A 72,089-nucleotide genomic window follows, 5' to 3' on the forward strand; every position below is an offset into this window, starting at 1 on the left:
TGTGGGGCTCTCAAAGCCCACGCCACAACACCACAAAAAGCCGCAGCCACGTAGCCACAGTTAGGGCCCATAGCTCACAGGAGGCAAGAAGCTGGAGTGATCTGGTCCAGGCGACAAGCAAACGGCAAACGAAGGGGAGTGAGGCTTCAGCAACTTCCCTGGGTGACCCCCATAGGGACTAAAAGTCGGGGTCACCCCAAACCACCAAGGGCTAAGGAAGGCGAGTTGGTAGTCACCCTCACAAGTCAGCCTGAAGGACACCTGGTTCCCACTTGGTTCATCCCAGCTACGCCCGGGTTACTCACCCTGCCATCAACTGTGAGTAAAAACCCTGAAAGACATCCTGCCTGTGTTGAGTCATTCTGCGCCTTGTAGTTCTACACATCTACACAGGGCCCTGGGGCTTGCCTCACTCTCAGGGGGCTATTCCAACTAACTGCACTCACCATCAGCCCCAGGCGTCCCTCAACCTGCAGTGGCGGTCCCCCCCCCCACTGACCGCAATACTGAGAGTGGCGTCACGACAAGAAGAAGATCTCCTACCTGTGACCAGATCCAGCTGAGTGGAGTCCCTGAAGGTAATGCACCGACACAACACCTGTGGGGCTTCACATCTGGCGTCACGAACAGGATAAGGACTAGACCTGTTCAGACAGGTGACCATGTGCCTGGGCGGTCCGCTTGGAAAATTGGAAGCGCCGCCATATTGCCACCATGAAAAGCGCGCTGAAAAACAACAGCAGCCCGCGCTGGGAGAAGTTACCGCCCACGAAGAGGTGTGGCTACCCAGAGATCCCCTGCAGAGTTCTGACCTTGCCAGCTATGAAAGCGGAAGCGTTCAGAGACGTCGGGACAGAAAGGAAGCCACAAGCCTGCTGCTGGGAGAGGAGCTGCTGAAAGAGGCAGAGCAGAAACTGAACAGCTTGCTATCAGAGGCAACGGCGAGTCCACAGCTGGAGAGTCGTGCAGAAGAGGGCGCAGAAGAAATGGCGTCTGACCGCAGAAATCCAGAACCGGGCTCCGCTGCCTGGTGGTATCGGGAGCTGGCCCAGTTCTGCGACCGACTGGAGACCCGGGTCGTGGAGCAGATCCGGGAAGAACGAATGGAAATGCTGGAGATGACCGCGGCGGTTCGGGCCTATGAAAGGAGAGCCGCGCGCCGAGTGCCAGACAGGACGGCGATGACGCAGACCCCGATGCTGCCACCGGTGGGTGAGTCGAGTGATGCCCCGGCCAGCGTAAGTGCCCCGACCCCTGCTGCCACGCCCGCGGTCCCCGAAGAGGCGTCCGGTGCGGCGACGCTGAAGCAGGCCGCAGCCACGCCAGGTGCGGCCTTCCAAGCCCCAGCGGCCGCAGCGATGCCCTGCTCGGCCCACCAAGACCCGGTCCCTGCAGCAACGCCCAGTCCGGCCCGCAAAGAACCGGCTGCCACCGCGACCCTCATCCGCGCCGCAGGCGTAACGCTGACCCAGGCCGCCGCCCTGCTAAGCCCGGCCCGCCGAGACCCCACCGCCGCAGCAACGCTCGTCCGCGCCGCAAGTGAGGTGCTGAACCAGGCCGCAGCCACGCCAGGCGCGGCCCGCCAAGCCCCGGCCGCCGCAGCGATGCCCTGCTCGGCCCACCAAGACCCGGTCCCTGCAGCGACGCCCAGCCCAGCCTGCACAGATCCCATCGCAGCTGCGACGCCGATCCAGGCCGCCACCATACAGGGCGCGGCCCGCCAAGACCAGGCCGCCGCCAAACAGGGCGCGGCCCGCCAAGACCAGGCCGCCGCCATGCCGGGCGCGGCCCGCCAAGACCAGGCCGCCGCCATGCCGGGCGCGGCCCGCCAAGACCAGGCCGCCGCCATACAGGGCGCGGCCCGCAAAGAGATTGCATCACCATTTACCCCGGCCTGCAAGGCCAGAGCAGACACCGCTCCCCAGTCCAAAGAGGTCCCTGCTAGGAAGTCCCTGATAGGAGAGGACCCCGAATACTGGAAGCTGAAGGCTGACCTAGAGGCCCAGTTCCCACAAGAGATGGTGGATCGGTATCTGCTCCCTCCGCACACCCCCAAGAGGGTTCCCGCAACCCCTGCAGCAACCACGCCAAAGAGTCCCCTGCCTGAGCCTGCTGAAGAAAGCCCATCCCCAGCACTGCCACCAAAGGAGTGCCAAGAAGAACTAAGGGGGAGAGGAGGCCAGGAAGCTGAGGAGCTGACTCCGGAGCCACCGGCAGTGGAGCAATACTCAGAGCCGGAGATGTTACCCTATTCCCGTTGGGATGAGGAGGACTTGACACCGTCTGCTGATGAAGACCAGCCCAGAAACCTCACCTGGGGCCCTGCAGGCATTGAGGTAACAGCCCAGCAGAACCCAGCCCGCAAGACCAGGCGTCGCAACAGAACAACGCTGTCCCCTGCACCACAGTCTCCAGAGTAGAGAGAAGTCACAGCCAGAGACCTACAGGAGAAAAGGTTCCTGAGAAGAGCCAAAGCCCAGGTCAGAGGACCCCTTTGCAGAGGAGTAGTGGAGGATTTCAATTTGAAAAGTGGATATGGATTCATTGTAGCCCCTGGTATCAAAGAAGGGATATTTGTCAACAGAAGAGATGTGAACGCTCATCTGCCTAGAGGACACCCTGGCAGAAACTTAAAGATGGGAAATACAGTACAATTCACTATGCATGAAGGCGAAAGAGGATTGTATGCGCTTGATGTAGCACCATGTCCCAAAGAAGAAAGAAAAGACAGAGATAAAGAAACAGATGAAGATCAAGAAAGAAAAGACAAGGAACCTACAGATGAAACTACCTCAGACGACGACAAAGAGCAAGAAAGCAGCAGGTGCCGCAGCCCAACAGGCCAAAGCCCTGGTATGGAGGAGTAGAGAAAAGTAAAGTAAAGTAAGAAGTCAGCAGTTAGAAAGTTAAAGTTTTGAAAAGTTTGTTTTGCAACGTTTACGTTTAAGCATGTGCCCACAAAAACTATTGTGAGAAAACCATAAACCTTAAGGCTATGAACTGGCTATAGCCACAAACTCTCGCAGTGTAAATAGTTACACCAAAAGGGCACCACCACCACCAGAGTCAGCCTGTTTAGGGGCTTGGCTCGTCTGCAACCAGGAGGAGCCCGTCCGTATATAGGGCCTTGGCTCACCTGCGACCAGAGAGCATGCCTGTTTATGGGGCCTGGCTCTCCACCACAAAGAGGGTACCTGGTCAGCACCAACTGTGGAGGCCGCCTCTGCATCCTGCCAGAAGAGGCTGAAGGCGCGGATCCACCAGGCCAGGTATACCCTGAAACCACCAGCCCATGTAAGCCGCCTCTACATCCTGCCAGAAGTGGCTGAAGCCGCGGCCAATGTGAAAGGGTTTTGGGTGGGTTAACGGACTTGTGGGTGGAGGGTGGTGATGTATGGTACCTGGTGCTTTTAAAAATGTTTTACATGTTTTAATGTTTTATGCATTTTAAAATGTTGTCTTGCAGCCCGAGGACGTGCTGGTGATAACTAAGGGGGAATGTGGCGCCCCTGACCTGGTCAGGCACCACTGAGTACTGCACCCATGCTGGGGACAGTACAACACAGGTAATCCAGAAGGCTGACTGGGGTGTGGAACACAGGCGCATAGTAATCAGCTCTCACACATGTAGCCATGAGAGGACCCCTGGGGATCCCAGGAGGGGGAAAAGCCTTGACCTTCACTGGAATAGTGGAGGGGGCCAAAAGCCTCCATCTCCTCTCAAGGGGTGTGGTAAGAGAAGCTGGTTGCTAGGTGGCGTAGGCAAGAACAGGAGAGGAGGGGCAGTGAGTCAGTTAGAGCCGAACTCCATAGGGCTCAGTGAGGAGCAGACCTGTGGGGCTGTTGCTGTCTAACAGCGCCCGCGCAGTGGCTACTGACGGGGGAGAACGGTCACCTAGGAGTGCTACCCGAAACCCATCTCCAGCTAGAGAGAGAGCACAGAGTGGGAAGTAAGGAGACTGCTAGGGAGAACCAGGCCCAAACGGGCGGCAGATCCCGAAGCGGAGATAGATCCAGCTTTCTTTTGCTAAACCTGCCGGTGTGGGGCTCTCAAAGCCCACGCCACAACACCACAAAAAGCCGCAGCCACGTAGCCACAGTTAGGGCCCATAGCTCACAGGAGGCAAGAAGCTGGAGTGATCTGGTCCAGGCGACAAGCAAACGGCAAACGAAGGGGAGTGAGGCTTCAGCAACTTCCCTGGGTGACCCCCATAGGGACTAAAAGTCGGGGTCACCCCAAACCACCAAGGGCTAAGGAAGGCGAGTTGGTAGTCACCCTCACAAGTCAGCCTGAAGGACACCTGGTTCCCACTTGGTTCATCCCAGCTACGCCCGGGTTACTCACCCTGCCATCAACTGTGAGTAAAAACCCTGAAAGACATCCTGCCTGTGTTGAGTCATTCTGCGCCTTGTAGTTCTACACATCTACACAGGGCCCTGGGGCTTGCCTCACTCTCAGGGGGCTATTCCAACTAACTGCACTCACCATCAGCCCCAGGCGTCCCTCAACCTGCAGTGGCGGTCCCCCCCCCCCCCACTGACCGCAATACTGAGAGTGGCGTCACGACAAGAAGAAGATCTCCTACCTGTGACCAGATCCAGCTGAGTGGAGTCCCTGAAGGTAATGCACCGACACAACACCTGTGGGGCTTCACATCGCATGTACTGTATAGCCCATCTGCAGCAGTCGCCCCAGGGACACCACTCCACCTTCGGGGACACCACTCCACCTTCAGGGACGCCACAGAGTCTTCACTTGGGTATTTCTGGCAACAGGTATGTTGGTTTTGTATGTAATGGAGTCGTGACGCCACTCACGGTTTGCGGTCAGGGCTATGGGTGACCACCACTGCAATTTTAATGAGCATCTGGGGCTGATGGAGTCTGCAGTCGGATGGTGTGGCCTCCCGTGAGTGAGGCTGGCCCCAGGGGCTCGGGTGTGTAGAACAACAGGTTCCAGAATAACTCAGTCTCAGTCCGGAAAGTCTTTCAACTTGCTTTTACTCACTTTTGGATGGTTTTGTGAGGTACCCGGGCAATGCTGAGATTAAACCAGGAGAAACTAGGTATCCTTTAGGCCGGTCTAAGGGTAGCCGTTAACTCGCCTTCCTAGCACTTCTTGTTTCGGATAACCCCTGACTTGAAGTACCGTGGGATTCATCCAGGGAAGTCGCTACTGCCTTTTCTCCCCTTTTTGGCCCATTTGCCGGCATCGTGGACCAAGGAAGATGAAACAGGCTCGATCCCCCTTATGGGCCCCCTTGTTGCTGCTTAGGCTCAGACTCTAGTTAGTTGGTGAGGTACTTGTAGTTCCCCTCACCGGCAGGTTTAGCAGATCAATAAATGGACGTCTACTCAAGGACCTGTTCCCTGTGCGTACCTAGTCACCAGGAGTCCCCGTACTTGACCGACTGACTCCCTCAGCGTCTTTCTGACTGACAGACTGGCAACCGTTCTCCCCCGCTAGCGGCTACTTTACGTACAGGGTCTGACTAGAGTGTGCGCGCGACTGCATCTCTTAGCAACCGCGCTCACTGCTCCCAGACTGGCTTGCTCCACCTCTTTCCTGACAGCCTCTGCAACCTTAGCTCCCAGCCCCTCCACTACACCCCTTGATGAGATGTGGAGGCAAGCCCCCTCTTGGGTTTGCCCAAGGGTCCCCTCTCAAGGTGTGGGAGACCTGGTTGCTATGTGTCTGTGCGTACACACCCTATTCCAGCCTTTAGGATTACCTGAAAGTACTGCTCCAGCATGGGTGCAGTACTCAGTGGTGCCTGACCAGGTCAGGGGCGCCACAGTACAAATGAGGCAGGACTAGACCATCTCAATTGTGAGAAAAGTGCACATTTTTTATTTTTAATTACTTTACTCACTTATATACCACTATTGATTACACAGCGTTTTACAGACGTAATCATAAAAACAAATGTTTTTGTTGCCTATTTCCTTAGATAAGTCCTGCCTCAGATCTTCTAATAATGCCTCAATGGGTTGATTGACATACTGCATTCTCCAATCCTCACAAGACTTCCTTCTCTCTTCCATCCTTGTATGTTCCTCACATAAACGCCTCCAGGTCCTCCTCATCCATTGGAACTCACTGCCTCAAAAAGTCTAATTGTCTCCAATATTTGGAACCTCAAGACAGAACTTGAAAACCCATCCCTTCAAGCAAGCTTACAACCTGCAATGACCACGCTGTCACCTCATCACCAACGGAGTTGCTGCAACCCCCCAATCTACTGTCTGTCTGACTGTAAGCCCTTGAGGGCAGGGCCCTGTCCCCTTTGTATTTGTCTGTCATTGTTAGCCTCTGCATTGTAATTTATATACTGTTTGTATTTTGTATCTAAATTCTTTTCACATGTACAACACCACGGAATCAATGGTGCTGTAAAAATAAATAAAAATAATTCTTCCCATATTATGGTAGGACCATTATGCAAGCTGTCACTCATTCCCAGGAAGTGGTTCACCATATATGATTAAGGGAGTCCTCTAGTCTAGCGGATCTGAAAAATTGTTTTTTTTTTTTCCTATTTTTCATGTATTTAGTGTGGAGAATATATGTCCAAAACAATTTAGCTTGTTTTGTAATTTAAAAAAATTTATAGCACCCTACAGGGAGCAATATCTGGCACGCGCTCGGTGCTCGGACTACGCGGTGCACAATGGAGCATTCCTTCAGCATGTGTGTATGCTTTCTTAGCTTTTGGATTAGCTTGGCCAATAGATGGTAATTTTTGTATATATAAAGCAGAAAATCTGTGTCCTGAAGGATCTGAAATTTCAGTCATGAAAACTGCCACACAGTCAGACTGTTCTAGTTGTCCACAGCAATCAGAGCTCAGCTTTCACTCAATTTTAGAAGGTTAAAAAAATTGTGGAAATTGATAACAAAGGGTGGAGAGATTATAAAGTGCGTCCATATCATTCTAAAAAACGGATATTTCGACAAAACCAACACACGAGTGAACAGGAATCACAGTTTACGAGCACGTCGGCAAAAAAGCTAAGAACTTCAAAAAGTATTCTGAGCACGAGGAAGGATCACTCTATAGTCCTAGAATAGCTGATTGATCATAAGTAGAGAGGAGCAAACCTGAGATGTAAAGTTCAGGGTTCATACCGAACACAGACTCTACAAAGAAAACAGAGTTGAGTTTGGAGTTCAGGTGCTTTACATATGCTAACAACTTGAGCGAGCATCACTGTGCTCAGATATGCTTGGTGCTCGGTCCTGTGCAAGCCGCTTGCAGTCCCTGAATAGCTCTCACTGAAGGTAAAAACAACGTTATAGAATGTAGTATTTAAAAAAAAAAAAAAACACCCACGTAGCCTCCCCTGGAAGTATGTTTATACTGGCCGTATGTGGTCGGAGAGCCGAACTGCCCAATCAGTGACTCACAGTGATGTTCAGTTTAACTCTGCTCTGAACTTTACTTTAAAGTCCAGCTGAACCCACCAAACCGAACTTCAAAGGTGTTATGCTCGCAGGGCAAGCACGGGATTAGTGGGTCCCCTGAACCAAATTTACTGATCACTGACCTAGAGGAGCGAGGCCAGTCTTAAATATAGCCACTGGTCTGGTCTGGTTCTGTGGTCCAATCTGACCCAAGAAGCATAGCCCTGCAAGACAATAGTTTAAAGCGCTTAGTCATCTCAATTCGCTCCCTTTCAGCATAGGGCAATAACACGTGTATCTTCCTTGCCCTGCACGTTTAAAAAATGTTGTCTTCAGGTATCTTTGGTGGAATGCTATGTGTGATTAATATCTCTACAATATGCTCTCAAAACAACTGGAAAATCCAGAAAATGTTCAATGTATATAGGTGTGGTGAATGGGTGAGTCCATTGGGTTACAATTGCAATGTGCCTTCAGGTACGAGGACTATGAATTATGGCATACATCTGTGCATAACTGAATCATTTTATATGAATAGCTTATATCAAGAATAAGTATTTTAACAATCATAGTATAAGAAGAATATGAATAATCTTTTTTCTGAGTTTTTCATGATCTTGGGGTCTATTGTTTATCTGGATCTGAAACCTCAAGAGGTTCATCTGGTAATGTAATGGGCCAGTTCATCTCTAATCTTTAAAGCCATAATAAGGCTTAATTATGTTTAAAGGTGGTCATACATAAAAACCTTAGCTGAACCTTATGATTTTGGCAATCTTCTTCTATTAATTAATGAGAATGAGGTGTTCAGACTGTCTTCTGATGGCAGATGTAAGGGAGTTGAAGACTCGGGCATGTTGGATTTGAAAATGGACAATCCTTTTTTTCACACAGGGGATAAGTCAGCCATTGAGAGGGAACAGAGACTTTTATTAGTAATTAGTTATTTAAAGCACTACTCCAGCATTTTGGGGGGTCTATCAGTACTGGAGTGGCACTTTAAATGTGAGCACCCTGCTCCCGTACTATACTCACACTTCTGGTGTCTACATGTTTTACCAGTGCCATCTTGTAACAGTAACTTGTGACTGGCGGGAAGTCAAATGTTGCGTCACAAAATCTCAATACACGTCTATGAGAGCCACAACGAGGCCAGAACAAGATTCTCATAAAGATATATTGGGTAGTGACCTCCAGCACACTAAATGAAATGCTGGAGCACGCTGGCAGGTCACAAATTGCTGACACTGACCGGAGTGACCGCAATAGAGGGTGAAGCTGGTGAAAGGTGAGTGTCAAGGTACCGTCACACTAAGCAACATCGCTAGCAACATCGCTGCTGAGGCACAACTTGCTAGCGATGTACTGTGTGTGACATCCAGCAACAACCTGGCACCTGCTGTGAGGTCGCTGGTTGTTGCTGAATGTCCTGGGCCATTTTTTAGTTGTTGCTCTCCCGCTGTGAAGCAAACATCGCTGTGTGTGACAGCGACAGAGCAACAACTAAATATGCAGGCAGCAGGAGCCGGCTTCTGCGGACACTGGTAACCACGGTAAACAGCATGTAACCAAGAAGCCCTTACCTTGGTTACCCGATATTTACCTTCGTTACAAGCGTCTGCCGCTCTCAGCTGTCAGTGCCGGCTCCCTGCTCTCTACACACGTAGCCACAGTACACATTGGGTAATTAACCCGATGTGTACTGTGGCTATGTGTGCAGGGAACAGGGAGCCGGCACTGGCAGTGTGAGAGCGGCGGACGCTGGTAACAAAGGTAAATATCGGGTAACCAAGGGAAGGGTTTCTTGGTTACCCGATGTTTACTGTGGTTACCAGCGTCCGCAGAAGCTGGCTCCCTGCTGCCTGCACATGTAACAAAGTACACATCGGGTAATTAACCCAATGTGTACTGTGGCTAGGTGTGCAGGGAGCCAGCGCTAAGCCGTGTGCGCTGGTAACCAAGGTAAATATCGGGTTGGTTACCCGATATTTACCTTAGTTACCAAGCGCAGCATGCTTCCACGTGTAGCGACGCTCCAGCAATCCGTGCCAGGTCAGGTTGCTGATGGGATCGCATGGGATCGCTGGAGCGTCGCTTAGTGTGACATCTCACCAGCGACCTCCTAGCAACTTACCAGCGATCCCTATCAGGTTGTATCGTTGTTGGGATCGCTGGTAAGTTGCTTAGTGTGACTGGGCCTTTAGACAGGAGGCAGTGGGAATTACAATTAAAGCATCACTCCAGCAGTGCAATAAAAAAACCGCTCGCGTGGTGCTTTAAGAAGCATATGATCCCTTGATTATTTAAACACAAAGCTCATACTATCTTTTCACTGCGCTAAAGCTTTGCAGATATTGTGAAAGTTTCCAATATTATTATAGGAATTTGCATGTAAGCAATTTCCTTACTAAATCCTTCATCGTGACTTAGTGGGAAATGACAAAGAACATTTAAAAAAGCAAAACATAAAAATGCATCATTCATTAACCCAAGGAACCATCATGAATCTCCATAACTTACTATCTCCTTAGCGAGCATTGAATAATAGCGGCTATATTTTCTGACATTGCCTGCAGCATTCATGCATTTACATACTGTGCTGGACATTTGTGTGCAAGCTAGCTTATTCCCATGGCACACTTTTTCCTTATTGAATGATTATTAATTTGCATAACAAATTCTCCACATCTGTTCCACTTTGCCGCTTGCTCCAAGCAAGACGTCACTAACAATGACACATTGTTACCATGTTCTGGCCGGCTCCTCTAGAGGGAGGTTGCAATGGCCAATACAGCTGGTCCACAACTAGAGGACTTGTGCAGCTGAGCGTCTCCCTTGCAAATCTAAACACTGTCCACCCTAGCCCTCTGCTTCATTTTCTATCCACATTAAATGTTATTGTCACCTACAAAATCACAAGCATAGCTACAGAGACAGTCACACCCAGGTCATGGTGCTTGAAGAGGCATTTAAGTGGTTGTTCCCTTAAATTAAAATTTAGCTCTAAGCTGTATTTTGCAATGAGTGGAATAGGCTGCCAGGAGAGGTTGTGAGTTCTCCTTCAATGGAAGTGTTTAAAAAGAGGTTGGATAGACATTTGTCTGGGATGATTTAGTGAATCCTGCTTTGAGTAGGGGGTTGGACTAGATGACCCAGGAGGACCATTCCAACTCTAATATTCTATGATTCTATTCTATGATTCTATAAAAACAAACTTCACTGTCCCCGAGTCTGCCGGCAAGTCTCCGCCACTGTTCTTGGAGTCTGGCATTGGCCGTGGAGCTGACGTCACCTTGACCATTCCAAAAATTTCTGTGCAGACAAGAGATAACTGTTGGTTAAAAGATGGTTTGGCTGATCATTTGGGTAACAGCTATCTCTCCCAATTCTTCCATCCTATGTTGTCTTTGAGTGGGCCGCTTCCAGACTCCTCTGGCAGCAGCCTATTTCGCCAAGGACAAGAGATTTGAAGGTCCAAAATAGGACATCATACACATCAGAATTTTGGCCAAGCTTGCTGATAAGTGTCTATTCTGTATGGGATACCCTGCTGCCATGTAACATATATGACGCATGGTAGGTACAGGTTTGGTGATGAACCCTAGGATCTTCAAGTTATGCCTCTGTGTAAAATATGATTTACATTCACTGATGTAAAAGATTTTTTACATTTTGCAAACATTTACAATTGTAGCTTCCCTCTATGGAAATATATATGGCTCTGGAGCACAGTATAAAATGAAGCAAGTGAATCATAATGGATCAGTAGGTATCCACAATAGAATTGGGAAAGCCATCCAAGGAACTTTGAATGAAACATGGTCATCATTGTTGACTAGCCTGTGCCTGTATATAAAACACTGCCAACCTTGTGGGTTTTTCTTAAGAAATGGTATCAAGACTCGAGTATAACAAGAGTATGGTCTTAAACATCCAGTCAGCTAAGAGCTCAGAGGAGGATCTCAGGAATCACTCTGTAAAGATGGTGCACACGCACACAAAATGCAGCCAAATCTGAAGTATCTAACATCTCAAAATGTACAATTCATTGTTTACAGCACACAAGGGCTATATAAGTTGACAACCAATTTGAGTGCATTGCTGTCTAATGGAAAAATAAGGCAAGAGTGCAGTGGTCAACAGAACAAAAGTTGGATTATGTAGTAGTGAAAAAATATTTTCAGGTTGGTGGAGGTGGAGCAATTGTGTGGGGATTTTTTTCTCGCAACATCGTGTTACCTCAGATACCTATTGATGGATTCTTGGAAATTAGGACTTGCATAAGCATTGTGGCTTACCAATTCAGCTGTTAATGTAAAAAGGATACTTTCAGCAAGACAATGCGCATTGCCACAAGGGTCGTGTTGAATACTGGTTGCAGGAAAATGCAAGTTTTTCTTGTTTTTCTTGTTTTTCAGCCTTTACAGTACCTAGATCTTAGCAGAGAATACAAGTTGTGAAGCAGAAAAATGTTAGAAAGTCATATGGTGGCCATACAGAAGTTCCAATCCAGAACAGCCCTATTTGAGGCAGATATCTGGGTTAGCCATGAGCTACCAGGGTCTATTTTGGGGGGCAAATTCACAAGCACCTTATTGATGACATGTTCAGCATTATTTTGGATGAGCCTATGTTCTCTATAGATGTTCTTTGCTGAGTCCAAGAAACCCCACTTGGGAACAGTGTAGAGTAATAGAAACAGCAGTCTGATAAATTGCTTTTGGGCAACATTTTCTTTCATATATTTATAACAATACTTGAAACCCAGTACTTTGGAGTTTTGAACACTTCCAACATTTGCCAGCATATTCAGTAAGAAATCTTCTGCATTGTTTCATATTTGAATAGACTGCATTGTAATTGAGTACTATTAAACATGATTGTGGTAATTTTACGTCTTCTGTCTGTAAAGGCTTGAATCCCATATTACAATATGTGCACTTAGAATGGTTATCAGAAAGTTAATTGCCTTAATCAGAGGCTTCCCCGTCAACTGATTTTCTATTGTGTCTTTTTTTAACACGCTTTCACATTGTCAAGGGAGCGTGTATGACAAGCTTGAATTCTCGATAAAGATAGATTGATTTTATAATTTCTATTTTTCTCTATTTTAAACATATTTGGATCTATTTGCTTGCACTGATTTTCTGGCCAAATCAAGATAAAGTGGTTTACAAGATTAAGCCCGCTTTACACGCTGCAATGTATCTTACAATGTGTCGGCGGGGTCACGTCGTAAGTGACGCACATCCGGCATTATAAGTTACATTGCAGTGTGTGACAGGTACGTGCGATTGTGATTGAGCGTTAAAACGTTCATCGCATACACATCGTACCTGTCTCTAGGATTGCACGTTAGATTGTTCATCGTACCCGGGGTAGCACACATCGCAGTGTGTGACACCCCGGGAACGATGAACAGATCTTACCTATGTCCTGTGGCTCCTGGCCCACAATGCGGAAGGAAGGAGGTGGGCGGGATGTTTATGTCCCGCTTAGCTTCGCCATTCCGCTTCTATTGGCCGGCTGCGGTGTGAAGCCGCTGTGAGGCCAAACGTCCCTCCCACTCCAGGAAGTGGATGTTTGCCGCCCACAGCGAGGTCGTATGGACGGGTAAGTACGTATGACGGGGGTTACTCGTATGTGCGGCACGTTCAACAAATTGAACGTGCCACACATACGATGGGGGCGTTGCAAATCGCATATGAAATCGTATACAAAATTGCAACGTGTAAAGCAGGCTTTAGGCCTGTTTCACATGTCAGTGAAAAACACAGACATTTTTCACTGACGTGTAAAAAACGCGTATGTCCCTCCATATGCCATGATTCACGGCACATGTGGGTTCTCCATGTGCAATCCGTGATCCGAAATCCATCATCCATGATAGCATATGTACGTATACTCACCTGTCCCCGCTCCTGCAGTCCGTGGTACTGAACTCTTCGACTGTGCTGTGTATCCGGCAACCGCTGACCCCCACTGCATCTACTTCCAGGTAGGCTGCTCCGTGCATAAATTAATATGCATGAGAATAAGCAGTCGGGCTGGAAGCAGTAGTCAGCAGAGGCTGAAGACAGCGTGGCTGGAGAAGGTGAGTATAAAAAATAATAATATTTTTATTTTAAATGTACGTGTTTTTCTGGTACGTATTTCACGGATCACACCATAGTGTGGTCCGTGGAACATCAGTGATGCCAGAAAAAAACTGACATGTCTCCGTGCGGAGCACACGGACATACGTGTAGGCCACATGCAGACACAGTCAGTGATAAATCACCGATGTGTGCACAGACCCATTGATTATAATGTGTCTGCGTATGTCCGTGATTCTGGTACATATAAAAACTGCAACATACGTACCAGAATCACCGACGTGTGAAAGAGGCCTTAGAAAAACATGGGTATTCTCATAGCTGCCAATTGTACCGGATTCAGTGGGACTGTCCTAATCTGAAGGCTCAGTCCCGCTGTCAAGGCAGCCAGGGCTTTTGTCCCAACCTCATCTCACCTCTCCTTGCCGGCTCCAAACTAGCTCCTCCCTGAGCTGCAGGGACGGCATCTCTGCAGTACGTAAATTAAATTAACAATTCTCCTCTCCTCTGGTCTCTCCAGGACTTGAACTCCATGTCTAGAGGCAGCAAGTTTACCAATGAGTCACAGCCCACACAGATATTCTGCAGAAAACAAAAAAACACAGAATTTATGCAACGTGTGAACACAGCCATACAGACAAAAAAGCAACATTGTCATATGTTGAAGGTTATATAATATGAGAAAGTTCTGGCTGCTACAGATACGAATGGAAGATAAGAGATTTGCAGAAGAAATTATGATGATGATGATACTACAACATAGAATTTTTTTTTGCTGTAGTACATATTGAAGGGGGCGGTCGCTTCGCGGCCTCAGGACCCTTATTAACTCATCTTTCCCCCACAAGGTTTTAATTACAAGCTATACCTTGTTCACTTTTTACTTCCCATTCAGTCTAGGCTGTTTTGGCACATGGAGAGGTTGAACAATAGTGTTTAGGGACCATCCATATTAAAGGTACACATTGACCTTGTTGGATGATTGTTACGCTCTTTGATCAAAAAATACTAAGTATTTTAAGTTTTTAACTTTTATAGCAGTATGGGAGTTCATACATTCATTAATTGCAGTGTGCTGCAGAACTGTGTATCTGCAGTGATGATGATGATGATGATGATGATGATGATGATGTCTGTAAAATGCTGTGAAATTAATGGCACTATATAAGTGAGTGAAATAAATTAAAAAATAATATAAACATGTCAATGTGAAATGTGATAATATGCAGCAACGTGAAGTAGTATCGCACATATCTGTTATAAAATAAGTATCCTCACACATTCCTCTCTATATGGAGGATAAGAACACACATCCGGCTTTTCTGCCGTTTGTTGGATCCGGCGTGCTCTCGTACAGTCTATACAGTACAGTGGCTGCATGACAAGCGCCGGTCACGTGCTGTCATGTGTCCGGAGCATGTGACCAGGAAGTTGCAGCGCAGCCACTGTACTGTATAGACTGTACGGGAGCGCGCCGGATCCGACAAACAGAAGAAAGCCGGATGTGTGTTCTTAGCCTTAGGGAGAACACACCATATGTGCTAGTGCACGTGGTCTAGGTAGTACGGGGCCCACAGTCACTTTACAAGCAGTAACATAGGGTACACATGATGTCTTTTTCAGGTAAATTAAGTCTGGAACTCACCTGGAAAGTTGCCGAAAAGAATAAAAGTGGGCACAGTAATATCAGAACACCTTATATGTTCAGTCTTTTAGAACTTCTTTTAACCTCTTCAACCTTTCGAAGAAAGTGACTGTCTCATTCTTCCGAATTGGAAGCTGCCACACTGTTATATATGGTGGATTTAAATAGAAGTTTAAGATTACTGGCAAGTTGTCAGAGTATTTTAAGAAGGTGCCCATGCTGAACTATTCAAGAGCATGGCGCACCTTCTTGCCTGAATTCCCTCTACCTTCTGTGAATATTTCTTTTTAATGCTAGAATTGCATTCACGTTGATCTCCCTTGAATTGTGGCACAGGGGCTCAAAACTGATCTGGAAAAAAATTACATAGATAGAACACATCAAAAAAGAAAAACCTACCAAAGATGCCAGACCAGATGATGTATGCACAAACAATGTGATAGACCTTCCTCTTGAAGATGGCTGCAGCCCAGGTGCAAGATGCTGATGTCACAGCCACTCAACCCATTCAACCTAGAGGGGAGGGGGGCGGCTGCTTAGCAAAAAAACTTGCACACTTAGGCCCTTTTCACACGTCAGTGATTCTGGTACGTTTGTGCTTTTTTTTAAACGTACCAGAATCACTGACATACGCAGACCCATTATAATGAATGGGTCTGCTCACACGTCAGTGATTTTTCACTGAACGTGTCTCCGTGCGGCGTACCCGCGTGTCTGTGATTGCCGCACGGAGACATGTCCATTTTTTCTGGCATCACTGATGTCCCACGGACCACGCAGTGGTGTGGTCCGTGAAACACGTGCCAGAAAAAAACGTGCTTTTAAAATAAAAATCTTTTTTACTCACCCGGCTCCAGCGATGTCCTCTGCAGCCTGTTCTCCCTGCTGCTTCTGAGCCGGCTCATTACTGTCGCGCATATTCATTATGCGCGACACAGCCGACCCGGAAGCAGCTGCTGCGGGGGTCAGCGCTGGCCGGATGCTGCACAGCGGGAGCGATCAGCACCATGGAGAGCGGGAACGGGCACAGGTGAGTTAATTTCTAAGTGCAATCACGGACCACGGAGAACGGAGCCCAGATTGCACTTAGACAACCCACGTGTGCCGTAATTCACGGCATACGGAGGGACATGTGCGTGTTTTACACGCCAGTGAAAAACTGCAGTGTTTTTCACTGATGTGTGAAACGGGCCTAATAAGGCTAGCACTGGGGGCTCAAAACTGATCTGGCATTAATCTGGATTCATGGCTTACAATTTAATAGCATAGCTTCCATATCGTCCCACATTTCATTAAGTAAAAGTATATTTTTAGGAATGAAAATAGGGTTGTGTTTTTTATAGAACAAATAATAGTAATATATTCTGCAGAATTCTTTAAATGATAGCAACCTTGACAGGAGTCCCTGAATTTTTGTTCCTTTGTACCTGACAATACACATCAAGGACAGTTATCAATATATAGAATAATAATTGACCCCCAAACAGCCCTCCATATCATCACTGCAATTCTTGTGTCATTTTAATGTTTAAGGAAATGTGCTTGTAAGTCGGTGTCTCATCAGACCATCTGCTGTCTGATTGCGAGGCCTAGACAAAACTTGGGCTGTCAGCCTGTGTCAGTCAGACATGGTCCTTCAATCAGTCATAATTTGTGTACCATGTGTATGTAATGGTGCGAATTCTGTTACGATTTTTTTTTTTACTTTTCCGGTAGAAATATTGAACACTAAACTGTATGAAAAACCATATGGCCAATTATATATTGTACTGACATCGGTGCCAAAAGTGTCAGATTGGTTCTAATAATAATAAGACACCCTAGCTGTTCAATTAGTCTAAAGGCTGATAATCAGACACTGATTTCCTTCCCAAACGAGTGCCCACAGATGAAATAAGTCAATCAGTGCTGATTTAGATGCTCTTTTAGAAGGACTTATCTAAACTCTGTACACATGAGCAATTGTTACTAGAATTGTTTGGTCCGATGCAGCGTCCATACGATCGGTGAGCACGTCACATTTTACACAACATGATATGATGATGGCAATAATAATTCTTAGGATTGATAAGATCATCTAACAAACAAGTGTTTGCTCTTCTGCTGGTCGAACACTGACTGCTTACATAGGGCAACTATCAGGAAATACTTTTCTTAAGGCCCTGTCACACATAGAGATAAATCTGCGGCAGATCTGTGGTTGCAGTGAAATTGTGGACAATCAGTGCCAGGTTTGTGGCTGTGTACAAATGGAACAATATGTCCATGATTTCACTGCAACCACAGATCTGCCAAAGATTTATCTCTGTGTGTGACGGGGCCTTTAGAAAGGGAATTATTGGCAAGTGTACAGAATTCTTAAATTGGTCATTAGCCCCTTGTGCATAGATTATTCCTCACATAACACTTCTCTTTGCCAGAGATATTTCATGATGAATGATACAATACAGATTTTGAAAAAAAATGTATTCCAATGCCTGTCAGAGTTACGAAACATCTTCTCATGTCACTCACGTTGTGATATCTCATGCTAAAAGTAAAGGCCCGTATACATATTGAACAAAAGCAGGTCGAACTAGTCGATATCGACTGGTCCAGCCAACATTTTAATGTGTATGGAGGCTGTGACGCCCAGTTACCAGATGATGTGATATTAGGGGAGCTAAAGATTCGACATTTCTGATTTCGGCCTGCCAACCCTTCTGTTGTCTTAAAATAAGCAATTGTGATGCCCTGGACTAGTCAGGTCATCCCAGGTAGTCACACACAACACCACACCCCCTCCCGATTTGGGAACATCAGTCACACTAAAAACCTTGTCACCACCCTACAGGTTTGATGTCCACACCAGGGGGGGCGGAGCCAGGCGGTTCGCTCCACCGACCAAGGAGTTCACAGGCCTGGAGGCGGGAAAACACGCAAGAGTCAAGGACAAGTGCAGAGTAGTCTAGAGGAGGTAGAGAGCAGTCAAGTTCACAAGCAGTCCTGTGTCCAGGCCTGCCAAGAGACTACCAGGTGGCTGGATCGGAGACTAGTCACCATTGGCAAGGAGGCAGACGGTGGTGGCCGCCTGCAGGAGCTGGGATTACAGCCGGTGGAACTGTAGGGACCGGAGTCGGGCGGTGGCCCGCCGGTACCGAACCGGGGAACCGATTGGAAACCGGAGCACCAGGAGGCGTACTCAGACCCGGACAAAGCCCTGAACCGACAGAGCCGAGTCAAATCAACTGATTGCGGACTGGACTTAAGGACCTATCCCACACAAGCCCCGTTAGAAGACAACAGCCCAACTATACAGATTAAAGCCACCGCCAAGGCATAGAGACCCAAAGGGCCAGCGTCTGTGGGCAAACGGACTCCTACGGCATATACAAGTCGGGGAGCGGTCTACTGGTGTCTAGGCATAGGAGTCAAACATTTACACACAGAGGTGCAGGAGAAAGGCGGAAACCACCAACCTATACCGGGAGAAGCTGCAGCCGGCTGCGGGCCCCGTTCATCACTCTGTTTGGTTTACCAGAGACTCCAGTGTGTTGTGTCAGAGTGAGTACAACAGTGCCACCAGGCACCGCACCGCACCGCAACACTTCACCCTGCACCCCGGCCCTCGCCAACCGGGCCCTGGGACCAACATCCCCCTACCCACGGAGGGGTCAACACCTAGCTGCGCCATTGCACCGCTCCTGGGAGCCCCCCATACCTTCACTGCAGCGGTGGTGTCTACAATCACCACAACCCGTGGGTGGCATCACGAACTTACATCCTAAACCAAACCACCGCGGCTCTGGCCGTGGAACTCCTCTCTCAAGTCCCTGCGTGTAGCGCCAACTCCCTTGCAGAGCGACGTGACCCCCGGGTCCGTGAGAGACACCACCCGCAGTACGAGCACGGATCCGAGTGGCTCGGCAGTCGCAGCCGAGCCCCCGGGCGGTACACATACAACACAGATGTCTGACAGCAACTCTCTCATAGAGAACACGTATGCGATGTGACCCGCCCTCATCGTATGTGCGGCACGTTAAATTTTTTGACCGTGCCACACAATCGATTAAAAGCTCTCACACGTACTTACCCGTCCATACAACCTCACTAACATCCACTTCCTGGAGTGGGAGGGACGTTCGGCGTCACAGCGACGTCACGCGGCAGCCGGCCAATAGAAGCGGAGGGGCGGAGATGAACGGGACGTAAACATCCAGCCCACCTCCTTCGTTCCGCATTGTCGGCGGGAGCCGCGGACGGAGGTAAGCTGTTGTTCAATGTTCCCGGGGTGTCACACTGCGATGTGTGCTGCTTCGGGAACATTGCACAAGCGCACGTTCAATCTTTGAGAAATGAACAATGTGCATGCGATGAACTGATTTTCGTTCAATCGCAATTGCACGGCGGTTTTACATGCTACAATCATACTTACGATGCCGCATGTGCGTCACTTACGACGTGACCCCGCTGACACATCATAAGATTTATTGCAGCGTGTAAAGCGCCCTTTAAGGAAGGATAGAATTGTATCTATCAGTTGAAGACCACCACTTAAAAATGCCAATGCAGATCATCAAACTGCATCTTCACACCTCATTTCCCAACAATTTATTGGTTACCCTGACACATTATAAATTTAGTATTGTATGGGCTTGTTCACACCACAGCATATATCTGACGAGTGCAACCTGATTTTTTTTTATCAGATAGCACTCAGACCAATATTATTAAATGAGGCAGTGCTGATACCCAATTGTTTTTTTCGCTTTCTGCAATTTCATTCTGAATCCGGATGTACTTACCCATTGAGGTCTATGGGCATCTGGAAAACAGACTGCACTCGGATGACATCTGAATGCAGTCTGATTTCTGTGGACTCTCACAATAAAGAAGATGCAGAAATTTTGTTTTCCATCGTCTCCTTACTGTGCTCAGTTTCTCTTAGTTGAGAGAATTGGATCACACTTTGCTGACACTCTGATCAGAGTGTGATCAGAGTGCCATTAGCACAATCGACCCGATTCTCTCGGATGAAAAATTCTATGGTCCTATGACCCTAGCTTTAGACAAAATATTAAGTTTGGACATCTCAACATATCAAACTAATATTCAAAAAATGTATGAAAAATAACATAAACTAATTATACCCATGCAGACGTCTCATAAACATTAGTCAGTCTTGACACCCCACAAATTATGTTGCCCTGATCCAGCCTCCTCACTCTTTTTTCTTTTACAAATGTATAAAATAGAAAATAACATTTCTTATTAGAGTAACATATGTTGTCCATGTTGGACAAGATTCCACCTCAATCTTCAAAAATCAGAAGCACTAAAGGTCTCAAGCAGTCATTCATCTAAACCATTCAATAGAATAGCCATGAGCATTTAATAAAGTCAGAAGTGCATTTTAAGGAACGGACATCAAAGCAGTAATTGCTGAACTTATATCACGCAGTCTTGGCTATGGTTAGCTAAGTGGTTTTGGTTCTGCCGAGGGGGAAAGGGAGGGGAACCGTGTGGTCATGGTGCTGTGCAGTGAATCCATAGTACGAGGCAAGGTGTGTATTCAATTACACGCTCTTAGATTAGTGGTACACAATGAGAGTTTTGTAGTCTGTATGAATACAGTGGCTGTTTTTTGTTTTATCTCTTCATTTCAGTGCTGTTGTACTTCTAGTTTGTGATCTGAGATTTATGAGTGAATTGGTCTCTAGTGGGGGGAAATTGTGTTATGTACAGACAAACATAATACGTTTTATGATTCACCTAATCCAGAAATGAATAGGACAGATGTGTAATTCATATGCAATGTTTGTGAAGACTGATGGATTTAGGCTCGGATGACATGCACAATACACAATTGTAAGCATTGAGCAAGGAAAATATTCAGGGAAGCCAAGAGGAAAACAGATTAGTGTTATTGCAATTGCAGAATGGAGAAAATGCAGGAAAATGGAAAGTCTGGAGGATCAGTTAAAACTGAATTAATACTGGGGGATCCTAAATTTAGCATCCTCATGTATTAGACAAAGTAGAGTTGCTACAATGATTGTCATTCTCTTTTTAGGACCCGGCACATTCGTGCATTACTTGGACACCCTATGACGTGAGAAATTGTGTAATGCTCCATTTTACCTGTGGAGGCGCTGCAGATTAATTTGTAACGGCCGGGTTTCTCAAATGATTGCAGCTAATTGTTGGGGATGTACAGTAGATGGAATTGGTGGACCACATCTACTATGTAAGACATTTATAATTCTTTTTACTTAAATAAAAAATATATTGTAAGCACACCCCTACTGATTGTTATCTGCTGCGATTGAGCAGAACTCATCGAATATTTCAGTTCCATGGTAATACAGAATGCAATATTTGTTTGGGTGGCTCACTGTGTTAAATGTCAAGTTACATTTTAGCATTCAACTCAAACCGGTATGTCACGAATTGCCAAAAGAGGCAGGTTTACCGGAATCAGGTGTCTCCAGCACACCGAGCTGTAATGCCGTGACTTATGAAAAGCTTGGTATTAATTCAACAAGGCAGATTGCTTCTTACATAACATAATCAGAGAGGAATTAAGAAATGCCAACTTTTTCTTGAATGGTAAGAAGTGTTAAAGGATTCTGGGAATGCCAGTAAGGAACAGGATGCTCCACATCCAGACACGACTGAATCTGTGAAATATTTTAATAGGAACAATTTTGGCAATTAAGTGTCAAAACACTCTGTGGCTCCAATCTACCCACTTAGTGCATTAGAGAGCAAACAAGCTTCGAGAACGGATCGTCAAATATTTCATTTACAAAGAACGGATATAAGCTCAAAATGTAGAGGGAAGTTCTTTGGGCCAACACGAGGAAATTATTCATGATCCATCTATTCAGAATATATTTACATCTCAAAGCCTTTGATGTTATCTTTACACATACAGGACATATCATCAATAGGATTTAACAATTTATTAGTGAATCAACTCATTTGAAATGGAACTACATGGCAAAAGGCTAGATGCAAAGTCACCTACAAATGGATTTATATACTGCTGGACTAATTGTTAACGATAAATGCTTTTATTACAGCAGCATCAGAAACATGCAGAGGAGGGTCCTTGTGCAAGAACAATACATGGGCTCTTTGCAGTCCAATAGCCTATTATAATACAAAATTCACCTGCTTTGAAGGTGAACATGGACACTCTCGGATCACTTCCTGTGGCCATGTGTGGCTATGCAGATTGCCCCAATGATAGATCTACCCCTGAAGTATATCCTAGGTTATACATGTCTAGTAAGAAACACAAGAGATATTTGCAACAATTAGAATATTTGCAGTTTGGAAATTGATTCTAATATTTTTCCATGTATGTATGAATTCGACAAGAACTGAAATAGTGATTATATAACAATACTGATGGAATCAGATATAAGTTTTCTTTTCTATGGTCAGAACAGTTTGTTCTGTAAAGAAATAGTTTTGTTAAGAAGTAGTAGGAAAAGGATGAGTGTTTGTTATGGTTAGAAGGACTTTGTGCTGTACACTTGGATTCTTCAATATGAGAGAGAGAATTTCATAGTAACCCTCCATTACAGTACAAAGATGAGGATGATGGTCACTGCTCATGAGTCATCACATGTATAAACTGTGTCAGGGTCACTCACCTCTGGCCAGTGGCATGACTATATGAAGTACCAAATTTCTATCTGTATAATGGCCCTCCTGCCCTATGGGATCAAATGAACCCTCATCCACATAAGAACACACCAGTAATATAAAGTTCAAATGACGATATGGCACCATGGAACAGATTTTGCACTGGAGCTCACTGACTTTTATTTTCTAAGGCTGACAGGTACTATGTGGTTCAAAATTATTTTAACAATCCATTTGGGAATTATCACAGAAAATAGTGAATTACTAACTGGATATTTTCAAGGCCTAGTAGAGCCAGAGGGATTTATCCTACCATTACAGATATGACCTTGATCACAGATCTATTGCCTTCTACAGGAAGGTATTGTGCATATTCAAAGATAGATAATTGTTCTTCCTGTTTTAAATAGTTTCAATAGTACCTAAAATGTAACCTAAATGGCAGTACTAGAAAATAATCTATTAGCTCAAAAAACAGTATTCAGGTAGAAAACCAAAAGCCAATATAAAAATATTCTGGGGTCAGAGGATGCAATTTGTTGATGACTCTCCAAGAGTAAAAGGATATTTTGGGTATGGTGTAGCATACAAATAATTAAGAAAAATTACTAAAAAACTCATAAATCACAGATCCCCATGTAGTTTCAATTTCCCAAAAATGTCTTTAACCTCTTTATATTCCACTAAACTTCATTAACATTCTACCTTAGGGGAAAGACAAATTGAAGTGGGACCTTACAAGTATTCCCGATGAAGCATTGCTGCTTGGAGCTTTTCCACCATCTTTCTTCTGCTTCATTGATTGAGGATGTGGTAGCTGCTAATTAAGATTTGTAAAAGGAGACTTTATCTGCCTACCATGGTCAACCAGGATCTGGAGAAGAGTTTCAGTAGCTGTGGCACTAATCATTAATAAGATTAATGCATGGAGCTTACCAGATGTTAACTTGTTTCCAACTGTGCTTCCATTTCATTCTACTGGGTTAGGACATTTAGGACGCACATCTACAGTTCCCAATTGTACATTTGAACAGTAATTTGGAATAGTGAAAATATTGAACACTTCCCTGCTCTATAATGAGATACTGCCTTCGGTCAATTCAACTATATTCAGACTTTTCATTTTAAAAGATTTGAACACCCTTAAGGCAACGTCTAACTAAGCAACATCGCTAGCAACATCGCTGCTGAGGCACGACTTTTGTGACGCATTAGCGATCTTGCTAGCGATTCTGTGTGTGACATCCAGCAACAACCTGGCCCCTCCTGTGAGGTCGCTGGTTGTTGCTGAATGTCCTGGACCATTTTTTAGTTGTTGCTCTCCTGCTGTGAAGCGCACATCGCTGTGTGTGACAGCGAGAGAGCAACAACTGAATGTGCAGTGAGCAGGGAGCCGGCTTCTGCGGACGCTGGTAACCAATGTAAACATCGGGTAACCAAGAAGCCCTTTCCTTGGTTACCCGATATTTACCTTCATTACCAGTGTCCGCCGCTCTCATGCTGTCAGTGCCGGCTCCCTGCTCCCTGCACATATAGCCAGACTACACATCGGGTAATTAACCCGATGTGTACTCTGGCTAGGAGTGCAGGGAGCCAGCGCTAAGCAGTGTGTGCTGGTAACCAAGGTAAATAGGTTGGTTACCCGATATTTACCTTAGTTACCAAGCGTAGCATCGCTTCCACGCATCGCTGCTGGCTGGGGGCTGGTCACTGGTTGCTGGTGAGATTTGCCTGTTTGACAGATCACCAGCAACCCATGTAGCGACGCTCCAGCAATCCCTGCCAGGTCAGGTTGCTGGTGGGATCGCTGGAGCATAGCTTAGTGCATGGGTCCCCAATTCCAGTCCTCAAGGGCCGCCAACAGTGCATGTTTTCAGGATTTCCTTAGTATTGCACAGGTGATAATTTAATCACCTGCACAGTTGATGATTTCAACACCCATGTAATGCTAAGGAAATCATGAAAACATGCACTGTTGGCGGCCCTCGAGGACTGGAGTTGGGGAACCCTGGCTTAGTGTGACAGTACCTTTAGCAACATTGCATGAAGTGCATATCTCAAGTGGACATTTCTTAGGTTAGTCATTTAAGGTACCGTCACACTAAGCAACTTACCAGCGATCCCAACAACGATAGGGATCGCTGGTAAGTTGCTAGGAGGTTGCTGGTGAGATGTCACACTGCGACGCTCCAGCGATCCCACCAGCAACCTGACCTGGCAGGGATCGCTGGAGCGTGGCTACACGAGTTGCTGGTGAGCTCACCAGCAACCAGTGACCAGCCCCCAGCGCCGCGTGGAAGATGCTGCGCTTGGTAACTAAGGTAAATATCGGGTAACCAACCCGATATTTACCTTGGTTACCACCGCACGGAGCTACACGTGCAGAGAGCAGGGAGCAGCACACACTGAGCGCTGGGTCCTTGCTCTCCTAGTTACAGCACACATCGGGTTAATTACCCGATGTGTACTGCAGCTAAATGTGCAGAGCAGGGAGCAGCGCACACTGCTTAGCGCTGGCTCCTTGCTCTCCTAGTTACAGCACACATTGGGTTAATTAACCCGATGTGTGCTGCAGCTAAATGTGCACAGAGCAGGGAGCAGCGCACACTGCTTAGCGCTGGCTCCTTGCTCTCCTAGTTACAGCACACATCGGGTTAATTAACCCGATGTGTGCTGCAGCTAAATGTGCACAGAGCAGGGAGCAGCGCACAATGCTTAGCGCTGGCTCCTTGCTCTCCTAGTTACAGCACACATCGGGTTAATTAACCCAATGTGTGCTGCAGCTACATGTGCACAGAGCAGGAGCCGGCACTGACAGTGAGAGCGGAGGAGGCTGGTATCAAAGGTAAATATCGGGTAACCAAGGACAGGGCTTCTTGGTTACCCGATGTTTACATTGGTTACCAGCCTCTGCAGAAGCCGGCTCCTGCTGCCTGCACATTTAGTTGTTGCTGTCTCGCTGTCACACACAGCGATCTGTGCTTCACAGCGGGACAGCAACAACTAAAAAATGGCCCAGGACATTCAGCAACAACCAACGACCTCACAGCAGGGGCCAGGTTGTTGCTGGATGTCACACACAGCAACATCGCTAGCAACGTCACAAAAGTTGTTCGTTAGCAGCGATGATGCTAGCGATGTTGCTTAGTGTGACGGGGCCTTTAGAATAATGATTGACCATGATTTGATTGGATCATGTTAGGAATAAGATAAGAAGCCTAAATTTTTAATCTACGGCTATGTTCACGCATCCAATAGTTATTTCCATTTTTCGATTCATTTAAGATGACTAAAACTGAAATAAAATGATCCAGTACAGGATATATTCGTTTGATTAGGGATAGAAGTGTCCTATCATGTCTTCCGTTTTACTGAAATCCAGCTGGAATCCATTTTTAGCTATGTCACAAAATATAGTCTGCAAAACTTATTTGTCTGGTGAAAAAAAAGGATCGCAACTGGATCTGTTTTCTTTTTTACAACGAAGTCTATGGGAAAAGGATCAAATCAGATTATCATTCATTATGGTATCTATTATCAGATCTGCTTTTTAAACACTATGCATCTCTAGTAAATACAAATCTGTTAGAAATGGAACAAAAATGTATGCAAAAATGGAAATCAAGGTGGGAATCTGTTTTTGCTCCCTAAAGCCCGCTACACACGCTTCAATATATCTCACAATCCGTCGTTGGGGTCAAGTTGTAAGTGACGCACATCCGGCATCGTTTGTGAGGTATCTGCGTGTGACAGCTACATGCGATCAGGATTGAACGCAAAACCGTTGATCGCAAACACATCGTATCATTCTCTAGAATTGAGCGTTTTGTTGCACGAACCTAGTCAATTGTAACGTGTGACATCCCTCATACGATTTTGTTGTCTGATGCTATGTGCGCAGGTGTGCGCTCTGCACCGCAGCTTTAAAAAGGTCTGCTTCAGAGCGCAGCTGAAAAGCTGAAGCGCCTCACAATGTCTGTCATTCACTAATCTCTGTCAGTCGGTCACTATCTCTGTCCCTCACTCTCAGTCCATGTCAGTCTATCCCCCTCTCTCATATACTCACCGATCCCCGATCCCCGGCGCTGCACGGCGTTCACACTGCTCCGGCGGCTTTTACTGTTTTGAAAAAGCCGGCCGCCCATTAAACAATTTCGTATTCCCTGCTTTCCCCGCCCACCAGCGCCTATGATTGGTTACAGTGAGACACGCCCCCACGCTGAGTGACAGGTGTCTCACTGCACCCAATCACAGCAGCCGGTGGGCGGGTCTATACTGTGCAGTGAAATAAATAATTAAATAATTTAAAAAAACGGCGTGCGGTTCCCCCCATTTTTAAAACCAGCCAGATAAAGCCATACGGCTGAAGGCTGGTATTCTCAGGATGGGGAGCTCCACGTTATGGGGAGCCCCTCACCCTAACAATATCAGCCAACAGCCGCCCAGAATTGCCGCATACATTAGATGCGACAGTTCTGGGACTGTATCCGGCTCTTCCCGATTTACCCTGGTGCGTTGGCAAATCGGGGTAATAAGGAGTTATTGGCAGCCCATAGCTGCCAATAAGTGCTAGATTAATCATGTCAGGCGTCTATGAGACACCCTCCATGATTAATCTGTAAATTACAGTAAATAAACACACGCCCGAAAAAATCCTTTATTAGAAATAAAAACACACACATATACCCTGGTTCACCACTTTAATCAGCCCCAAAAAGCCCTCCTTGTCCGGCGTAATCCAGGATGATCCAGCGTCGCTTCCACCGCAGCTGCATGGAGGTGACCGGAGCCGCAGCAGACACAGCCGCTCCGGTCACCTCCATGCAGCAAATGAAGACAGCCGTGCGATCAGCTGAGCTGTCACTGAGGTTACCTGCGGCCACCGGTGAATGCAGCGGTGGCCGCGGGTAACCTCAGTGACAGCAGCTGATCGCGCGGCTGTCTTCATTTGCTGTGTGGAGGTGACCGGAGCGGCTGTGTGTGCTGCAGCTCCGGTCACCTCCATGCAGCAGCGCTGGAAGCGACGCTGGAGCATCCTGGATTACGCCGGACAAGGAGGGCTTTTTGGGGCTGATTAAAGTGGTGAACCAGGGTATATGTGTGTGTTTTTATTTCTAATAAAGGATTTTTTCGGGTGTGTGTGTTTATTTACTGTAACTTACAGATTAATCATGGAGGGTGTCTCATAGACGCCTGACATGATTAATCTAGGACTTATTGGCAGCTATGGGCTGCCAATAACTCCTTATTACCCCAATTTGCCAACGCACCAGGGTAAATCGGGAAGAGCCGGGTACAGTCCCAGAACTGTCGCATCTAATGTATGCGGCAATTCTGGGCGGCTGTTGGCTGATATTGTTAGGGTGGGGGGCTCCCCATAACGTGGAGCTCCCCATCCTGAGAATTCCAGCCTTCAGCCGTATGGCTTTATCTGGCTGGTTTTAAAAATGGGGGGAACCGCACGCCGTTTTTTTTAATTATTTAATTATTTATTTCACTACACAGTATAGACACGCCCACCGGCTGCTGTGATTGGGTGCAGTGTGACACCTGTCACTCAGAGTGGGGGCGTGTCTCACTGTAACCAATCATAGGCGCTGGTGGGTGGGGAAAGCAGGGAATACGAAATTGTTTAATGGGCGGCCGGCTTTTTCAAAACAGTAAAAGCCGCCGGAGCAGTGTGAACGCCGTGCAGCGCCGGGGATCGGGGATTGGTGAGTATATGAGAGAGGGCTGCTAACTTCAGTTACTCAGGAGATTAGCGGTCACCGGTGAGTCTTCACTGGTGACCGCTAATCAGGACGCGACACAGACAGAGCCGCAGCATCACAATGAAGTCGGGTGAAGTTCACCCGAGTTCATTCTGACAGTGCGGCTCTGTCTGTGTCTGCTGTCATCTGCCATTCAGCTCTGCTACATGGCTGTCTGTGTCTGCTGTTAGCGGCCATGTAGCAGAGCTGAATGGCAGATGACATAGTAAAAACGCATCCCTACACATTACACACGCTTGGCAAGTCAATAAATAAAAAAAAAAAAAGGTGCTCAATGCATACGTCACAGAACACATGATCTAAAGGATCGCACACAAAATTGACCAATTTAACATAGACTACTAACGCTCGTGTGACAGCAAATGAACGACCAACGTGAAATCTCATAGATCCCGTATGCAACCTGGGCGTGTCACATCGCAAATGCGATTGTACAACTAATTGCAACGTGTAAAGTGGGCTTTAGTAACAAATCCACTAGCTTTACTAGATCTGTTGCCATTGGAAGACAAGTGGACATGTGAACAGAGTCTAACTTTAGAAGTTGTGAAGATATATGAACTCGGTTGATAAAGAAGCACAGAATAAAGGCCGCTTTACACACTGTGATATCGGTACCGATATCGCCATCGTGCGTACCTGCCCCCATCGGTTGTGCGACACGGGCAAATCTCTGCCCTTGTCGCACAACATCGCCCAGACCCGTCACACTACTTACCTTCCCTGTGACGTCGCTGTGACCGGCGAACCGTCTCCTTTCTAAGGGGGCGGTTCGTTCAGCATCACAGCAACGTCATAGCAGCGTCACAGCAGCGTCACTGAACCACCGCCCAATAGAAGCGGAGGGGCGGAGATGAGCAGGACGAACATCCCACCCACCTCCTTCCTTCCGCATTGTGGCCGGGAGGCAGGTAAGGAGAGGTTCCACGTTCCTGCGGTGTCACACGCAGCGATGTGTGCTGCCGCAGGAACGAGGAACAACTTCGTTACTGCTGCAATAACGATATTTGAGAATGGACCCCCATGTCGCCGATGAGTGATTTTGCACGTTTTTGCGACGATGCAAAATCGCTCATAGGTATCACATGCAACGGCATCGCTAAAGCGGCCGGATGTGCGTCACAAAATCCATGACCCCAACGAGATCGCTGTAGCGATCTCGTAGCGTGTAAAGCCCGCTTAAGACTAGATATCTTGGCCCTGATTTATGAAGGCCTCTTTAACACATCAGTTTTTTGCCATCAGGCGCAATCCTGCGTCTGATCCGTTTTTTCTCATAGACTTGTATTAGCACTAGATTATACCGCATGGCCTCACGTTTCATCCGTCATACAACGGATCCGGCAAAACTTGTCTGTGCGGCCGCCGGACGCAATGTCCAAAGGAACAATTTTTGGTACCGGCGAAAAAACGGAAGGCGACGGATCCGGCGCCGTCCGTCTTTTTTTACAATGGAAGCATATGTGTGCCGGATCCATCGTCATCCGTCAAATGACAAAATCAGGCGGCGGATACGTTTTTTTTTTCTGGGCATGCCCAGACGTTATATAAATTCACTTTTGGTCACAAAAAAGTTTTCTCTCTCTTTCCTCTATAGCAAATAACCTTTGGCCTGAAGGGAAAAAATGTGACAGATCCGTTTTTTTTACAGGATCCGTCGCATCAGTTTTGCCACAATCTGCGACGGATCCGTCGCATCAGGCACAAACCGGATTGTGCCTGATGGCTAAAAAGTGATGTGTGAAAGAGGCCTTAGAATGTTGTACATACCAGTATTAATCAACGAGACCACTGGAGTAATACGAGAGGCTGATGATAAGTCTTTGGCTTTGTGATCTTTTTATTGTTTCTACGGTAATGAATGTTACATCACATGAATGCCTTATGTGTCTAATATGTGTTTTCAAAATTATGTGTTTGTTGCTTACGGCAACAGTGTTCTACGCATGCGGGAAAACAAAATGGTGGAGTCTAATGCGATATTCACAGCAACTGAGAGCAGAGGAGGGATAAAAGTCTTGTTTTTACAAGGAAAGTCCGCAAAGGATATTCATGGTGATATGTTGCAAATATTGGGGGATCAATGCCCTTCATATTCCACAGTTAAGAATCTGGTTGCCAAATTTAAAACAGGCCACTTCAGCACCAATGATGAGGAACGTCCTGGACGACTGAGAGTGGTTGTTTTTCCGGAGATCGTCGATGCTGTGCACAACCTCATACTGGAGAATCTATGAATTTCAGCTAAAGCAATAGCAGACATCATGGGGATTTCCCATGAATGTGTTTGTGTTTTTATCCATGAACATTTGGACATGAGGAGGCTATCTGCAAAGTGTGTCCCCAAATGTTTGACAACAGATCAGAGAAGCATGCGAGTTAAAACTTCCCGGTCCATTTGTCAGCATTTCTGGATTGATAAGAACTTTCTGGATTGACTAGTCACTATGGATGAGACCTAGATTTATTTGTATAACCCTGAAAATAAGGAGCAGTTAAAAGAGTGAAGGCACAGTGGTTCTTCTCATCCAAAGAAGCTCACACTGCACAAGCGACCACAGCAAAACTGGCAGAGCTGGGCTTCCAGCTGGTTGACCACCCACCTTATTCACCAGATCTAGTTCCCTCTAACTGTCATCTGTTTCCAGACCTGAAGAAACACCTCAAAGGTTACAAATTTCACACCATTGCTGATTCCATGGCTGCTATGGATGCCTGGTTTGAGGCACAACCAAAATCTTTCTTTTCGCTAGGCTTACAGAACTTGGAATACTGATGTAAGAAGTTTGTTGACATCAGTTGAAAGTATGTGGAATAAATGTAAAATTTCATCATCCTATCTCGTTTCTTTCTGGGTAAAACCAAAGATTTATCAGCCTAATTCATTGAAAGGAGCACACCATTTAATAAATTAGACATTTATTACAAATACTGTGCACCTTCAGCAGAAAAGTACTCAAGTCAGCAAGAGGCTTACATTTCTGGAGTAAGTTATGCCACTAAAGAGGTGTAACTTTTCATGAATTTGATGGGTGGGCTTAGTCATTCCTCATCTCCCCCATATTGACACAGCGGGCTGAGACTGGCGTGAAAATGACAAAAGTTTTGACTTGTGTGAAAACACCAATAAGTTGTCTATTACTACTGTGTTTTATACCAGAATTCTGTCATAAACACCTTGATGAGGGGGCGTGGCCTGGCTATGGAGGAGTAAAGACACACGTCTCTCTAGCTCCCAGCCCAGGCCGACAGAATCACAATATTACAGAGTACCACGGCATCCAGAAGGACCTCCATGGGTGCTAGAAAGAAGAAAGGAGCACCATCCAGCGCGACAGGCACCGTGGAGCCCCTGTCCCAGGACATATCCCGCATCATGTCAAGAACGGGTCAGACGGAGCAGCGGGGACCAGGGCCTGTAATGGCGTTGTGACGCCCTGGGCAAGCCAGGGGTCACAGGTCATAACACCACCACACCCTACACCCCAGTTAGGAACACCAAGGCTAACCTAAAATCCTTGTTGCCTTCCTCCAGGGGCTGATGTCCACACCAGGGGGTGGGCCAGGTGGTTGGCTCCGCCCACCGAGGAGTTCACAGCCCTGGAGGCGGGAGAACCAGGCAGTTCAAGTTAGGAGGAGGAAGTAGAAGGAGGTGAAGTTGAGCTCAGGCAGAGCTTGAGTGAGAACAGAGAACAGCTAGGGAAGTGAAGGAGTAAGAAGATAGAGTTTGAACAGTTAAGGAAGCCTGAAGTTAGTCCGGGTGTGTGCCCCGGACAGTGACAGCAAGGCTAGCAGACGGCGGTGATAGTCTGCAGGGGGACTGCTCGGAGGTTGCTGGAAGGACCGCAGATGGGTGGTGACCCGGCGGTCTGGAGCAGTATACGAAGAACAGTCAGCACCAGGGCAGGGGCCTTTCGGATCCCGGCAAGGCTAGGAGTCGCCATAATTTGCCAAATCCGTCAGTGAAGGGGACGTCTGTCTCCTAACAACCAAGTCCCGATTGAAGGCAACAGTCCAACCGTAACGGAGAGACACCGCCACCGACAGGGCACCAGTTTCTCAGGGCCAGCGCCTGCGGGCAAAGTAGGGCTCCTCCGGCCCATATCCAAGCCGGGGAGCGGGTTACCGGTGGGAACCCATCGCAACCATCATCATCTTAGGTGCAGGAAAAAGGGACCGTCACCTACTGGGGAAAGCAAGTGTAGCCGTCCGTGGGAACCGTCTTTCCAGCCGTGTGTTTTACCGAGAACTGTGTCATCGTCTCAGGCTGAGTGAGTACCACAGTGCCGCAAGGCACAGAGCTGCCCCCGCGTCCCTGCACCCCACCAAGCCCTGCATCACCCACCTCATCACTGGGCCCCGGGACAACCAACCCCCCTACCCACGGAGGGGAGGACTCACATCTAGCTGCTCCATACCACCACTCCCGGGATACCCATACAGAGCAGCGGTGGTGTCAACAAATCATCACAACCGTGGGTGGCGTCATGGACAATAATCAATCCCAAATCCCAATCCCCTTTCACTCACGGGCGAGGAACGCCGCTCGAGTCCCCGGGATCCGGACCATCACTCGAGCCACCGAGCAGCGGCAGCAGCGGGCCGCAGCAGCCGGACCCGAGCAGTAGGGAGAGCGCGGCGTCCCCTCCTCCGCCTGCGACAACTTGGCGTCACGAACAGGATCTTACCGCTCTGCCGTTGGGTAGAGGTGCGCCTTGTGACCGCCGGAGGTATCCGGCCGGAAAAATTGAGAAGTCGCCATCTTTGGCGCGAAAAGTTCCCGCTCGAGCGTCTTCCCGAGTAGTAGAGGCGTGAAGGCCAAAACCCCGCCCCGAGAGAAGAGGGACCGGAAAGAAGCTAAGGGGGACGCGATGGCGGCTGGCTGCATGTGAACGCAGCTATAAAAGCAGGGACGCCAAGACTCTGCGGACATCTTGTTCCTGGGAGAAGCCGCCAGCAGCATGTGGATGCCGTCCCGCAACACCGTAGCCCCCGCGCCTGGAACCGCGGCGTGGGTGGAGATCCGGACCGCGCAGCTCTACCAGCGGCTGCAGGTTAAGATGCAGCTCCTCATGGAGGAGTGGGAGACCGACATGGCGGACGTTATAGCAACCGTGCGGAGACGCGAGGAGGAAGCGGAGGAAGGGAGGGTGAGTGACCCACGCCCCGATGCCCTTGAAGGGCCGGTCATCGCGGCTGCGGGACCCGGTCCAACCCCTCTCCCCCCGCTGCCTCTCTCGCCACCCGTCTCGGAAGCCGTGACCCCGCCATTAGGCCCGCTACCACCGCAACCGGTAGCGATACCCAGCATGCCCGCCCAGGCGGACCGACCTGTAGCCGGAGCCCGTAGTCGACCGGAGGTGTTGCCCTGGAAGGCTCCGAAAACCGAACCGGAGGCGTCTTCCGAGAAAGTCCCCGAGCCGGAGCCGATGACCCGCTCTGTGCCGAAGGCCCAACTGCGGAAAGCCCCTGTGCCCATCCCCCACACCTCGGCTGAGGTTGCGCCGGGTTGCCGATGCAAGGCAGCGTCTAAGGCCACGTCACCGCGGGACCTGTCGCCCAGAGTACCAGCAGTGGGCAATGTCAAACAGGTCTTGCGGGGCCCGACCCGTGCGCCGGAGCTCGCAGCAGCGCCGTACTGGGACAGGGAGCCGGTACCGTTGGGCCTGGAGATCGGTGAGAGGGAGAGGAAGAAGGCGGAGCTGGTGGCCCGTGCAATCCGGGAGAAAGAGACCCTCCGTCAGGCAACGTTCCGTGTCCGGGGCCCGCTGTACGAAGGGCAGGTGAGGTGGTTTGATGTCCGCCGGGGCTATGGGTTTATATATGAACCGGGCCTCGAGGCCGAAGTGTTTATAGCCCGGCGGGATGTGAATGCCCACCTGCCTGAGGAGCATCCCGGCCGTAATCTGATGCCGGGTGACATCGTGCAGTATACCCGGCACTGTGGAGAAAGGGGGTGGTTCGCCCTAGATGCAAAACTGAGGGGCAGCCAGGAGAGCCGAGTGAGTTCTGCACCCCCTCCCTCAGATGAAGCCGGATACTCTGAGTAAAGGCAGCGGAGCACCGTTGCACCGTCCCCGTTGGGACCACCACTGAGTTTTGTTTGAAAAAGTTTACAGAAGATGATAAGCAAAAATGATAACCGAACAGTTACCAGATTGTCTGACCGTGATTGAGAGAACCGGCCGTTGCCGGCACCGTTGTCCCCGTGGGGACCGTTTAAAAAGTTGCATGAGGAACTGCTCATGGACAAGCCCGTGAACTTGCAGGGCAACCACAAACGTTAAGTGGCATGTAAATAAGTTGTTTTACCGTTACCGTTTCTGCAATTGCCGCCTCCGGAGAGGCAGGTTGGAGGGAGGGCCCACAGCAGAGCAGGCTGGGGCCCAGCCACCACAGGAACCGGTGGCTACCCTCTGGAGGGGAAGGACAGATCCCGCTCGGGTAACTTGTGCTGGACTAGGGTCAAGGGGTGCTGCCTGGGCTTTAGGGGCAGCATCAGGGCCAGGTTGCTTGGGTGGGAGAGAGCGGAGACCGTAACCGTAAACCGTTTGCAACGTTTAAGTACTGAACCTCCCGATGTGGGATGATGTCATAAGTTGTTATGTTTACCGTTTTACCTTTTATAATTTCAGAAAATAAAACCGGTGTTGGACGGGCAGCCCGCGGACGGTCTGCATTTTGCTAAGGGGGAATGTGACGCCCTGGGCAAGCCAGGGGTCACAGGTCATAACACCACCACACCCTACTCCCCAGTTAGGAACACCAAGGCTAACCTAAAATCCTTGTTGCCTTCCTTTTGGGGGTAATGTCCACACCAGGGGGTGGGCCAGGCGGTAGGCTCCGCCCACCGAGGAGTTCACAGCCCTGGAGGCAGGAGAACCAGGCAGTTCAAGTTAGGAGGAGGAAGTAGAAGGAGGTGAAGTTGAGCTCAGGCAGAGCTTGAGTGAGAACAGAGAACAGCCAGGGAAGTGAAGGAGTAAGAAGATAGAGTTTGAACAGTTAAGGAAGCCTGAAGTTAGTCCGGGTGTGTGCCCCAGACAGTGACAGCAAGGTCAGAAGACGGCGGTGATAGTCTGCAGGGGGACTGCTCGGAGGTTGCTGGAAGGACCGCGGACGGGTGGTGACCCGGCGGTCTGGAGCAGTATACGAAGAACAGTCAGCACCAGGGCAGGGGCCTTTCGGATCCCGGCAAGGCTAGGAGTCGCCATAATTTTCCAAATCCGTCAGTGAAGGGGACGTCTGTCTCCTAACAACCAAGTCCCGATTGAAGGCAACAGTCCAACCGTAACGGAGAGACACCGCCACCGCCAGGGCACCAGTTTCTCAGGGCCAGCGCCTGTGGGCAAAGTAGGGCTCCTCCGGCCCATATCCAAGCCGGGGAGTGGGTTACCGGTGGGAACCCATCGCAACCATCATCATCTTAGGTGCAGGAAAAAGGGACCGTCACCGTCACCTACTGGGGAAAGCAAGTGCAGCCGTCCGTGGGAACCGTCTTTCCAGCCGTGTGTTTTACCAAGAACTGGTCATCGTCTCAGGCTGAGTGAGTACCACAGTGCCGCAAGGCACAGAGCTGCCCCCGCGTCCCTGCACCCCACCAAGCCCTGCATCACCCACCTCATCACTGGGCCCCGGGACAACCAACCCCCCTACCCACGGAGGGGAGGACTCACATCTAGCTGCTCCATACCACCACTCCCGGGATACCCATACAGAGCAGCGGTGGTGTCAACAAATCACCACAACCGTGGGTGGCGTCACGGACAATAATCAATCCCAAATCCCAATCCCCTTTCACTCACGGGCGAGGAACGCCGCTCGAGTCCCCGGGATCCGGCCCATCGCTCGAGCCACCGAGCAGCGGCAGCAGCGGGCTGCAGCAGCCGGACCCGAGCAGTAGGGAGAGCGCGGCGTCCCCTCCTCCGCCCGCGACAGCGTCACAGGTGGGCGGCGGTGCAGAGCAGAGGGAACCGCCGGCAGACACACTCACCCCTGGAGAGAACAGCGGAGGAGCAATGGAACTGGTGGGAGGCGAGCAGGCAATGATTCAAATGCAGGTCAGAGGAGCAGGGGGTGGACTGGGACTCGCACCACGAGGCCAAGCTGGCGCCGTGGTGGAAGCAGGAGGAACACCAGAGCTGGCAGCACAGGCGGAGGTGGAGGGAGGACCTCAGGAGCGGTGTGGAAAGATAGGCGGCGCCCGGGGCATGCTGCAGACAGGGGCACCAGTGGAAAAGATAATCCCAGACACCTCTCCAAAACAGCAGGCAAGTGGGCACAGACAGGACCCACAAAAACATAATGAGGCTGATAGGATGGGACAGCAGCCACCCCCCATAGTGGAGCAGATGGAGGGCCTCCAGACTGCAGCTTCACCATATACAGAGGCAACCCCAGCCCATGACTCACAGCATATAGCTCAGTCTCAGGAGACGGGGACCCTGGATCAGGGGAAGGAAGCCCACTCTCAGAATACAGGCACCCCCTGGGGAGGCACTGACACCCCACAGGGAACCCAGGATCAAATGCTACAGCAGGGGAATGAAGGCCTCAGGTCCTTGAGGAAGGCAGCCCTGACAGATCTTCGGGACTTAGGCAACAGATTCTAAAATATGCCATCAAGGGAGGAAATGGAGAGCTATGTTACCCGATTAGAAAATGCATATAAAGCTGAACTGATGGCCCTGAAAGATGATATACAGCATGTGGGGGAGAGAGTGACCGCCGTGGAGGCAACTACTACATCTATGTCACAAACATTGAACACCCACTCCTCTGACCTGTCAATCCATTTTTACCAACTGCACTACCTAGCTGATCAAATGGATGATGCAGAAAACAGAGGAAGGCGAAATAATATAAGGCTACGAGGCCTCCCAGAGTCTATTGAACCGGGTGAGCTAGACAAAACAACACGTCATTTATTCAACTCACTCCTACAGGTCCCTCTGGATACCAACCTTGAACTAGATCGAGTTCACAGGGCCTTAGGACCCAAATCACTGGATCCAGCCTACCCCAGAGACGTGATCTGCAGAGTTCATCGTTATCAGCTAAAAGATGCCATAATGGCGTGCCTCTGGAACCATCCGTCATCAAGATATACAACTTCAAATACTCCCAGACTTATCAAAATGGACACTGCAAAAACGGAAGGCGCTGAGACCTCTTTTGGACGTCCTTCGGCGACACAACATGCCATACACGTGGGAATTCCCGTTCCGCCTAAGGGTTCGAAAAGACAGTAGAGTCCACACCCTCAGCCACCCCAGAGGAATCAACGCCTTTAATGCAGCTTTACGCCTTCCGCCGGGTGGAGGTCACAGACTGGCCCCAGCTGTCCTCAGGCCTTTTGGGAGGGGGACCCCCACACCCAGCACCACCGCTTCCTCAGAGAAGGCGGATCCCCAGAAGGAGGGGGGATGATCACTGAGATTGGAGTTGCGCGCTGAGATGTCATCGCTTTCCAAGTCATTACCAGTTTTTCGTTCACAGAGACACCCATTATTTCTCCCCCGGAAGAAACTGATGAGACTGTCTTATCTGAGGCAGAGATGGAGGGAGAGGCGCAAACAGTGTGATCAAAGACGAGAAGACCATCATAGGGGCAGTCAAGCCCGCCGCCTTAGAGACAGTGGTAGTCACTTGAAAAACTCAAGGGAGAGGTGGGGGGAAGGGGAAAAATGGGGGGCGATTGAGTCTCTATGCAGGGTGCTCGATACACTATTTGAAAATGTTTTTTTGTTGTTTATGATATCATGACTTTACCCAGAGTGGTGGTTATGAGATAACTGTTGATATGTTTTGAGTTTCAGATTGTGGTTCTGTTGGTCTGGGGGGAGATCTCCTCGGGGGAAAGCTCGCTACCAACAGGGGGAGTTTTACCTCGCTGGACGCGGTACAGTAGGAAAACTACTTCCCCCATATCCTCTGACTCTGGGGGTACCCCTCCTTTAGGGGATGCCCTACTACCTTCTACTTCAATACTCTATTCTTCCTGATTCTTTAAAAACTCTCTGAGCTTTCTCTTTTTTTTCTCACTTCCCTATCAACCCCCCTCTTCTCTTTCTTCCCCTACCCCCCTCCCACCCTTTTTTTTTTTTTTGTTATTTTCACTCTCCTTCTCTATTCCACCCCCTTCCCCTCTTCCTCTCCTACCCTTGTTCCCCAGTTACCAATACACATCAGTAGATACACAGGCCTTACAAAGTCTTGACACGACAGTGACTGGTGAACATTGACGTCTCTAAACTTCGGATCCATTAACATTCGAGGCTTCAACACCCCGCAGAAACGATCACAGGTTCTATATGGCATGCATAAACAAAAGATCCAGATACTCATCCTAAAGGAAACACACTTTAAAACGGGTCATGTCCCTAACATCAAAGACAGATATTTTACCGAATGGTTCCACAGTTCCAACTCGGAATCGCGTTCCAGGGGGGTCTCCATAGCGATCCATAAAAACCTGGGTCACTCAGTAGTTGACTCAATTATAGACCCCAATGGCAGATTCCTTATGATAAAAATGAGAATTGACTCAACTCTTTACACGGTGGCGGGATGGTACTCACCGAGTCAGAATCAAGCAAAAGCGTGCGGTTCCTTCCTGAAAACCTTATCCGGGTTTTCTGAGGGGGTGGTGGTGATAGGAGGAGACTTCAACCTAACATTGAACCCGAGGGTAGACACCACATCGGGGCGGAGCTCTGTCCCGGAGGGGTCCCTGCGGGCGTTGAAAAAAGAAATACATAGATTGCAGTTGGTAGACATCTGGAGGATAATGAACCCCAGAGGGAAAAGATTATACATTTTTCTCAAACCCCCACAATTCATATAGTAGGATTGACTTTTTTCTAATAAGTCACCACGCTCTCAAATGACAACCCAGCCCCTCCATCGGCAATTTCGTGTGGTCAGACCACACACCAATTGTTCTGAAACTGTCCCCACCGGATAGGCCTGAGCAGAACTGGAGTTGGAGACTCAACGACACTTTGCTTCAGGATCCCACGTGCGTGGCGGACATTGGAGACTCAATTGACTCATTCCTTTCAGTACATGCTTCGGACAGCACACCATACCCCATTAAGTGGGAGGCTCTGAAATGTGTCCTGAGAGGCACTTTTATAAAACAGGGATCACGCATCAAAAAGGCTAGAGAGGCTAAGGTGAGGGATCTCCTGGCCCAAATTCAAATATTAGAAACTCATCACAAGGGTATTCCATCTTCAGAAACACTGATAGAACTCACTAAATGCAGAGATGAACTGAAATCTATTTTAAATCTCAGTCAGTTACCTTAGATTCAAGAATCAGTTCAAAAAGACCCTTTACAACTATTCGGATAAATGTGGTCGCCCAATGTCACGCCTCCTACATCCCCGTATACAGACTCAATACATCCCCCGAATAAGGCACCCAAATGGGACAGAGGAACACAACCCTGTAGAAATCCTAGACATAATGAAAACATTTTACTCCAACTTATACAATATCAAAGGAAAATTATCAGATCTGGATCCCCAGGAATTTCAAAGGCGGGTAGAAGAATACATGGCAGACACAGCCCTCCCGGTAATAGGGGACGAAGTATCAGCACAGCTTGAGGAACAGTTCACTGAGGCGGAGGTAGAGGAAGCTATCAATAATACACCTAGCGGAAAGAGCCCTGGACCGGACGGGTTTTCCCCATTATTTTTTAAAATTTTTAGAGACAAACTTACGCCCTTTATGACAAAGGTGTTTAACTCAGTCACATATACCAACGGGTTTGCCCCACAATCATTGGAGGCCCACGTAGTCGTAATACCCAAACCAGAGAAAGACCCCACGATGGTCTCAAACTATCGTCCAAATCGCCGGGGCGGGGGAGTGCCCGGGTGGAATGGGCCTGTTATCAATAGATGCTGAGAAGGCCTTTGACCGCGCACACTGGGGTTTTATGCAGGCGGCCCTTAAACAGATTGGACTGAGGGGAGGTTTCTTAACTAAAATAATGACCCTCTACAATGGCCCTACAGCATGGATTAAAGCTAACAGCTCCCTCTCAACCCCATTCCAGATCCACAATGGTACTAGACAGGGATGCACGCTATCCCCATTGCTCTATGCCATTGTTATGGAACATTTGGCAGTGGCTATCAGGAAGAACCCCAGTGTACGGGGTCTAAGCGTGGGTGGGAAACAATACAAAACGGCCCTTTATGCAGATGACTTGTTGATATGTATATCAGAACCCCATATCACCTTCCCCTCAATTATGATGGAATTTGAACGTTATGGGGACCTCAGTAACTACAATGTCAACTACAAAAAAACGGAAGCCCTAAACATCTCATTGCCAGCGTCGGAAGTCCAAAGATCCCAAAACAACTTCCCATTCAAGTGGCAGGCACACTCATTAAAGTACCTGGGAATTCAGATACCTTCCGACCTCAGTAAACTGTACACACTAAATTACCAAACCCTATTAGACAAGACCCTTAAGCTGGTGTCACACTAAACGACAGCGACAACGACGTCGCTGTTACGTCACCATTTTCGGTGACGTAACAGCGACCTTGTAAGTCGCTGTTATGATCGCTGCTTAGCTGTCAAACACAGCAGAAGCAGCGATCATAAGGTCGCTGTGCTACATGTTCAGAGAGCAGGGAGCCGCGCTTAGCGCTGGCTCCTTGCTCTCCTGCAGCACACATCGGGTTAATTAACCCGATGTGTGCTGCAGCTACATGTCACAGTTCAGAGAGCAGGGAGCCGCGCTTAGCGCTGGCTCCTTGCTCTCCTGCAGCACACATCGGGTTAATTAACCCGATGCGTACTGCAGCCACATGTCACAGTGCAGGAGCCGGCACTGGCAGCAAGAGCGGAGGCTGGTAACCAGCGTAAACATCGGGTAACCAGGGAAAGGTCTTCCCTTGGTTACCCGATGTTTACGCTGGTTACAGCTTACCGCAGCTGCCAGTGCCAGCTCCTGATCGCTTCATTTCGTCGCTCTCTCGCTGTCACACACAGCGATGTGTGTGTCACAGCGGGAGAGTGACGACCAAAAAATGAAGCTGGACATTCAGCAACGACCGGCGACCTCACAGCAGGGGCCAGGTCCTTGCTGGATGTCACACACAGCGACAGCGACGGGACGTCGCTGCAACGTCACAGAAAATGGTGACGTAGCAGCGACGTCGTTGTCGTCGTCGTTATGTGTGACACCAGCTTTAGGGACCTCAACACATATAACAAAAAACCTCTATCTTGGTTTGGAAGAATTAACACCTTTAAAATGGACATCCTTCCAAGATTCTTATATGTATTCCAGGCTGTACCCATCAACCCTCCAATAAGCTTTTTTAAAACCATGAAATCCGCTCTTATAAAATTTATATGGAAGCAAGCAAAACCCAGAATAAAGTTCCTCACCCTTACTAGACACAAGCAAGAGGGAGGGGGGGGGTTGCCAAATCTACGACTTTATCACCAGGTGTCGGTGTTGGTCAGATTGTTTGACTGGCACTTCCAGACAGGGGCAAAACAGTGGGTGGAACTGGAGCAAAATTGCACACAGACACCTCTGAAGAACCTCCCATGGGTGGGACAACGGGACAAGATTCATATTGAACCCAAGGGGGTTTTGGTGAAGGCAACTTTGACGTTGTGGGATAGGTTGAGAACAAACAGCAGGCTGACTAAACCCCTCAGCCCATTGACCCCTATCTTCAACAAACTGGAGTTTCCTCCTGCGTTGGGGGTGGAGAGGTTCCTTCGCTGGCACCAAAACTCTGATCTTCGAGTGGCTCACTTACTACAGGACACACATATCCCCACGCGAGGACAGTTAGAGGCAAGGGATCCTCCCATGAAACTCTCTTGGTTGCAGTATGGTCAGCTGCGATCCTTTTTGGGGAATTGGAGGGCCGAGGGCCAACACCCTCACCTGACGTTGCCAACAGCGTTTGAAGGTTTGTTCCTAAGGGATTCACCCCCCCCCCATCTGATCTCAGTGATATATAAACACCTTAACGGACAGCCTGATCACCCGGGCCCGGACTATGTCCAGGCATGGGAAAGGGAATTGGGAACTACGTTTTTCAAGTGGGACAGACAAAAAGCTTTCCTCTTTACACATAAAATGTCGGTGGCAGGATTTGCTCAGGAAAAGAATTACAAGATTCTGGCACGGTGGTACCTTTGCCCAACCAAAATTCACAAGCTATTTCCTTCAGTTCCGGATAAATGCTGGCGCTGTGGAATTGAAAAGGGGACAATGTCCCACATATGGTGGGAATGCGATAAACTCAAACCCTTCTGCGACGCGGTAATCGGGGCCTACACGAGAATTACAGGAACCCAGGTCAGACCTACCCCTCAGGTGGTGATTCTCTCCATGCTGCCAGGCTCCATCGGGGCACAAAAAAGAGATCTCCTCAGGTTTTGCCTGATTGCAGCTAGATCAGTAATTCCCACATACTGGCGGAGGACGGACACGCCACCTGTCGGGGACTGGTTTAAAGAATTCTCACACATAGCCCTAATGGAAGAACTTTCTGCAATCGCCAATGACACTACTGACACCTACACCCGGATTTGGCAACCTTGGATCATGTTTAAGGAAACTCAGGATTTCTCGAGGTTACTGGCTCAGTAAAGGAGAATCTAAGGGCAAGTCACATCTACCCTTAACCCCATCACCTTTCCCTCCCCCTCTCTCTACCCCTCTCCCCTAATCTCCCCTTTTTCATATAGCCCCCTCTAAACCACGCACTCCTCCTCCCCCTCCCCCCCTCCTTTACCCCCTTTTTTTTTTTTTTTTGTGTGCGTGATTCTCTTCCGTCTCCCTTTCTCCTCTATCTATTGTTGCATAATTTTCTTCTTTGTTCTATTTCTTCTCCCTTCCTTCTTTTCTTGGTACTTTTTCCTCTTACACTAGAACATCTCACTACTCCCTGTTCTGCATCATACACATCTTCGGTAATCAAATCCCCTCTGGAACTTCATTACCCTACACCGTGGACTCAAAGCTTACCCCCTACTATCACGTACACTTTTCTTTTCGATCTTCACTCTTGTCCTCGCCAGGCAGAATACAATCTGTTAACAAGTGGGCAATGCTTATGATCCTCCCCAGACCGAACAATAGGAAAATAGCAAAGTTTCAAATTAGAGTAAGATAGTGAATTCAAAATAGGAAGCAATGTTAATGTAGAGTAAATAATAAGACCTTGATTAGCATTTTAGTCACTATATGTAATGGAGGATATAGGATGGGTGGACCTGGAGTGGGACCACACAAGCAAATTGTCTATTTAATCTTCTCTCTTCTCTTTTACTACTTTCTTACTATTTTTTACAAGGCTGTTTATGTTTTGTTGTGAAAATTCAATAAAAACAGATTAATCATAAACACCTTGATGAATTAGTCGTCTTGACGCTCAGTACAGTACATATTGTTGAAGTGAGGTTGAAAGCCCGGGAGAAGTTGAGATTTTTTTTTATTAAATGATTAATAAATGTTTCCAATTAATTCAATAATGTGTGTCGCCAGGGGTTAAGGGGATACCCAGAACCGGGCCAAGGGGTCGCTTCTGGAAAGGGGATCACGGTGTCGTGACCCGGTCTGTGCTCCCTGGTTCCACAATAAAAAGGGGGGTTATGTTCGTGACGCCACCCGTGGAATGTGATCATAGATGACCACCGCTGCTGCAGAACCTCCGGGCTGATGGAAGGCAGCTTGAGATGGGACGGCTCCCCACGGGTAGAGCCTTTTCCCCGGGGCAGTGTGATAGTCTATGGGGGGAGTGCAGGACACGAGCACAATAAACAGGCAGACTCACGGTTTTGCAGTTTCTTTGTCCTTTACTGATGATGGTATTCAGCAGAGTACTATCCACGGAGTCTGTGAGGGGTTTAGGGTTTCTCCCACCCAGCCGGGCCATTTTGGCTTCCTTGCCTGCACTGTGTGTCTGTGGCCTGCTGCTGTGTGAACTAGGCAGCCGGCTCTGCTCTGCTCCTAGGTACCAACCTGACAGGCAACTCGAGTCCTTCCTAGTATGTTCCTGAACTCTGCGTTTGTTGCGGTGTCTGTGGTACAGATAGAGAATGTGGAATCCTCACTTCTCTGGTGTTAACTGTACAGTATGTAACCTGCAGTCTCGGATCCAGCATCCGTTCTGTGTGCTCCACTGGGGTGAGCTCTGCAATGTTCTGCCTCCCAGGAATGTTCCTCTGTGTAATCTGTCTCCTTTCCTCAGGCCCTTGGCTTAGGCCTGGAATTGGTCAGTGGATCCTGAGGTGAGCTAGAGCCAGCTTCCAACCTGCAGAGATCCTTTCTCCTCAGTTCTCTGCACAAAAAAACTAAACTGAACTCTACTGACCATTTCCTCTCCCCACCAGAATATACAGGGAAGCAGCTTGGTCTCCCCCTTCTGGCCAGGAGGTCTTGGTGTTGTGTGTGGGGAGTTAACCCTTTGTGTTGTTACTGTGGCAACCCTGGGGTGCCACAAATGCTTTTCAGATTTACTGTCCCTATAGACCTGGTGTGCAATCGCCAGCTTTTAAAGCCATATGATGTTACCTCCTGTAAACAAAGTTCTTTCCATCATGGCCAACACATCATGGGATCTTAGCTGGGAGCACTGGTTTTTATGACATCACTCTCACAACAAAGGGAGCTCCTGGATGTGCTGTCCCTCAGGCCGACCACTCAACTTGTTGGTCTCTGAAACAAGACCCCTGATACTTCTCTCTTGGGCAGAGACAAAAAAATACTTCTGTTTAGACCTGCCTGAATAACGCAGAAGGCATTCATTATACCTCAATGAATGGCAATCTCACATACACCCTCCCTGCAGGCAGAGCTCACAGGAGATCGTAAATTGTAGAGATGTCAAGATCCTTCTTATACCTCAGCTCACGGTACATCACATGTACACATTAGCAGATGACGAGAGAGTGTGAGTTCAGTCTGTGTTTTAATAATTTTTCTAGTATAAAAAAAATCTATGATTGGACTGGAAATATTCATGGTACATACATTTTTACATGACAGGGTCTCAAACCCTTCTAGACAGTACATGCCAGTTATCTTTATGTGTTGCCATCAAGTCATACTCAATTGGATGTGATACCATGCCAAAATACAATACTGTACCATGCTAAGATCTGCATCAACTCTGAGGGACAAGTGTCCAAACACTAAAACATTTAGCATTAAAGTATTGAGTTATGGAGCTTATATACTGTAGTTTCTAGGAATGTTAATTTTCCGGTTATCGAATTGTCTAAACACTCCGGCAGTTACCCAACGAATGAGCAAAATGATTTTTCAACTTGCTTAGAAGTCATCATTATCGGCAGCAAATGGTCTTGTGTAAACAGGATACGTGTTACCGAGAACATGATGTTCTGTGAGAACAAATCGCTCATAGTAAAGGAAATCTGTCACTAGGATTATGCTGAGAGCAACATGATGTAGGGGCTGAGAACCCGATTCCGTCAATCTGAGCTATGTTTTGCTGTTTTAATACAATCAGTGTTTTATTAGCAGGAGATTATCACTACAGGACAAGCTGCCTCATGCCTTCTAGTCCAACCACTCCCCATCACTGATTAGCAGCTTTATGACAAAATATATTGTACACAGGAAGTTGATAATCAATGGTGTGGTTGGGCTCAACATCTCAGCTCTGATAATTCACAACTTCTGCACCCAGTAAACTAAGTGATATATCACAGTAATCAGGGTCTCTGTCCCTACATCATGCTGCTGTCAGATTACATAGCAAAAATCTGCTGACAGGTTCTCTTTAACAATTATGCAGTGTGCATGGAAGTGTGGTCGACCAGTCTAAACAAACTATGAATTAACCATTGATTAGCTTTTTTCTAGCCAATTAGTAGTGGCCGCGAGCAAGGTGTTTAAATTGTAGCCATACACTATGGAAATCTTTGGGTTTTTCAAGTCTTATATATAATATATGAAGCGTTGACATTTCTTTTTCTATCTGGATGCAGCGACTTTTTTGAAATTGACAGCTCTAATTAATTCATTTTGGGTGGAATGACTTTGATAGACATTAAAGAAAAGATGTCCAAACTTTCTGCGTATGGCTGAGTGGCCTGGCTATTCAATGTGTATAGGACCTCATGACTCTTACCCAAAAGATGATGCTTGCAGAAAGATGGCTCGGGCAATCTGAATATCAACAATCTCATTTGTTCTCCATGGCTATAAGCCACTGCCAGAGGTACCTAGGGTTGCCTTAATCCAACATCCACATTGAAAACAAATGTATTTTTTGTATGCGGTGGTTACAAAAGATAGCTGTTGACTGTTTAACGTGTGTAGGCACCTTTACTCCATCACAATCTCCATTCACAAACACTGCATACCTGGACTTTGACAAAATCTCTACTACAATATTAACAGGCTGGGTACTGCTCTTTCTTAGCATTTGATTCTGAAGGGTCCACTAGAGGTTGCATACAATTTCCAGGCTGCTTGCTTTATGGGTTCAAGAAGGTTTTCATCCCAATTTATTGTAGTCTGGCTTGTGTCATATAGCTTTTTATTATTATTATTATTATTATTATTATTATTATTATTAATTATTATAGCGCCATTTATTCCATGGCGCTTTACAAGTGAAAAAGGGTATACGTACAACAATCATTAACAGTACAAGACAGACTGGTATAGGAGGAGAGAGGACCCTGCCCGCGAGGGCTCACAGTCTACAGGGAATGGGTGATGGTACAATAGGTGAGGAGAGAGCTGGTTGCACAGTGGTCTACTGGACTGAGGGCTATTGTAGGTTGTAGGCTTGTTGGAAGAGGTGGGTCTTGAGGTTCCTCTTGAAGCTTTCCACGGTAGTGGAGGGTCTGATGTGCTGAGGTAGAGCGTTCCAGAGTATGGGGGATGCACGGGAGAAATCTTGTACGCGATTGTGGGAAGAGGAGATAAGAGAGGAGCAGAGAAGGAGATCTTGTGAGGATCTGAGGTTGCGTGCAGGTAGGTACCGGGAGACTAGGTCACAAATGTAGGGAGGAGACAGGTTGTGCATGGCTTTGTATGTCATGGTTAATGTTTTGAACTGGAGTCGTTGGGTGATGGGAAGCCAGTGAAGGGATTGGCAGAGTGGCGAGGCTGGGGAGTAGCGAGGGGAGAGGTGGATTAAGCGGGCCGCAGAGTTTAGGATAGATTGGAGGGGTGCAAGAGTGGTGGAAGGGAGGCCAGAGAGCAGGAGGTTGCAGTAGTCGAGGCGGGAGATGATGAGGGCATGCACTAATGTTTTTGCAGATTCTTGGTTAAGAAAAGCACGGATCCGGGAGATATTTTTGAGTTGTAATCGGCATGAGTTGAAGAGGGCTTGGATGTGTGGCTTGAAGTCGAGGGTTACTCCAAGGCAACGAGCTTGTGAGACTGGGGTGAGTGAGCAACCATCAAGTTTGATGGAAAGGCTTGTTGGAGGAGATGAGTGAGGAGGAGGAAAGACAATGAACTCTGTTTTGTCCATGTTAAGTTTTAGGAATCGTGCAGAGAAGAAGGATGAAATAGCAGACAGACATTGTGGTATTTTGGTTAGTAGAGAGGTAATGTCAGGTCCAGAGAGGTAGATCTGTGTTTCATCGGCATAGAGATTATACTGGAAGCCGTGGGACTCTATAAGCTGTCCCAGGCCGAAGGTGTAGATGGAGAACAGCAGGGGTCCAAGAACTGAGCCTTGGGGGACACCGACAGATAGGGGGCGAGATGAGGAAGTGGTGTGAGAATGGGAGACGCTGAAAGTTCGGTCGGTTAGGTATGAGGAGATCCAAGATAGGGCCAAGTCTGTGATGCCCAGAGATAAGAGAATCTGTAGTAGGAGGGAATGGTCTACTGTGTTGAAGGCAGAGGACAGGTCCAGGAGGAGGAGGATAGAGTAGTGTCGCTTGGCTTTGGCGGTTAGTAAATCATTAGTGACTTTGGTTAGGGCAGTTTCGGTAGAATGATGTGGTCGGAAGCCAGATTGAAGCCGGTCAAAGAGGGAGCAGGAGGAGAGGTATGAGGACAATTCAAGATGGACATGCTGTTCCAGTAGTTTTGAGGAGTAGGGGAGAAGGGATATGGGGCGATAGTTTGACACAGAGGATGGGTCAAGGGAGGGCTTTTTGAGGATGGGTGTAATAGAGGCATGTTTAAAGCATGAAGGGAATACACCACTTGCTAGTGATTGGTTGAAAAGGTTAGGGCTGGGATGAGGACTGCGGTGATGTTGGGGATGAGGTGCGATGGGAGCAGGTCCAGTGCACAGGTTAGATGTGATCTTGAGAGTAGAGTGAAGAGATTGTTTTCTGTCATGGTGGAGAAGCTGGATTTGGAGGAAGAGGGATGAGTAGCTATGATGAGGGGCTGTGGTGATTGTGGGCCAAAGCTTGCTCTGATGTTGTCAATCTTCCGCTTGAAGAAAGAGGCAAAGTCTTCAGCTGAGAATCTAGATCATTAGGGACAATCTCTGCTTTAGGCCTGTTTCACACGTCAGTGAAAAACACAGACGTTTTTCACCGACGTGTAAAAGATGCATATGTCCCTCCATGTGCCGTGATTCACGGCACACGTGGGTTGTCCATGTGCAATCCGTCATGCGTGCTCCATGATACGTGATTGCACATGGACATATACTCACTTGTCCTGCCCCTGCTGTCCATGGTGCTGAAGAGTCCCGCAGTGCTGCATCCGGCCACTGTGTCTCTCACCTCTGCTGCTACTTCCGGGTCGGCTGTGTTGTGCATAATGAATATGCACGACAGTAATGAGCCGGGCAGGAAGCAGCTGCTAGCACAGGCCAAACACAGCATTTCTGGAGAAGGTGAGTTAAAAATGATTTTTATTTTCAATGTACGTTTTTTTCTGGTACATGTTTCATGGATCACACTATAGTGTGGTCCGTGGGACATCAGTGATGCCAGAAAAAACGGACATGTCTCCGTGCAGCAATCACGGATGCGCTGTACGCCGCACAGAGACAAGGTCAGTGGAAAACCACTGATGTGTGCGCAGACCCATTGATTATAATGGGTCTGTGTATGTCTGTGATTCTGGTACGTATAAAAACTAGCACATATGTACCAGAATCACTGACATCTGAAACAGGCCTTAACATAATGATCATACAGTATATCTTCCTTGATCCATAATAACTATGGAAGGTCTCTTCCAATATGTCACACCTTGGACTTCAGGTGCATAAATTTTAGAGATGAAAAACTCATATTGGCTAGTATTCATCACCCTCCAACTGCTTTCCTAGGCACCATTAGACTGAGCAAATATTTATTTTTCCCAGATAGCCAGGTTCAAACGTCTGGCCAACCAGCAATGGTCAAAATGTCAAAAGGACTATGGGTATAACTTAAGATCATTTTAGGACAGGCCAATCTGATTAGTTAATGTTGGATCCTTGACTCATAATTGTAACACCCATAAGTAAGGAATAAATATGGAAATTCAGTGATGCATGAGTATTCCATAAAAGCGTGAGCCACAACTATAATGCAATTTTAAATAAGACAGATGTGATATGTGGCCAGCAGGGAATTTTAAGAAATTAAATAGAGATGAGATTGAGACCTTCTGCAAACATCCCAGGAACGAGCCAGACAAACATTTTTAAAATTCGATGAAAACCATTCAACCATAAATAGTTCACTTGGATGAGAAAGGGTGGATACATTATTAATAGAGTGTAAGGAAAAGTCTATTAGGGACTATTCTCATCTACATGCCGACCACACTTACCGTAATTATTGAAACCAGATCATTCCGGATCATATTGTCGCTACTTTGTATCCTTTCTTTTTGCCCTCTCTTTCTATCCAGAACATGGGCATTTTTCTATCAATAGGAAAACAATTGTTTGTTTGTCATTTTCTTGTCTTGTGGTATTTGTTGCTGTTTCTTCAAAATGGCGCACATGATTCATGAATTTTGCACCATCTCAAAAATGTTTTACGACTTTTCACTTCCAAAAAATGTCATGCTTCACAAAATGGTTAAAATTTGGGTCAAATGAATTGGCTTACATAAGATCACTCCAGGAGGGGGCTGGGCTACATTTGCAACAAATCTAACTTTTCAAAAAGTTGCACATGATAAATCAGCTGTAAACATCTGGAAACCCCAAGCACTGCCCACGTGGGTGAAGATGAAAAAACAGAACACATCTAAAATAAACTTTAAAAAAGGTGCAAGTTAAAAGAATAGATACAAATTAAAAACAGATGTAAAACAATGCAAATACAATAATGAGTCGGATTTTTCCTTATACAAGTGCATCTCAATAAATTAGAATGTCATCAAAAATTTAATTTATTTCAGTAATTCAATACAAAAAGGGAAAAACATATTGTATAGTCATTACACACAGAGTGATCTATATCAAGTGTTTATTCATGTTAATGTTGATGATTATGGCTAATAGCCAATGAAAACCCAAAAGTCATTATCTCAGAAAATTAGAATATTATATCAGACCAACTGAAAAAATCGTACACCATGCCATTAGAATACTGTAGTGTTTTACAAAAGATCCAAAGTTTATCAACATAAAACCTTCATTTTGTCCAAAATGTGATGATCATAATTATAGAACAACAATGACTGTAGCAGAGAGAAAGATTATAACTACATTTTCTGAAGGTAACAACAATCACTGATCAGTAGGAAGTGTACAGGCCTTTACTTTGAATGAGTTCAGCACATCTGTGGCCACAGGACATCATTAGTCTCTCACTGCTCTGGTGTGATTTTGGTCTTCTTCCAGTCTCTTCCATAGTTCTTTGACTGTCGTCGGTTTCTTGGCCATAACTTTGTAATCAAGGATTTTCTAGAGGTTTTCTAATGGGTTTAGATCATGACTCTGGGCTGGCCATTTGATTGTTTCAAAGTTTTCTGTTTCAAGGAACTGCTTTACCCGTTTTGCTGTGTGACAGGGAGCATTGTCCTACATAATAATTTCTGGTTGATTGAGTGATGAACGCGAGTATGGAACCATGCGTTGTTGAAGAAGGTTCTGATACACACTTGTATTCACTGTGCTATATAACAGTATGAGAGGTCCAACTCCTTCTGCAGAAAACATTCCCCAAACCATAACACTTCACCACCTTTCACTGACATCTTAACACACTTTGGGTTCAGTCTTTCCCCAGTTTGTCGACAAACATAATGTTTTCCATCAGACCCAAATAAATTAAGCTTGCTTTCATCACTAAAATGAACTGTGGATTATTTCTCCTCTGTCCACACAACATGGTCTTCACCAAAGGTGAGTCTAGCCTTTTAATTGCTTCTGCTAATGAGAGGTTTTCAGTCCAAATGCTCTTAAATGTCATGACACTGTTGATGAGACATAGCCTTATCCTGTTCAATGCTGAACTGGAGAGCAATTCCAGCTGCAGTGTTGAAACAATTACTCATGGAGATTCTCCGCATTATCCTGTCCTTTCTTATATTTGTCTTTTGAGGTTGACCAGCCTCTTTGGATGACTTGAAAAAATTGTAAATGTGGCACCTGCTTTGGGAGCTAGCTATAGAGTTCCACACACATTCACCTCCAAGGATGCTGCTTCTTTGGTTGAACTGCAGAAAACTATAATTCCCATGGTGCCTTGCCAATCTGGGGGACGAGGGGCAGCAGAAGAGACTAAGACAGATTGGTGGAACATGGGGAAGAAGAAGGAAGGCAGGGTTTGTACTGTGGGGTGTGAGAAGGTTCAGCCATGTTGCCGGGGTAAAGCTGCGACTCCGTGTGACGAGAGACTTAGTTCTGAAGTTACAGGACATACTATTGATAGGAACTGCCATCCTCCGGGTTTCCCACTCAGGAGAAGGATTTTTCCAGACATTCCCATCCTCTCCAAGCCATTGGATCCAGAAGCTCCAGTGTGGGATAGTCTGAGAGAACAGACCTGCTGCAGACGGAAGTGAGTAGGGCATTGCTGGAACTTGTAGTTCTACTACTGGAAAAGTGTACTGAAGGTATTCATAAGGGAGTGTACCTGGGACTTGTAGTTCTACAGTCTGAGAAGTGTGCTGAAGGACTGTGTTATTTGCGAGGCTGCAGTTGTTAGTAGGTAAATTATAATTAGTCAGCAGCGAGTGTGATTTAGGTTAAAGAGGAAGCATTACCCCTAACCTTCAGATCTATTGCAAAGCACTCCTGTAGAATTCTGCATAACATTACGTGTTGTTCACTGTTGCTTGCTATTTCCCTTTGCAATTTCTGGTTCTCATCCTCTTGCAAATAAACCTAAGACTTCCATCCTCAGTTATTGTGAGTGTGTACGGAGCGTGGGCAGGGGGTTCCCGAGTCGACCCCTAGCAGAAGACAAAGACCCTTCTGCATTCTCCTAGAGCTCCTAGCAAGATTCGGGTGGAGGCACTGCGTCATATCAAGGTGAGAACTACCGAACACCCTGCTCTGGCAGCGGAGAAAAGGGGTGTTACATAAAGATGCAATATTGTCAAAATCATAAGGGGGCTTTACACGCTGCGATATCACTAAGGAGATATCGTCGGGGTCACGGTGGTTGTGATGCACATCCGGCCTCATTAGCGAGATCGCAGCGTGTGACTCCTGTGAGCGACTGTAAAAGATCGCAAAATAGGGAAAAATCAGTGGTCATGGAGAGGTCCTCCTAAAACAAAATATCGTTTTCTACTCAGTAGCGATGTGGTTCGTTGCTTCTGCGGCAGCACACATCGCTGTGTGTGACACCACAGGAGCGACAACCATCACCTTACCTCCGTCCACCAGAATAGGAGGAAGGAAGGAGGTGGGTGGCATGTTGCGGCCGCTCATCTCCTCCCCTCCTTTTCTATTGGGCGGCACTTCAGTGACGCTACTGTGACGCTGAACGAACCGCCCCCTTAGAAAGGAGGCGGTTCGCCGGTCACAGCGACGTCGCAGAGAGCGTATGTGCATGTGACGCTGCCGTATCGATAATGTTCGCTACGGCAGCGATCACCACATATCGGCCGTACGACGGGGGCGGGTGATGTCGCAGCGTGTAAAGCCCGCTATAGACTTGGAACAACCAACTTTTCTTGCTATGACTGATAGTGTCACACCTTTGGTCTTCATCTGGACAACCTGCTGCTGGAGGGTTTCAGTCACTTTGGAAAAGCATGTCATTTTTGCAAAGTCAGTGCAAACTGGAAAATTAGGCTGCCGATTACATAGGGTTTGATACATAATTAAGGAAATTAGCACCAGGTGCCAAATTAACACCAATAATTTGCAGGTATCTGAAAGTGTTCCCTAATTTTGATCAGTGTTCTTTTTCATTCATCTCATTTACACTTTTATTATGTGGTTTGGAATAAATCCAATTTATGAAATAAGCTAAAATACTGCTAGTTTACTCATGTTAGGATATAATCACATAGGATTACACAATGACCTTAACATTTAGGAAATTGCGTGTGCTGTTTTCTAATTTTTATCTTTTTATCGCCAGTGTATGTGTGTATATACATATATATATGTGTGTGTGTGTGTGTGTGTGTGTGTGTGTGTATATTTTTTTTACTCAGTCCCTCTATGGAACTTCAACTTTTATCAGTCTGAACCCTGCTATAATGTATTGCAATGCACAAAGACTGCAATACATTACACATGTCAATGTTACACTGACAGAATGCCTTTTGGACCATGCTCCCGGCATGGTTCATGATGGTCGAACAGGTCACACAATAGCCAGCAAACCCGGAGATCATTATAATTTTTAAAATTTACAATTCTCAGGTGAAATATGTATTCAGTAAAAATGTCTACTTTTTTGTTTGTTTTTACAAAAATACATGTATTTAGGTACAATTTTTCTTTTTTTGATAATTTATTTTGGGATTTTTTTATATTTTTGCTTTTTTTGTTCACTTTTGTTACTCAGTCCATCTATGGAACTTTAAATTTTATTAGCCTGATCCCAGGTATAATGTATTACAATGCACATAAATTGCATTACATTACTCCTGACAATGTTGTAACGGGGGCAGGGGGCGCCTCAGGGGGTGTAGTCGGGTCCCCTCGCCTTGTGGGCCGCAGGCTGACCCCCGGCCCGGCCGTCACTAGTAAGACAGGTGTGTTGTTGGGGCAGAGTGTGGATGCATGGGGCCCATTCATGACAGCGTTCTTTCTGTGCTCTCCAGCTCCTTCTTCACTTTCAGGAAAGAGACAATTGCAGGCAGCGGGTAAACCAAACACCGATTTATTAAACAAAGCTTCCATCTTTCTGTTTGCAGCAGGCTTACTTTAGTACGTTACAAGTTACAGGTCCTTTTCTACAAAAACGGTTTCCTTTTTCTCTACGGGCACTTTCCTTTGCCTGCAGGGGCCAATTGTTATCCCCCTAGCAGTGGTACTCCTATCCCGATTTTAGTCCAGCCCTTTCCCAGGGATTTGTATTGAACTAGGGGACGGCTCCAGTACTCACTACCGGCTCCGGATTAGCTCCAACTTCTCCGCTCCACTGCCACAGCACCCACTCCTGCACTCTGCCCCGGCACTTCAGACTGAGCTTGCTTGCCTCTCACATCTCACAGCACACTGCCCTGCATTCAGAGCCCAACCCCCCTTCTCTTCCCTCCTAGGCTGCCCTGCCCCTTCCTTCCCTGTCACTGTTACCAGGGGAACCACTCCCTACACTGGCACCTAGGGGGGGAGAACCGTACATAACACACAACATTGTACAATGTGCCACCATACTCCTGTGGCGTCTTCAGGGGGGGAAAAACGTCTTCTCCACACTAGAGGTCCGTCCACGCCTTACAATGTTACACTGACAGAATGCCTTTTAGACCATGCTCCTGGCATGGTCTAACAGGCCACCATATCCAGCAAAACCAGAGGTTATTATAATTTAAAAAATTCTCAATTCTTGGGTGAAATCTGTATTCAGTGAAGACAGATTTCTACTCTAATGAGATCTGAGATGGCAATTGCTACTGATAAGATTCTATGTAAAAAGGAGTGAGGAGGTAGGAGAAGCAAGAAGATAGAAGGGAGGTAGAGGGAGAAAAGAGGAACTTTTCCTCCTCCTGCCCCTTTACAGAGGAAAATTTTATTAGAAGAAACGGTCATCTATTTCAGTAATGTAAAAAATCTGTCTTCACTGAAGACAGATTTGGCTTTCTCTACTCTCCCTCTTCTCTCTCCTCTTAGTACAGTGTCTGTTTCTTTCTATATTTCCTCTTCAGTATCTCTTTCTATATATAAATCTAAGCTGATATATAGAAACATATATCGTTTCTTCATCAGCTCATAATCTGAGGCATATCATAAAAGCTAATTGCAGTTTTACAACCAGTCTTGAGCTCCTAATGGTCGGTGTATATAGCTCCTATGCATGTCTGTCCATGGTTATCTGTAGTTTGGCAAGACGAAGCAGAGGGAAGACTGCATGGTTTGTAGTCTGTTACTATAGAGGTACATATGTCTGCAGAGGAGCTGTATACACAAAACAGTTTGTATAATTCAGACAACAAAATTGTTCTTTTTCATTTTCGAATTCTTGAAACAAAAAATAGTTACGAACTGTACATAACCATTTAATTTTGTGAATGTCTGACAGCAAATATATAGTGATGATTTTTGGACCTGATGTAAACTAATAATACTGGGCTGTATTATTAGATTTTATCAGGTCCAATCAACCTTGATTTGTGGATTTAATTAAGATGAGCAGATTATTATCTTATTATAGGAATTCCTTTGATATTTCTGATCTCAAGGAACATCAGTCAGATGTTTTCATCAACTGGCTTATCCTAACGAATAAGTTATGTAGAGCATTATTAGCAATTACATCATGACCCAATGCAATGTCAAAGAAGGCAAGAACATCGGGCATCCACCATATCAAAGGACTGTTACCACTTCAAAGTCAGTTCTTTCAGTCTGACACCTGTGGTGTGAGTGTGTGAATATAATCTCACGCCAATGTTAAGTTAATTTTCACAGTCATGGAGCCCTATTGCTGTTGTCATACAGTATATTAGCACGTTGTCATTAGGATGTTAACAGGAATCCTGCTTGCCTTTGCAGTTAATTTACTCTTGCACCAGCCTCAGGTTTAATCAGGAAAACATGTAATGCATTAAATTCAAACAAAACCTCCAACAAGTCCATGAACGAAGCCATGTAACATAGTAATATAATCAGTTATGTGGAAAAAAGTCAAAAAGTAGTCAAATAGTCTATCAGGTTTGCTATTAAGGCTGCTTTACACCAGAAGATCTATCGTGCGATAGATCGTCGGGGTCACGGTTTTTGTGACGCACATCTGTGTGACACCTCCTAGCGATGCAGTATCGCTCACAAATCGTGAGCCGTGTACTGGTCGCTAGGTTTCATAATATCGTTTAATTTAATTGTTCATCGTTTCCGGGGTAGCACACGCCGCTCCGTGTGACACCCCGGGAACGATGAACATCGCTTACCTGTGACCCGCGGCTCTCGCCGGCTATGTGGAAGGAAGGAGGTGGGCGGGATGTTTACATCCCGCTCATCTCCGCCCCTCCGTTTCTATTGGCCGGCAGCCGTGTGACGTCGCTGTGACACCGAACGTCCCTCCCACTCCAGGAAGTGGACGTACGCCGCCCACAGCGAGGTTGGACGGGAGGTAAGTACGTGTGACGGGGGGTTACCGACTTTGTGCGACACGGGCAGCGATTTGCCCGTGACGCAAAAAGGACGGGGGCGGGTACGATCGATTGTGAAATTGCACAATCGGTCGTACCGTGTAAAGCAGCCTTTAGGGTGCTATTGCAATAAATTGAAAAGGTCAGTTCAGTTCAGTACTGACCAGTTCTAAAAAAATGTCTATGCTTAGCCATGTGGTTTGGAATTTTTTTTTTTTATTTATTTTTTTAAAGTTGCCCAAGATCAGGAATTTTGTATAAAATAAAAGAAACATTACTTACTTGTTTGATCCCCCTATTGCTACTGCATCGTTGATCTTTGACAGACCTGAGTTGATTAAGTGACATCCATTAGTTTTGCGATTGGTGCAGTCGATCACAGTATTTGATCACCATATTGCCACTGCACGGCGGTGATCTCTGACAGACCTGAGTTGATTTAGTGACATCCATTCATTTTGTGATTGCTGCAGTCGATCAAAGTATTTGATCCCCATATTGCCACTGCACCGCGGTGATCTCTGACAGACCTGAGTTGATTGAGTGACCTCCATTAGTTTTGTGATTGCTGCAGTCGATCAACGCAACCATGACACATGACCACTGAGGCCAATGATGCAGCAGCCATCACATGAATGATGGATTTGATTTCATCACTGCAGAACCTGTGGAGATAATAAGAGTGGCAGCTCTAGAGTGCAGAGAGACTGAACAGATAATGCCACTTTTATTATTTTATAATAATTCATTCTGTTTGTCAACTTTTTGAAAATCCCAGATAATTATTTTAATGTAGGGGTTAAAACTAAGCTATAGTTGACTCATCATCACCCCAATTATTTGGCCTCATTATCTTAGTTAACGTATCAGCCATTCATATTCAGAAAAGTCATATATACTTAATTCCTCTGTGGTGGTGCATGTTTTACCCCAATTTCAGACACTTAGGAACCACTTATTAGGTGACATGTCACGGGTGACTAGGGGACAGAGGGAAACCTATGCTGGCCCTAAGACTGGGGCTCCTACGCTCTCCTTCACCTCAGAGGTACCCTTAAAGGTAGGGAGGTCCGGGCCCCCGACCTGGCCCTGTCTCTTGTCTGGCCCTGAGCTAAAACCGCCACACACCCCCACCCGGGGATTGGCTGGACACAAAGTAATAAACCTCCCACAAGACAATGACAAGGGGGTAAAACTGAAACTCATGAACATAGCAAGTATCCACAGAGGAGAGACAATAAGACACCGGAGGGGATAAACTAAAGGGGAAGGGGGAAATCACAGCAAGGAACTTTCATACTGTGCCAACAAATTGCTGGTCACCAAAAGGAAGATCGCCACGGACGCCAGGATATCACAACAGCTAAGCAGATGCTATCTTCGGAGATAACGCAGAAAACTTCCCAGACTTAAGTAGGAGGAGACCAGCTGAAGGTGGTGACTAGCCACCAAATTCTCTGAGAAGCCACACACTGCTCCAGGAGGCATTAACTCCTAAAGTGCCCAAACAAATTCTAATATCACAGCCGACACCTGGAAGAACAGATCTCTTCAATAGAAGCCAGGTTACTTTTTGGACTCCAGAAGTGTGTACAGAGACTAACCTGGTAGTAGCAAAGTGCGGCTGCCGATCCCGGGCAGCATATTATAAGTTGTTTGTCGGACTCAGTAGTGTGGACAGAGTCCAACATGGTAGTAGCAATCCACAAGTGCGGATCCGGACCGTGCATGACATGACATCAGTAAGACATTGTTATAAGGGAGGAGACACAACCAACCAACTAGATCTACCAAGAACGGATGGCACCATGTTCTTAAATGAGCTGTGGCAATAAGTTAAAAGATGGCCTTCAAATACTTCATAAAATAGGTTACTAGGTCACAGGTTTAAGTCAAAAAGTAAATAAGAGTTGTCGCCATATAAGTGTCTGCAGTTTGGTGTCCTTTACAGATGAATAAACACTTTTGACTTTTAGACGCATCCAAAGTAAATCCTGACAGGCTTCTCCCTATAGTAGTTCCTATGTTCATACAGGTGCTGGCAGTTGTTCAGCACAAGGACTGTCCTCAGCTGCTTCCAAGATACTTCATTGCCAAGCCGAGTTTACGTCTGAATGACTTACGTTGTAAATGTCATTGTTCCGGGGAGGGCAAACAAGGCTTATTGACAATTTAATATACACAGATGCAATTTTCATGCCAGAATTGAATGTAAAGACCTATTTCATTTTTATGACCACGGTAAATCCATATAGGAAACAACTAAAATGATCAAAAAAAGTGTTAAAATTGGTTATTTTATTTATTATGACAGTTAAAGTTAAACAATTAAAACATATAATTGTCTTGCAGCTGCCAAATACTTTTCACCTTAAAGCGCACCAATCACCAGGATTTTCCTATATAATCTAAAACCAATGCTATACTGGTGCTATCAGGCTGACTCTATACATATCTTTAGTGGGTAGCTCGGATGTATAGGTTTTAAAATCTAAGAAAGTAAACTTTGCAAAATTAGCAGCTTGTTGAGTGACAGGAGCTTTGGAGCAGATAATAGCTGGGGTGGGTATTCAAAATTATCGCCTCCCCTTGTTATTTATCCTAATTCTATTATAGAATCCATTTACTTTTTGACTAGACTAGAAGGACCTGTGGTGAGGTCATACCCATGGGACAAGAAGGGACGTGGCCTCAGCCAACAGAAAAATGTTGCTTCCTGGTATCAGCTTTGTTGATTGAGGCCCCACTCCTTCTGGTCTCATGGGTGTGACAACAGCACAGCTCCTTCTAGTCAAAACGTAAATGGATTCTATAATAGAATTAGCATAAATAACAGGGAATGGGATAACTATGAATACCCACCCCAGCTATAATCTGATCCAAAGTTGCTGTCACTCAACAATGAGCTGCTAATTTTACAAACTCTACTTTCTTGGATTTTAAAACCTAAAAATCCGAGCTGACCACTAAAGGTAAGTAGAGAATCAGCCTGATAGTGCCAGTATAGCACTGGCTTTAGGTTATATAGGAAAATCCTGGTGATTGGTGCGCTTTAAAGTACAAGCAATGTACAAGACCCCCACCACTTATTTGAATGAAGGTGCAAAAGCCTGCATTTGTGATCAGGGGTGGTACACAGCCTCTAAGAAAGTCTATGGCCCATACAATCTCTCCCACTAAGGCCAAAATGGTGCAGATCTCAGCTAAAGACTTTTTGTCCGTTTATTAAAGCCTTCAGTCGTTTAGGGTTTCGGCACCTGTTCCTCCATAGATCATAATATGACATCTAAATATAATGGAAAGGTCTACAATATAAAGTAACCTAAAATTGTAGGCCAAACATTTTTATACAAAATGATCAAATGAGAATTTTAAATATATTATAATTTTATTCGATTGGAACATATTACGTTTTTTACATTACTTCGGATTATACTGTATATGTGTATATATATCGTATACTTATTTTTTTCCCCATGTGCTGTAAATTGTATTCAACTTAAAAAAATATATATGCAACCATAATTTAGTTTTCTCTGTACACTCTGTAGACAGCAATATAGATATTCCTATATGTTCTATTATTATTTAGGACACAAGCAGCAATTGTAGCGTCCAAGAAGTGACAGCCCTTGGGGTAAAACAGCATCATGTATGACATGTAAAAGGTTTGAGTCTATTTTTTCCTTTACGCTTTATGGGAAGCAGCTGACAGTTCTGTAAAAGATTGTCCCCTGGAGCTATAGATAACCTAAACAGGTCTAACTTCATTATTTCCAATGGGAGCAAACAACGTTTATTCTATTTTGTATGTTTCACCAATTTGTAGTCAAAGAAAGCATATCCCAGATAAGTGTTATCAGCGTAGACGATCAGCCGCTGCGTCTGTGCTATGTGACGCCGTCACCTGCCCTGGCTGCAGCTCAGTCATATTCAAGATATTCTGATTGAGACCCAGGTTAATCTCATTGATTCTTATCTCTTGTCTCGGGCCTACTTCTATACATTTCAGGTATTACCACATCAGTAATTTCATTAATCTGAATTTTTGAATTTGGTATGGCGTGTATATACAATTCTTTATGGATTGTTTCCTCTATCTTAAAGATAGCCATAAAGAGTTTGATGTTTTGCCTTATCAGCCTTAAAATGGGGCTGTATATACAGAAATATGAAGTACCTAATGCCCTCAAGACCACATTATTACACGGAGAGATCTTCATACAAAGGAAAAGACATCTCTACTAGTAGAACTATTATTATTGCGCTGAATGCGGAATGTGCTCATCTCAGTACTTGTCCTCAGGGAGAAACATAATACCATTTCCCTATCACATAAAAATAGAATAAGGCCTTATATCTGTAAAACTGTATGAAATCAGAGACAGATGAAGGTACAGTAAATGCTATAGACTTTCTTCTCCATTGTATACATCCATAATACATCCATAAACTATTCCCAGGTTAGAGTCAAACTAATCCTTCAGTCGGTATAAGCGGAGAACTACAAAACAGACCCTCTATGCGGGAGGTGATTTAATATTCGCATGGCAAAGTAGAGAATTATACCGTATATACAGTAAATGGTTAGTATATATCCATGAATACTGTACATCCAGTATAATGTGACGTTGTCATATAAAGTCAGTGTGGGGGTTGCTTATTATTTGTGGTTACCAGCAGATGCACAAATCCAATTGATAGTTTGGTGCAAATAGCTAGATCAATTGCAATCAAAACTATTCTACCTCCAATTAGGATAATTAGCAAAAGTTACAAATGTTCTGCTGTTTGCAATAAACCAATGAAACAAGAACATTTTACACACCTAAACACAACTTTTAATGAATACTGCAGTCTCAGAATTATTTGTCCCCTTCATGACAAATGTCTTTAGTAGTGATGAGCGAGCATGCTTGTTACTACTCGGTACTCGCACGAGTATCACTGTACTCGGGCTACTCGGCGGGGACCGAGTAATCTCGCGATACTCGTGCTGTACTCGTGGTCTTCATCCCTGCATGTTGGCGCTCTTTTGAGAGCCAGCCCTCATGCAGGGATTGGCTGGCAGACCACTGCAATGCCACAGCCCTGTTAGTTGTGGAATTGCAGTGATTGGCCGGCCTGCACAGCGTGACCGAGCCTTTATATCGGCGCGCGCGCTGTGCTCTGCACACAGCCATCCAGACAGTGAGTGCAGGGAGAGTGTTGCTGCTTCAGGGAAAGGTTTGCGGCCCTTTATAGTTAGTTCCGGAGCAGGGCTGCAAACAGTGTGACCAGAAGTCCTTCTCAGGACTATTATAGTTGTATACAGGCAGGCAGGGTATAGCCAGGTCGGAGTTAGCTAAGTTTGAGACAGAGAGACTCATTGCGAGAGAAAGTAAAAATAATCCTAAAATATTCTTTAACTACATAAACAGTAAAAAACTTAAAAGCGATAGTGTTGGCCCCCTTAAAAATAGTCTTGGTGAAATAGTGGAAGGGGATGAGGGTAAAGCCAACCTGCTGAATGAATTTTTTTCTACGGTTTTTATACAAGAAAATGTCATGACAGATGACATGACCAGTGGTACCATAAATTCACCCTTGAATATTACCTGCTTAACCCAGCAGGAAGTACGCCGCCGCCTCGAAATCACTAAGGTTGACAAATCTCCGGGTCCGGATGGCATACACCCCAGAGTACTACAGGAATTGAGTTCTGTGATAGATAGACCATTATTTTTAATCTTCTCAGATTCCTTAATAACAGGGTCGGTACCGCAGGACTGGCGCATAGCAAATGTGGTGCCAATATTCAAAAAGGGGACAAAAACTGAGCCGGGAAATTATAGGCCGGTAAGTTTAACCTCTACGGTTGGTAAAATCCTTGAGGGTTTCTTGAGAGATGCTATACTGGAGTATCTCAAGAAAAAAAACCTTATGACAGAGTATCAACATGGGTTTATGAGGGATCGATCCTGTCAAACTAATTTGATCAGCTTCTATGAAGAGGTAAGTTCAAGCCTGGACCAGGGAAATGCAGTGGATGTTGTGTATATGGACTTTTCAAAAGCTTTTGATATGGTGCCACACAAAAGGTTGGTACATAAAATGAGAATAATGGGGATAGGGGAAAATATGTGTAACTGGGTTAAAAACTGGCTCAGTGATAGGAAACAAAGGGTGGTTATTAATGGTACGTACTCGGACTGGGTCTCAGTTCATAGTGGGGTACCACAGGGGTCAGTATTGGGCCCGCTTCTTTTCAACATATTTATAAATGACCTTGTTGGGGGCATGCGGAGTAGAATTTCAATATTTGCAGATGATACTAAACTCGGCAGGGTAATCAATACAGAGGAGGATAATTTTATATTACAGGGAGATTTATGTAAATTGGAGGATTGGGCTGAGAAGTGGCAATTGAAGTTTAATGTAGATAAATGTAAAGTCATGCACTTGGGTAGAGGAAATAAAATTTATAATTATGTACTTAATTGTAGAACACTGGGTAAAACAGACACAGAAAAAGACTTGGGTGTATGGGTGGATGGTAAACTTCACTTTAGTGGACAGTGTCAGGCAGCTGCTGCCAGGGCTAATAAAATAATGGGATGTATTAAAAGAGGTATAAATGTTCATGAAAAAAATATAGTTCTACCTCTGTACAAGTCACTAGTGCGACCGCACTTAGAATACTGTGTACAATTCTGGTCACCGATATATAAGAAGGACATAGGTGAACTGGAGAGGGTGCAGAGAAGAGCGACCAAGATTATTAGAGGAATGGGGGGGCTGCAATACGAAGACAGGTTATTAAACTTGGGGTTATTTAGTTTGGAAAAACGAAGGCTTAGGGGGGATCTAATCACAATGTATAAATATATGAGGGGACAGTACAGAGACCTTTCCAAAGATCTTTTTACACCTAGGCCTGCGACTGGAACACGGGGGCATCCGCTACGTCTTGAGGAAAGAAGGTTTAATCATAATCACAGACGAGGATTCTTTACTGTACGAGCAGTGAGACTATGGAACTCTCTGCCGCATGATGTTGTAATGAGTGATTCACTACTAACATTTAAGCAGAGCCTGGATGCCTTTCTTGAAAAATTTAATATTACCAGTTATGTATATTAGATTTTATGACAGGGTGTTGATCCAGGGAACTAGTCTGATTGCCGGATGTGGACGAAGGAAGGAAATTTTTTCCCCATTGGAACTTGTTTGCCACATTGGGTTTTTTTTGCCTTCCTCTGGATCAACATGTTAGGCTACGGGTTGAACTAGATGGACTTAGAGTCTCCCTTCAACCTTAAAAACTATGATACTATGATACTATGAGTACAGTAGCAGAGTCCTTCTCAGGACTATTGTTGCTATATACAGGCAGGGTATAGCCAGGTCGGAATACAGGCTAGTGACCAGAAGAGTCCTTGTCAGGACTATTGTAGCAGTATACAGGCAGGCAGGGTATATAGCCATTCCTAGTGGTCACCGTATATCAGCCTTCATCATATCTGGGGCTGGTGTACACAGTCTAAACCAGTCCAGATAGTGTCAGACTTCTCAGTAATTGTTGCTCCTAAAAACCTGTTAGGTTCTTAGTGCGTCCGTGCTTGCATTTAAAAACCGCACGTGTGTGCCTGTCGGTGGCAGCGTACAGGTGCACGTTTTGCACAAACTATTATATAACGCACAAGTCTAGTGAAAAATACACGTCAGTCAGCAGTGTCTGATAGTGTCAGACTTCTCAGTAATTGTCGCTCCTAAAAATCTGTTAGGTTCTTAGTGCGTCCGTGCTTGCATTTAAAAACCGCACGTGTGTGCCTGTCGGTGGCAGCGTACAGGTGCACGTTTTGCACAAACTATTATATAACGCACAAGTCTAGTGTATAATACACGTCAGTCAGCAGTGTCTGATAGTGTCAGACTTCTCAGTAATTGTCGCTCCTAAAAACCTGTTAGGTTCTTAGTGCGTCCGTGCTTGCATTTAAAAACCGCACGTGTGTGGCAGTCGGTGGCAGCGTCAGGCTCCATATTGTCCCTGGATAGAGACGTGCATGATGGCCTGTAAACCTGAAGCGCCCATTGTAAGGAAGTGGGTCTATTGTAGTATAGCCCTTAGGCAGGGCAGCCAAAAATTTGGAGGCTCCACATTGTCCCTGGATAGAGATGTGCATGAGGGCCTCAAAACATTGTTCCCATTGCAAAGGAGCGGGTCTCCTGTCGTTGTAATGCTTATTCTGAAAGAATGGGCGAAAAAATTTACCACTGGGGGTATACCTGAAACAACGGCCTAACTATTGTAACGGTCATCATGATGGCGCATGAGGAGAAGGAGGAGCAGTGCAGCGATTAGCCAAAGTCCAGAAGTGTGTTACCATGGGTGAGTGGAGGTACATGGCAAATTCCCGTTACAAACTTTAAATTCCGCTGTCATTTGCTGGTGGTGTGGTGAAGTCTGGACCAATCCAACCCTTGTTCATCTTGATCAGAGTCAGCCTGTCAGCATTTTCAGTTGACAGGCGGGTGCGTTTATCTGTAATGATTCCACCTGCGGCACTAAAAACACACTCTGACAAAACGCTAGCGGCAGGGCAGGCCAGGACTTCCAAGGCGTAGAGAGCCAATTCATGCCACGTGTCCAGCTTGGATACCCATTAATTGTAAGGCACAGAGGAATGTCGGAGTACAGTTGTTTGATCTGCAAGGTACTCCTTGAGCATCTGGGCAAACTTAGGATTTCTTGTGGCACTACCCCGCACCTCAGGGGCTGTGGTATGTGAGGGGCTGAGAAAACTGTCCCACATCTTAAAGACTGTTCCCCTACCTCTGGCGGATTGGACTTGTGCCCCTCTTGGCTGTACGCCTTGGTTGTCCACTGATTCCTGACCTATGCCGCTAGCGTTTTGTGAGGGGAATGCTTTGCCTACTTCCGTGACTATGGCCTTCTGGAACTGCTGCATTTTGCCTGACCTCTCCGCCTCAGGAATAAGAGACATAAAGTTCTCCTTTTAGCGTGGGTCTAACAGTGTTACCAACCAGTAATGATTGTCGGCCAAGATGTTCTTAACGCGAGGGTCACGAGACAGGCAGCTTACCATAAAGTCAGCCATGTGTGCCAGACTCTTAACAGCCATCACTTCAGTATCCTGACCAACACGATGACTGAACATGCTGTCCTCCTCCTCCTCCTCCTCCTCATCATCTACCCTGTCCTCTGGCCAGCCACGCTGAACCGAGGATATGACTGCATGTCATATCCTCAATTTGGCCGGAGAGTTGCTCCATGTCTTCATCCTCCTCCTCGTCATAGTCCTCCACTGCACGTTGTGATGAGACGAGGCTGGGCTGTGTGTTATCACCCACACCCACTACTGTTTCTTGCTCCAACTCATCGCGCTCCGCCTGCAATGCATCATGTTTGTTTTTGAGCAGAGACCATTTTAGAAGGCAGAGAAGCGGTATGGTGGCGCTAATAATGTCGTCATGGCCGCTCACCATCTTGGTGGAGTCCTCAAAGTTTTGGCGGATAGTACATAGGTCGGACATCCATCTCCACTCCTCAGGTGTTATGTGTGGAGTTTGACCCATTTCCCTACGGCTTAGGTGATGCAGGTACTCAACAACTGCCCTCTTCTGCTCACATATCCTGACCAACATGTGCAGAGTTGAATTCCAACGCGTGGGGACATCACACACCAGTCTGTGAGCCGGAAGATGCAAATGGCGCTGAAAGCCGGCAAGGCCGGCTGAAGCAGTAGGTGACTTTCGAAAATGTGCAGACAGGCGGCGAACTTTTACCAGCAGATCAGACAGCTCTGGGTATGACTTTAGAAACCGCTGAACCACGAGGTTGAGCACATGGGCCACGCATGGACCATGTGTCAGCTGGCCTCGCCTCAAAGCCGCAACCAGGTTCCGGCCATTGTCACGCACAACCTTTCCTGGCTTTAGGTTCAGAAGTGTGAGCCAGTGATCTGCATGCTGTTTCAGAGCTGTCCACACCTCTTCTGCATTGTGGGGTTTGTCACCTATGCAGATTAGCTTCAGCACAGCCTGTTGCCGCTTCGCCGAGGCAGTGCTGCAGTGCTTCTGTGTCGCCCTGGACAAGCCAGGGGCCACAGAGCACAACACTTACACACCCCACACTCCCTGCAGGCACATCATAGTCAAAACACAAAATCCTTGTTGCCTTCCCCAGGGGCTGTTGTCCACACCAGGGGGTGGAGCCAGGCGGTTGGTCTCCACCCACCAAGGAGTTCACAGTCCTGGAGGAGGGAAAACACAGGCAGTGAGAGTTAAGCTAAGGAAGTGGAAGGAGGAAAGTAGTAGAGAGGAGAAAAGTGACAGCAAAGAGCCTGAAGTTGGTCCGGGTGTGTGGCCCGGACAGGACAGCAAGGTTGGCAGGATGTGGTGACCGTCTGCAGTGGAGGCCGATTGGAGTCTGCCGTAAGGACCGTGGACGGGTGGTGACCCGGCGGTACCGGACCGGTATACAAAGAGAAGCCAGCACCATTGGCAGGGGCCTTTCGGATCCCGGCAAGGCTTGGAGTCGCCGTGAATTTGCCAAATCCATTAGTGAAGGGGACCTCCGGGTTTCCAAACAGCCAAGTCCCGATAGAAGGCAATCGTCCAACCTTGAAGGGGAGACACCGCCACCGCCAAGGGCAACCGTCTCCCAGGGCCAGCGCCTGTGGGCAAAAGGGGCTCCTCCGGCCCATATCCAGGTCGGGGAGCGGGTTACCGGTGGGAACCCATCGCTACCAACACTGAACTTAGGTGCAGGGAGAGACAGTCATCACTAACCTGCAGGGAGGAACAACCGCAGCCGTCCGAGGGACCCATCCATCCAGCCGCTTGTTTTACCGTGAACTGTGTCATCATCCTTGGGCTGAGTGAGTACCTCCGTGCCGTGCGGCACAGCGCTGCCCCTGCGCCCCTGCACCTCAGCAGGCCCCATAACCCGCCTGTCAACCATCCTAACTCTCCATCATCGGGCCCCGGGACCACCAACCCCCCTACCCACGGAGGGGAGGGCCAACATCTAGCTGCTCCATACCATCACTCCCGGGATCCCCATACAGAGCAGCGGTGGTGTCCACACAATTACCACAACCGTGGGTGGCGTCACAGACAATAAATCCCCTAAACCCAAGCCCCCTTTTCACTCACGGGCGAGGAGCGCCGCTCGAGTCCCCGGGATCCGGCACATCGCTCGAGCCACCGAGCAGCAGAGGCCGCAGCAGCGGCGGCAGCCGGACCCGAGCAGAGGGAGAGCGCAGCGTCCCCTCCTCCGCCCGCGACAACTTGGCGTCACGAACAGGATCTTACCGCTCTGCCGTCTGGTAGAGGTGCGCCTTGTTACCGCCGAAGGTGTCCGGCCGCAAAATTTCAGAAGCCGCCATCTTTGGCGCGAAAAGTACCCGCTCGAGCGTCTTCTCGAGTAGTGGAGGCGTGAAGGCCAGGGGGACGGAAACAAGATGTCTGCGCCCGACGGAGCTGCTGGGGGAGCGGCGGTCGCAGCCGCAGCGGCACCCGTGGATGGGAATGGGCCTGCCCAGGTCCCGGACGTGCTGACGGGGGGTGCCGCGGCCCCAGCTCTCGCTCAGGTAATGCCGTTCTCCTTGCCCTATGTGCCCTATGTGCCCGGAGCTACCTGGCTACCGCAGTACGACGGGAAACCTGATGCGTTACAGGTTTTCCGGAAAAAGCTTAACCCGCTCTTGGAATTGTACCCCCTGACTGATAAGCAACGTGCAGCGGTAGTGCTGGGCCAGCTAACCGGCACGGCTGAGCAGGAGGCGGAGACCTGGGCCAAGGGGGACCGGTTCTCTGTAGCCACCATCATTGAGAAACTACAGACTGCCTTTGAGACCCGTACCGAAGCTGAGCACCTCCGTGCCGTGCGGCACAGCGCTGCCCCTGCGACCCTGCACCTCACCAGGCCCCGCAACCCGCCTGTCATCCATCTCTACCCCATAACCGGGCCCCGGGACAACCAACCCCCCTACCCACGGAGGGGAGAAATAACAACAAAGCTGCTCCCTGTCACAGGCTCCCGGGATCCCCGTCCAGAGCAGCGGTGGTGTCCACACAATCACCACAACCGTGAGTGGCGTCACGGACAATATCCCCAAAACCCAAACCACCCCTTTTCACTCACGGGCGAGGAGCGCCGCTCGAGTCCCCGGGATCCGGCCATTGCTCGAGCCACCAAGCAGCAGCAGCCGTAGAGCAGCGGCAGCCGGACCCGAGCAGTGGGAGAGCGCAGCGTCCCCTCCTCCGCCCGCGACACTTCCAGCTTGGGACTAGTGTGGAGGGTAAAGTGAATGAGGATGCGCAGGAGGAGGAGGAGGAGGCTGAGGAGCATGACATTCCGGAGCTGTAGAGTGTGGGTGAAACCCTGACTGAGGTAGGGCCTGCAAAACTTGGTGTGGGAAGGACGTGTTCTGTCCCTCGCTCAGACTGGGTCCCAGCTTCCACAATATTAACCCGTGTGCCGTCAACGAGATGTAGCGGCCTTGCCCACAAGCATTTGTCCACGTGTCTGTGGTTAGGTGGACTTTGGCTGAAACAGCGTTGTTCAGGGCACGTGAGGTCGCGGAATGCTTCTGTCTCCACCAGCCTAAAAGGCAACATTTCCAGCGCAAGCAGTCGCGAAATGTTAGCATTTAGAAGTGTGGCATGTGGGGCGTTGGCAGTGTATTTGCGCCTGCGTTCAAAGGTTTGCTGAATGGATAACTGAACGCTGCACTGGGACAAGGACATGCTTGATGATGGTGTTATTTCTGCGTGGGCAACTGCAGGTGCAGGGCCGGAGGAGGCTTGTTCGCGGGCAGCATGGACAGGGGATTGGCTCGCATGCACAACAAGCGAAGACGTAGCAGTGACATCAGCAAGCACTGCTCCTCGACTCTGTTGTACATCCCACAAAGTCGGGTGCTTGGCTGACATGTGCCTGATCATGCTGGTGGTGGTCAGGCTGCTAGTTTTGGTACCCCTGCTGATGCTGGCATGGCAGGTGTTGCAAATGGCCTTTTTAGAATCATCTGGAGCCAACTTAAAAAACTGCCAGACTCGGGAAGACCTAACATTTGTACAGGCACCTTGTGTCGTGTTGTTGTTCCAGGGAACGGTTGCCTGACATCTGCCTGGGGCCACCACCCTGCTTCTTACTGCCTGTTGGGATGCTACGCCTCCCTCCCCCTGTGCACTGCTGTCCTCGCTCTGCATATCCTCCTGCCAGGTTGGATCAGTTACTGGATCATCCACCACGTCGTCTTCCTCTTCCGCACCCTGCTCCTCCTCCTGACTTCCTGACAATTGTGTCTCATCATCGTCCACCCCTTGTTGAGACACGTTGCCAACTTCGTGAGAACGTGGCTGCTCAAATATTTGGGCATCTGTACATACAAACTCGTCATGGCCCACTTCAACAGGAGCTGGTGAGAGGCCAGAATGTGTGAATTGAAACAAGTGCACCTGAACGCTGCCACCAACAGGCACACACGTGCGGTTTTTAAATGCAAGCACGGACGCACTAAGAACCTAACAGGTCTCTATCCAGGGACAATGTGGAGCCTCCCAATTTTTGGCTGCCCTGCCAAAGGGCTATACTACAATAGACCCACTTCCTTACAATGGGCACTTCAGGTTTGCAGGCCCTCATGCACGTCTCTATCCAGGGACAACGTGGAGCCTCCCAATTTTTGGCTGCCCTGCCAAAGGGCTATACTACAATAGACCTACTTCCTTACAATGGGCACTTCAGGTTTACAGGCCCTCATGCACGTCTCTATCCAGGGACAACGTGGAGCCTCCCAATTTTTGGCTGTCCTGCCAAAGGGCTATACTACAATAGACCCACTTCCTTACAATGGGCACTTCAGGTTTACAGGCCCTCATGCACGTCTCTATCCAGGGACAATGTGGAGCCTCCCAATTTTTGGCTGCCCTGCCAAAGGGCTATACTACAATAGACCTACTTCCTTACAATGGGCACTTCAGGTTTACAGGCCCTCATGCACGTCTCTATCCAGGGACAACGTGGAGCCTCCTAATTTTTGGCTGCCCTGCCAAAGGGCTATACTACAATAGACCCACTTCCTTACAATGGGCACTTCAGGTTTACAGGCCCTCATGCACTTCTCTATCAAGGGACAACGTGGAGCCTCCCAATTTTTTGGCTGCCCTGCCAAAGGGCTTTACTACAATAGACCCACTTCCTCAAAATGGGCACATTAGACTCAAGAGGCCTTCATGTACGTCTCTTCTCAGGGACATCGAAGTGCCACACAATGTTTTCACGTAAAATCTTTCATGTAATCTTCAAAAGTAACATACACCAGCTCTATCTCACTATTGGGTATGTGCCCTTAACATTTCCGCCATGAAAATTCATTTTGGTGTCATTTTGGAAGGTTTTCTGGTGAGTCCGTAAAAATGGCGTAAAACGCGGAAAAAATTGTTCACAGCTGTGACTTTTGAGTGATAAATGCTTCAAGGGATCTTCCCCATGCTGTTGCCATGTCATTTGAGCACTCTTCTGAGACTTTTGTGAAATATTTAGGGTTTCTACATGCTGCCGGGGGTCATTTCATAAAAATACTCGGGTCTCCCATAGGATAACATTGGGCTCGGTACTCGGGCCGAGTACACGAGTATCTTGGGATGCTCGGCCCGAGCCTCGAGCACCCGAGCTTTTTAGTACTCGCTCATCACTAGTCTTTAGGTCTTAAGGCCGCTTTACACGCTACGATAATGCTCAAGCGATCTTGTTGGGGGTCACGGAATTTGTGACGCACATCCGGCAGCTGTAGCAATGTCGTTGCGTGTAACACCTATGAGCGCTTTTGCATCGTCACAAAAATGTGCA

Source organism: Anomaloglossus baeobatrachus, chromosome 5 (assembly GCF_048569485.1).
Source record: "Anomaloglossus baeobatrachus isolate aAnoBae1 chromosome 5, aAnoBae1.hap1, whole genome shotgun sequence".
In the NCBI taxonomy this organism is placed as follows: domain Eukaryota; kingdom Metazoa; phylum Chordata; class Amphibia; order Anura; family Aromobatidae; genus Anomaloglossus; species Anomaloglossus baeobatrachus.